The 72,089-nt window shown below is 44.8% G+C and overlaps 3 protein-coding genes across 3 annotated transcripts in view; all 3 read right to left on the reverse strand.

The window, feature by feature from the left end:
• LOC311225774 (extracellular calcium-sensing receptor-like) overlaps positions 1-1,562 on the reverse strand; it is a gene marked incomplete at both ends in the record, with an annotated part of 12,122 nt that extends 10,560 nt beyond the window's left edge. The window contains one exon of the mRNA XM_084311168.1: positions 1,459-1,562. Coding sequence (XP_084167294.1) covers positions 1,459-1,562 — 104 coding nt within the window. The remainder of the gene's footprint in view (positions 1-1,458) is intronic.
• Positions 1,563-34,289: 32,727 nt separating this feature from the next.
• LOC311225786 (uncharacterized protein) lies at positions 34,290-60,256 on the reverse strand (the record flags this gene model as incomplete). The annotated part of the gene is made up of 14 exons (XM_084311180.1): positions 34,290-35,206; positions 35,884-36,007; positions 36,902-37,132; positions 37,906-38,712; positions 39,236-39,503; positions 47,118-47,604; positions 48,586-48,922; positions 49,407-49,668; positions 50,454-50,598; positions 56,283-57,182; positions 57,305-57,428; positions 57,932-58,159; positions 58,671-59,483; positions 60,002-60,256. The coding sequence occupies 14 exons, from the start codon at positions 60,254-60,256 to the stop codon at positions 34,290-34,292; spliced, it is 5,898 nt and encodes a 1,965-aa protein (XP_084167306.1).
• A 7,992-nt stretch (positions 60,257-68,248) lies between these two features.
• LOC311240854 (extracellular calcium-sensing receptor-like) lies at positions 68,249-71,718 on the reverse strand (the record flags this gene model as incomplete). Its single annotated transcript, XM_084329447.1, has 6 exons — positions 71,600-71,718; positions 71,181-71,469; positions 70,224-71,036; positions 69,826-70,053; positions 69,549-69,672; positions 68,249-69,168 (listed from the first exon to the last, which is right to left on the reverse strand). Exons 2-6 carry the CDS (start codon positions 71,433-71,435, stop codon positions 68,249-68,251), a joined length of 2,340 nt encoding a protein of 779 aa, XP_084185573.1. The 5' UTR covers positions 71,436-71,469; positions 71,600-71,718.
• Positions 71,719-72,089: the final 371 nt, after the last annotated feature.

Consider the following 72,089-nt stretch of genomic DNA (forward strand, 5'->3'; position numbering starts at 1 on the left):
GGGTTATGTCGTAGACCAGATGGAGATCAGATGGACCAGATGGCGATCAAACAATTGGAATATTATTTTTGGAATACTCCCGATCACAGGTAAGGACTATCAGATGTACATTTTTGCTTGATCGTGGAATGTTTTTATACCGATCCAGCTGATCAGCGTTTTTAGTGTTCAATACGAATGCCGTTACTGGCAATCAAAGAATGAGAAACGACCCCCCCCCCCCCCATACATCCATGCATTCATGCTGAAACATAATACCTATTAGTATAGTAGTGTGTCCAGGCAAGAATCGCCAAAGCTTATAGTAGAATTCATGTATAACGCTATAACTCAGCCTTTCGGGAATGACCCCAGACCACTCTGAAATTATAACGATTTTTTGCATCTTGGCCGGAAGAAAGTCACTGTCAAATGAGCATAGTATTGTCCCCATAGCTATAATACAGAATATAGATATAGCTCTACAAACAAGGTGACGCACTCCTATCTTTAAAGAGTGGCATAGCTACAACGGGACCCGGCTAATGGCTGGCGCCCAATGTGTTAAGATGGTGGCATATTATTTATAGTATTATTATTGGACACCTGGTGGCGGGCTTTAGATTGACAGCACTGGGTGTGTATTTAGAGGGTCACAGGTGCAGTGATGAGCCAGGACACAGGTAGTGAGGAGCCACACCGTTCTTACCAGCAGCCAGAAGCAGACAGAGACAGAGAGAAAAACTGAGAATCACTACAGAACCTACTGGCATTATGAATGTTCAGTGCAACATGATCACAGTGCTACTGGTGAGGCCTGGTGAGGCCTGCACTGCACCCTGGATCCTATTCAACTTGTTTGAGCCCTCTACTGCTTCCATCCATCTGCTCTGAGCCCTGCATGGCATCTATCCCTCTGCCCTGAGGCTTGCACTACAGCCCTGAAGCCTGTTCAGCCTGCATTGAGCTCTGCATGTCATCCATCTATCTGCCCTGAGCCCCGCACTGCATCTATCCATCTGCCCTGAGGCTTGCACTACAGCCTGTGCAGCTTGTGTGAGCCCTCTATTGCTTCCATCCATCTGCTCTGAGCAGCTCTGGTCTGCTGTGACAATGAAATCAATTTTGTTTTTGCTCTGCTTGCTAATCCACTGTGACGATGGGGAAGTTTGGAGGTGTACAGCAAGCGAGTCAGGCCAGGGGCGGTTGGAATGCCCCACGGGCCCTGAGGCGAGATTGACAGCTCGGGCACCCCCCCCCACACACACACCACCCATGCACCCGGGACAGCAAAGCCAGCTACGGGGCAGTTTTAAACCCGCTTGTGTTGTTGTATGGTAATGTGCCTCAGAAAAATAACGGTTGCCTTTTTCATTAATTGGGAAAGGGCCTCTGGGTTTACAAGACCCTGTAACTATGATATACCGTTTTATATCAGCTGAAACATTTTCATCAAAAAAGCCCCGGTCTGTGGGGTACTGCTGAAGTGGCTCGTTCTCGTTGTCCAAGTCCAACTCATCTTGCTGCTCCTGTTCCGATTCTGCATTGGAATTAGTGTCCGACTCCGCCGGTGCCACCTCCATTTCCTTCTCATTGTCATCGTCAGGCAGGTCAGCAGAACTTGGCTCTTGGGTCGAGCTTGGTGTGTTGACTGTCACTGTGACTGAACTGCTTGGCTGTTCTGAATCTGACTGGTTATGCCTGCAAAGTGCAAACAAAGGCCGATAAATGATCTCTAAAAACCAAGTATGTTATTTACATTAATAAGCGCCATGGCTGCCGGGCCGGCGCTGCCCTAATAGATGTATAAATATAAGTTTATGGTAAACTGTAATCTCATTATCTGTCAAACAGTCCAAGGTTACCTGCTGCTGCATGGTAGTTGACACACCGCGGCTGAAGGCAGTGTCCGTGCCGGGCATGTTGTCGGTGATCAGGTGGTGTTGAAGGGCTTGTTGTTGTTGGGGATGGGGGGTCAGGAGGAGGAGGAACGTCGGCACCAGGTTGTTTCCCTGTTACTTTTATAACAAATGCGTCTAATTTACGTAGCTTTGCGTTCTTCTCGTCCCGTTCTTTTTTGTCGGTTCTTTTTTGTCGGTTCTTTTTTGACGGCCACATTTATGTTTGTAAGGCTTAGTCATGGTTGCGGAATATGGATCATTCACTCACTGATGATTTCACTCGCTGTAAGAGACAGACCTGTCTGCTGTTCGTTTTCCGCGCCAGGTAAATTGTCTCATGACGCAATGACGCATTGATTGCTGGGTAATGTTGTTGTCCTCCAGTAACAAGTCAGATTTTGCACTGGAGGCACAACAGGAGAGACAACATTTCCCAGCAATCATCATTCTTTAATTTATTTTAGGCTACAATCGGGAAGAATAGGAGGGCCCGGGGAAACAAGAGACATAGATACACACCACCACCAGTTTGATTTAATACTTTAATAGTTTGTCAAACACCGCCACGCGCGTTTGGCGCATGGCGCAATGCAGTCTGTCGATCCAGTCCCACGAACGGGAACTCCATTCAGTCCATTCATTTGATCACTTCAAAAGACTCAGGAACCAGACTCAGGAAAAGATCAGGATAGCTAAGAGAGAATACTTTGCAGATACCATCACAGAGAACAGCAATGACCCGACTAAACTGTGGAAAGCCCTCAAGCAGCTAGGCTGTGGGGGCGATGCCAAGTGAAGGTCTACTGAGTCCAACATAGGCCTGTCCACAGACAAGGGAATGGAGTTTGATAAAAAAAAGTATGTAGCCACAATCTTTAATAACTTCTTTACATCAGTAGCAGGTAAGCTTGTCTCCAACCTACCTCCCAAGACAGAACAGTTTGGTGAAGACTTTGTCTCCAACTACTACTATAGCCAACGAGGGGTCAAGGCAAACTCATTCTCCTTAAGCAAGGTGTCAGTAGTCAAAGTGGCTGCGATGCTGGGTGAGCTTAAAGTCAAGAAGGCCACAGGTGTAGATGGCATCAGTGCCAGGTTTCTGAGGGATGCAGCCGGAGTTATAGCTCCATCAGTAACCCATATTATTAACCTCTCCCTGGGCCTAGGCAAGGTCCCCACCAACTTCAAGAATGCCAAAGTCATCCCTATATATAAAAAAGGGAGCAAATCTAACCAGTCTCAATTTTATCTATCCAAAGTCCTAGAGAAGAACAAGTCCAGGAATATGCAAGCAGCCATGGCCTGCTGTACGATCTCCAATCCGGCTTTAGGAAGTCCTACTCTACTGACACATGTCGTCTTTATCTTACAGACATTATCAGGAGGGAGATAGATTCAGGTAAGCTGTGTAGGCTAGTTCTTCTGGACCTGCAGAAGGCTTTCGACACAGTGAACCACAACCTACTGCTCTCCAAGCTTAAGGCCTTGGGTGTGACCGAGACAGTGGTCAGATGGTTCTCTTCCTACCTTTCTGATAGGGTCCAGCAGGTTGAGGTCAGTGGCACTATGTCAGATGCCAAGCCCATAGTATGTGGGGTCCCACAAGGAAGCGTGCTAGGGCCACTCCTTTTTTTACTGTACATAAATGACATGTCAGCAGCATGCTCATGTAACTTGTTTTTATTTGCAGTCGACTCATCCCTGCTAGTCTCACACAAGGATCAGATCACACTAAACAGCTGCTAGGAGAAGAACTCGCAGGAGTCAGCAGTTGGCTTTCGGACAGCATGCAAAACACCTAGGTAAGACAGAGGCAGTATTATTGGGCTCCAAGCCCAAGCTCAGGAAAGCACGGGAGTTCAATATCCAGTTAGGGATATTGCAAAAAAAAAAAACAGCAAAAAACAGTGAAGTATCTAGGCTGCATGTGAGACGGGAGTCTAGATGGGGAGTCTATGGCCTCCCAAGTACTGGGCAAAGTCAACGCCTGCACCAGGTACCTAGCTAGTTAAGCCAACTCCTTGGCAGATATAGTCTCAGGCTACTAGCAATAGCCTAGTACTCTGCCACTTTGATTATGGTAACATGTCTTGGTTCGAGGGCCTGACAGGGATCATAAAAAAGCTTCAGGTTTCCCAAAATAAGTTGGTAAGGGTGGTAATGGGTCTTGGCCCCCACACCCACATAGGGAGGAGTCACTTCCAGGAGCTAAACTGGCTTCCTGTGGAGGCCAGAGTTACTCAGCTCAGATTCAACGTATTGCACAATATTATCAACCAAAGGTCCCCTAGATACCTTCAGAACTACTTCACCCCGGTCAGTTAATCCCACAACCACAAAACTAGAGCAAGCATAGCCAACCTTAAGCCTGCTTCTTTCCATTTCAAACTAGGCCAATGCTCCCTTGCTTTTTCTGGAGCCCAGGATTAGAACAAGCTGCCTATCCCCATCAATCAGAGCTTGTGGCTCATGGACAGAGTAGAGGAATAGCCCCCTATACTAAGAATGGAATTCCAACTGTTTTTAGTTATTGTGTGATATACAATTTTAGCTATAGGTTAGTTTTCTAATGCTTTAAGTATGTGTTTTGTGTCACTGTCATGTTCGTTTTTGTTGTGGCCTAACAGCCCTGAGACCATGACGGAAATAAGGGTCTTACTCTTTCTCATGTTATCCTTTGGATCCTTGTTGTGTGTTTTTAATCCATCAATCAAATTAAATTAAATTAAATCAATGGAATGTTCATCATTACAACTGCAACTTCAATGCAATAAATACACCTACACCTGGAATTACGACTGGATATCCATCTTTGTTAGTTTCTGTGTCTACTGTGTAGGATCACTCCTATACCTACACCGCACACGTAAAAAAAAGTCTGTCAAACCTCCTTCTACCACCTGAGGAACATCTCCAAACTCAGACCCTCACTCTCCCAGTCTGACGCCGAAAAACTGGTCCATGCATTTGTCAGTTCTCGCATCGCAAAATTGATATTCTGGAAGGTTTTATACAGGATACACATGTGGCTATCAGAAGTGGAACAGCAAATACATGTCACTGTTGAAAAGGAGCCACAAACACATGTCACTGCTGAAGGTGAAAGACTGAGTGTCTGGTGTCTGAGTGTTTTAAATTCTGATGATATTGGACCTCATGATAGTGTATAAAATATTTCAAAATCTAAATCCACACACAAATCCACTGCATCAAAAGCATCTTCAACATCATCTGCTTGCATTATAGCTCCGGCTGAAAAGGCTGCTCTCATGGAACAGGCCTTAGACAAAAAACAAACTGGAGGCACAACCAGAACAACTCAGAATGCAACAGGAAAAGCAGGAAAAGGAGCAATTAAAAATGGAGACTCAGCTGGCAGCAGCAAAAGCCCATGTACTGGAAACAATGGGATCAAGGAACAGTTCAAGAGTGTCAAGTGGGAGGAACTCAGATTTGCAAAAAGGAGCTGCTGCTCAAAAGGAAACAACTACATCAAATCCATACTTACCTGATCAAACCCAACAAAAATGAAAGGTATCAATGTAAACAAAGCCTCCCTCCCTGCCACCGGTTGTGAGGCCTAAACAACCATTTTATGAAATCTGCCAAAGCCCATATGACTCCTAATGCAATACTCTCGCCTCAGGCAAAAAGTTCAAACTGAAAATATACAGTGTAACTGAGGGGTACAATTCCCTGACTGTATTACTAGATATGATACTTACTACCACTACCTTTGTACTTAATATTCGGCCACCCAGTACACGGCATAAATATATTATCATGAACACTCTCACGTAGATGAAACGGATCCAACACAAATGTACGAATTAGAAACAGGTCTTTATTTCCTACACAGCGATGGTGTGTAGAATAAACACTTAATCACTTAATTACATTTATGAATTGAAATAGTATGCACTTTTATGGCAAGGAGTATTCGTCGGTATATCAATAGATAATGTCCAATCTCTGAAGGCGCAGGTGGTAAATATACGACCTGGAATAGTTAAGGAATAACAGCAATGATACTTTAATGATTATAGGCTGGATACACTAGAGGGGGTTAATCCGGTCGCTTGTAAGCCGACAGGAGTAGGAGGGGGGGGGGGTAGAATCCCGCTGCCTCGTCCGGCCAAGGGTATCCCAGGTGAACCCACTGTAGTGCCGTTCAATGCGCCGGCGATCCTTGGACCACAGATGAAAGCAGGTGGACTCTTTGTGGGCCGGCTCTCTCCGGTCCACGGGGGAGAGATGTGGAGAGACCTCGTCTTGCAGAGCGTCTCCTCACCTTGCGTCCTCTCCAGAGGGGGGGGTTCCAACACACGGTAGTGTCGGGGGTCTTTATCCATAGAATAATCAAAGTATCCAAAGCATAATCCGTGCCTGGGAAGGCGGGCTGTCGTCGGTAGAATAATCCGGTATACAGGTCCACTCGCTCGTCGGCTCTGGGGCTCCTCGGGTGCAGCTTCACATAGGGTCAACCACCCTGGGTAAGCAGCCAGTTCTCTGCCCGAAACGATGGGGTACTGACTACGGTAGTATTCTCACCGCACGAAGCACTATATATTAACAGACTATTATTAGCTTAATAGACTACGTCCAACTCGACGATATAGTGCCAAATATGACTATTCAAATATTAATATACACGATGTCTCAATACCGATGGTAGGCCGAACTTGGCCTTATTCCCACACGTGGCATCGCGGGGAGGCTTTACGTCTGTGACTCTATTGGAGGGTAAGAAACTGGACTGAAAAGAAAGTCCTACTTTAGTAGCGCAGTATATATACGCACTATGAACAAATAGTCCCATTAGTGGTGCGGTAGCCAAATTCCTACGCGGAACTAGGACTTGTTCGTACATGTCGAGCGGTACGTTTGAACTGGGTCTGAGGGGTATGGCAGCCTGGCACCAAGGTCTCGACCAATAGTAGAATGGAGACTATTATGGGATGTTCAGTAGGCTAGAATGGATATTCAATGCATATTGTACAAGGAATATACAAGGGATATCAGGGAATATTAGAGAATATACAAATACAATTAAATATATATATATAAATAAATATATATATTCGGTTTAATCTGGCCCTTCACAACATACAGGTTCATGTGAAAAAAGATGTTCGAGGTCATGTCATTCATACTACATGCTACAAAGACAGAATGACATAACTGCTTTGCTGGTTAAGCTAAATCTGTATTCTACTTTACCACCAAGAGACATTCCGGTTTATGATGGTGATCCATTACAATATGAAGGGTTTATCAGTGCATTTGACGGAGGAGTGGAGAAAAGGACTGACAATTACAGTGACTGCTTACACTTTCTAGAACAATATACAAGAGGGCATCCAAAAAACATGGTCCGCAGCTGCCAACATCTGCCTCCACCACAGGGCTATCAAAGGGCAAGTCATCTGCTCAAAGAACATTTTGGGAATGAGCACAAAATTGCAACTGCATATATGGAAAAGGCTTTTGCCTGGGCAGCAATCAAACAGGAGGATGTAAAAGGATTGCAGGCATTCCTTCTCTTCCTCAGAGGCTGTTGCAATGGAAAATGTAGCCTTATGAAGCTGCCATACAAGCTCAGAAAGATGGAGGAACAGGGCATGTGAGCTACAGGAGCATGGACATCGTGCCATGTTCTCAGACCTGGTACATTTCACAGAGAGACAGGTGAAAATACTGTCCCGACTCGCTTTTTGGAAACATCCAGGATGCTAAACACACTTCAACTGTCAAAACCTCAACCATCATTAAACCAAGAGAAAGGTCAAGTCGAAGATGGCGAGCCAAGCCCAGTGAGACTGGGGACAGCCGTAGAAGCGGTGTGGCCAACCGTAGGACCTGTCCTCAGAGAACATCTGACCAGTTCGACTACCTCTCTCCGAACAGATTAGATAGGAAAATACTAAATGCGCTACAGAAATAAATAAAAAATTACAGATGCTTCAACCAAAACATTAATTACAAAAAAATAAAAGAAACTCAAAGAGGGATACATTAACACTTTCTCTGCCAAGGACGCCTAAACTCGTCATTCCCCGCCATGCTAATTCTGCCAATGACGCCGTAACACGTCATTGAGATCAATATTACAAAAATCTGTGATCGTAATCATATTTCTCCCCCGGAGACTTGAGATCTACTGTTGGTTCAAGAGCGCCATCTGGTGGCCGATCGGCGGATCGCCCAAACCGGAAACCGGGAAAGGAAGCTGGTGCTCATTCCAATTCGGTCCGATCACTCGCTAATAGTCCCGGGACTCGAGCTAGACACAATGGATAGCAATCCGTTACCAATAACTTGATAAACAACATGATTTGGACGTATATACTATTATACAACCTGGAGATGGATCGCATATTTCAACATCCCATAATAGGAATATTTTTGCTCCACGCTCATCGCCCAACGCTACGAGGAAGCTACGGTGAGTTTCATCGTTTTTTTTAACGTGTTCGATACAAACTGCTCTAATGATCATATCACCCACACTAGATCAATCATCTAACGTTGGCCACGGAATTATAAACGACCCCCCCCCCCCATCCGGTCAACATCAGATGATAAGTAGTAACTTCTAGAAGCACGTCCATTTGAAATTTTTTATCTCGCGCCGATCGCTATCAAACTGTATACAATCATCAATATAATACATTTAGGGCTATAAATCACGTTCTGCAGAAAGCTGCAGAAAGCGATAAAAACATTTATACTTTAGACCGTATTTTAGTATGAATATGTGAATGAAAAAGTATAACGTTGCTACACCCTGAACAATAGATACTTGATGTTGAATGGGCCATAGTAATGTCAATTTAGCAATACAATTTAAAAAGTTATAGCCCTGCAAAGAAGGGGAACTTCTCCATAGACAAATAGAGCTGGCAGAGGATGGTATAATGATGTACATAAGCCTGGCGAAGAAAGTGTTAAATGTGATGTTAATCATCCTGTGACTTCTGCTGTAATATGCGATCTCTGCGATTATGGTTTGCAGATGGCTACTAATTTCTTGAAATTGAGTGGTGATTTGACCAAGACCGGTTAACAGTTTATTTTCAAAAGCTCTCCTTCTTCTCTCTTTTTGCCTTCTCCAGCGCTCCTGATCTGGCCTCATCATCAGTGACTACAACGCAGCGATCCGCCTCGCCGAATGGGCTTCATAGAAGGACGTACATCCTGATGTGTCCTGGCGGGTGTGGTTATCAACGGTGCTGGGCAGGGCTGTGGAGGGACCAGGCTGCTCCTCAGTGACCTCTGGAGAAACAGAACCAGGCGTCTCCTCAGAGAAGCGGGGTACTTGAACAGAGGATGTGTTACTGGGAATAGAGGGGTCGTGCCTGGTGGTGCTTTCCCAACCCCACAGTTGCCAAATACGTCATCCATTATCTGTGGAAGAGGGCACAGTTAAGAAAAATAAGCTCCCAACTGGAAATGCATTAACAAACTGAACACAAATATTTACACGTTATGTTCCCCTCTCCTGTTGCCTGACTGTGTCACGATATGGTGTGATGGGATAGGACCCAGGAGCAGACAAGATGAAGGCGGGTAGCGAGTCCAAGGGTTTTTAATAATCATAAATAACAGAACAAGGGTACTGTTGTGAAGGATCAGATTAAACCGAATATGTATATTTATTTATATATATATATTTAATTGTATTTGTATATCGTTTGATATCCCCTGTATATTCCTTGTACAATATGCATTGAATATCCCCGTTTCTACTAAACAGCCCATAATAGTTTCATTCTACCATTGGACGAGAACCTGGCGCCAGGTTGCCATACCCCTAGGTCCAAGTTCAATCGTGCCGCCTAACATGTCGAGGCAACCCCCGGTTCCGCGCAGTAATATGTCGGGCGAAATACGAATGGTACTATTTGTTCATAGCGCATATATATATGGCGCCAGTAAAGTAGAACTTTCTTTTAGTCCAGTTCTTTACCCTCCAACAGAGTGACAGACGCAAAAGCCTCCCCACGACGCACGTGCGGTGTAGTAAGGCCTACTTGGCCCAGAAGAGGCATTGAGATATCGTGTAGATTAATAGTTGAATGGTCATAGTTTGGCACCATACCGTCGAGTTGGACGTATTCTATTAAGCTACTAATAGTCTATTTATGTATGGTGCATCGTTCGGTTAGAGTTCTACAGTTATCAGCACCCCCATCGTTCCTGACGTTATCTGGACGCTTAACCAGGCTGGTCAGACCCCTAGTGGTGATTGCATCCGAGGAGCTCCGGGCCAAGAGCGACTGGACCTGTATATTGGATTACTCTACCCGGACGACGGCGAGCCTTCCACGGCTTGGATTATGCTTTGTGTGCTTTGATTATTCCATGGATAAAGGCCAACACTGCTGAGTGTTGGAATTACCCCCCGGAGAGGACTCCAGGTGAGACGGCGCTCTACACGTGAGGTCGCCTCACGTCTCTCCGTTGTGGACCGGCAGATACCGTTCCACAGAGGGTCCAGCTGTATTCGTCTGCGGTCCGAGGTTCTGTGGGCACCGTGTCCAAGACTTTGGATTCTCCCAAGACACCGTCGGCCAGATGGGATACCGCCAGCGGCTTCTCTAACCCCCCCCTCCTACTGTCTTACAACCAGCGGGACACCCCCCCCCCCCCCTTAGTGTATCCAGCTATAATCATTTAAGTACCATCGCTATCGTTTTCCTAAATATTCCAGGTTGTATACTTACTCCCTGCGCAACCAGAGATTGGACATTCAATGTTGATTTACCTACGAATACTCATTTGCCATAAAAGTGCATATTCCATATTTCAAATCATAAATGTAATTAAGTGATCGTTGTATACACCCTTTGCTGTATTAAACCTTCGATTTGGTACATTTGTGTTGGTTCGTTTCATCAGGTGGGAAAGTGTTCATCATACTTATATCTTGTACTGGGTGGCCAGAAGTTAAAGTACATGAGGTAGTGGTATTAAATATCATATCTAACAATACAGTCAGGGAATTGTACCCCTCAGTTACAATTGGTCCTTCGAGCCGGAGGGTAACTAGTGTAATATTAATATAGTGTTATTAATATCGAAATGGCCTATGATGAACACTCCACGAAACGATCCTCCTAACCTAGAACGCCCGCGGCGCAGACGACAGACACCTCAGTACTTAGAGGCTTACACTGTCAGTCAACTACCTAGCCTTCGACAAACGGTAAACGCGGTAAAAGTAGAAAGTAAAATTATGTCTGACCTTAACGAGCAGGTTTCCCCGACCACAGAGCCCCTAGTAGGTCCTAATGCAACTGACCAAGCTCACGGTGGGGACCAGGAGGGAATTGACATGCCTTTACCCCCCGCCACTACTCAAGAAGTAGTCCCTGACACGCCCCGGGAGGAAGACAACCCTACAGAGAGAGAACTCTGCACGGAAGAAGAGGAGGAGAGCGCCGAGGAACTGGAGCTCCAGGACTCCCCGGCGAGTACCCCCAGGAGCGGCTCACGCAGGAGCGGCTCACCTCCACAACCGCCTTCCCCCAGCGAAGCGGAGAGGATACTACAACAGGCGTTCCTCGTCAGCCTGACAGCCTCTACCGAACGCGATCGGCTCCAAGCACAGACGCTTAGCGAGCGCGAACGTCTCCAAGCACAGGCGACCAGCGAGCGCGAACACCTCCAAGCACAGCAACGGAGCGAAGAACAGCGCACGCATCTGGAGATGAGACGCTTCCAGATGGAAGAGAATATGGCAAGAGACCGGGCCGACGCCCAGCGCGTCGCTGCCGGTGCCCAAAGAGAAGCAGAGCCGCCGCCGCCGACGCCCAGCGCGCCGCTGCCGGTTCCCAAAGAGACGCAGAGCGCGACAGACTACAAGCGCAACTAATAGAGCAGCTGATCAAAAGGACAACTCCCTCTCCCTCCGCCAGGGGCTCAAGGAACTCGTCGAGACAACAGTCAAGAGCAGCGTCACCGCAACGAGCAAGCGACCCTGAACTTGACCAACAGACCGAGTCTAGACCCCCCGCAGACCCCCTTCCCATACCGGTCCAAGCGAGACCCAGCTACAAGGAAGGAGCGGCATACACTGCGGAGAAGCTAAATAAACGATTACAGGATCTGGAAGATTTGATAGAGGAAGAAGAGGGAGAAGAGGAGAACCAAGCCCGACGACAGCACAGTACTCCACCGGACCAGGAGGTCCCATACAGTCCAGGCTATACCCCCGCGGCGCTGCGCTACAGACCCCCGACTCTATTCACGGGTGAGCACGACGCACGACCAGCCCCGAGGAACAGTACCTGGACCAGCGGGCCATGGTACCCTGCCAGTACCAGCCCACAGCGAGGCGCAAGAGGGGACTCGCCCAGGAGGTCTCTCCCCCAACGCTCGCCGATGTATCAGCCATCCACGGCGTCATACAACGCCACGCCGTCATTCCCAGACTTCGCCTATGAGAGTCGAGCACAGTACACGGAGCTCCGGATGTGCTTAGAGACAATGATGGTGGATGTCGCTGATGAACGCCACAAGTATGCAATACTACTGAAGCACCTGAAAGTACCGCGAGCGCACAATATAGCGCTAGCCTATGCTACCTCCTCGACCCCATACACAGCGGCCCTTGCAGCGCTGGATCAGAGATATGGACGTATATGGGATTACGTAATCCAGGAGATAAGGCATATTGACCGCCTACCCCCAGCCACAGACAATCGCTCACTAGACGACCTGTCAATCAAAGTGCAGTCCCTGGTGGGGATGCTGGGAGCTCAACGGGAGAAGGGCATGCATGAGCTATACGCCAACTCTAACGTTGAGAGGATTTTGGAGAAGCTGCCACCCGCAAGACAGGAGCGCTTTCGGCGGCAGAGGGACTACCGCGATCCCGACGGCCCCGAGCCATCCCTCCTTGATCTAGCCGACTTCCTGGCGAGAGAAGTCAGCAGCTTACGACTGGACACCTTCGGGCGGAGCACGCCAAGCTCCAGAGAGGGACCCAGGAGAATAAATGATGGAAGAAGATCGGTGACTGTCATGCACCAATCAGAGTCAGTACCGAGCAGTAGGAGTCACAGCACCCCCTCGAGAAAAGAGAAGTGGAAGATAGCGTGTCCCTACTGTGAGAAAGAACACTGGCTGTCACAATGTGACTCATTCACAAAGATGAATGCAGAAGAAGTGAGCCAATGGATAAAGTCCAACCGGCGCTGTTATCGATGTGCGCGGCCCCACATGGCAGCCGAATGCCGCCTAAAGAAAAGGTGCAGCCGGTGCGATGGAGCCCATCTAGATATACTACACGATAGTAACGGAAGACGGCCTATACCTGCACCACGGAGCGGCACCAAGGCAAGTGTCATGTACATTGACCCCGCCAGCAGCAACGGAGCTCAAGTGCTCTTAAAGGTAGTCCGAGTGACATTGAGCTACCAAGATAAAGTCATGGACACTTACGCCGTCCTTGATGACGGGTCAGAGAAGACCCTTCTGCTCGCCTCCGCTGCGACCCAGCTGGGACTGCGGGGGAGCAAGAACGAAATGACGATTCGGACAATAAGAAGAGTTTTAAAGACGATAAAGGGCGAGAATGTCTCCTTCACCATCGCAGCCAACGGGCAGCCAGAGCGACGGTACAAGATCACAAATGCTTTCACCAGCCAAGAAATAGGACTATCGCAGTACACCTACCCTGTCACCAAGTTGATGGATAAATATGTGCACCTGCGCCAATTGCCTATCCCGCTCATAGACGGCGCTACCCCGACCCTGTTGATAGGCTCCGACCATGCAGAACTCATAGTCCCGATTGACCGGGTCCATACAGGCCCCCGAGGCTGTCCTGCAGCAGTCGAGACCCGCCTAGGATGGACATTACAAGGCCCCCTCGCTAAATCTCTCAACCGAACAGCAGCCACTAGCTGCTTCCACTCCAGAACGACAGAAGAAGACACCACTCTCCTGCAGCATGTCGAGAGGCTATGGACCCTAGAGACAATGCCCTTTAAGAACGAAAAGAAAGATATTCGCTCTAAAGAAGACATTTACGCCATCAACCTACTCGAGCAGGGGACAAAGAGAGTCACAGTCGGCGGAGTGATGAGATACGCAACTCCACTCCTGAGGCGAGAGGGAATGCCCACCTTTCACGCAAAGAAAGACGCCACGGAGCGCTATCTACTGAACACAGAGCGGCGCCTAGCCAAAGACCCCGCTCAAGAGAGTGTGTACCGAGCTGAGATTGAGAAGCTAATCACAGCGGGACACGTAACAAAGATTGACATTAAAGAGGCCGATCAGACGACCGAATCATGGTACGTGCCGCATCACAAGGTCCATCACAACGGCAAGGATCGCATTGTGTTTAACTGCAGCTACCAGATCGGATCCCAAAATCTGAATAAAGAGCTCTTGCCCGGCCCCACACTCGGCCCCTCCCTACTAGGCGTGCTACTGCGCTTCCGCCAGGACAAGGTGGCTATAAGCGGGGATATCAAAGGGATGTTCTTGCAGGTGAGACTAGTAGAGGAGGACAAGCCTCTGCTACGGTTCCTATGGAGAGAGAAGATCGGAGATGAGAACCCATCTATCTACCAGTGGGAAGTACTCCCCTTCGGAACCACATGCAGCCCGTGCTGTGCTACATTTGCACTACAGAAACACGTCACAGAGGACCCAGCAGCAGATGAAGAGGTCCAACACAGTGTGAAGAACAGTTTCTACGTGGACAACTGTTTACAAAGCGTCTCGACTCAAGAAGAAGCCGAGGCTCTCCTAATCAAGTTACGCGCCTCCCTGATCAAAGGCGGCTTTGATCTCAGGCAGTGGGCCAGCAGTGACCCGCACGTATTGCGCAGCCTCTCCTCCGCGGACAAGGCTGCCAGCAGCGAGACCTGGATGGCGACAATCCCAGGAGAAGCCCAAGAAATGACACTAGGATTAGTCTGGCGCTTCAAAACAGACTCGCTCCACTATAGACACAAACCCTTGGCTCCAGAGCAAGGAAGGTCGGCGGCGATACCGACCACCAGACGGAGTGTGTACAGAACACTCGCCAGACAATATGACCCGTTGGGATGTATTCTACCTTACACCACCAGGGCAAAGATGATTGTACGAGCACTATGGGACAAGGACCAGGGCTGGGACGACCCAATACCCGCACACCTTGCCTCAACATGGAGAGAGTGGGAGACGGAACTCCGCTCACTCCCAGGTGTCAATATACGCCGCAGCTACTTCCCATCCACAGTGAGGCCAGAGACATGCGAGATTGAGCTACACGTCTTCAGCGACGCCTCCGAAGTAGCCTACGGATCGGTTGCCTATTTGCGTGCCCAAGAGATGGGAGGAAAGATACACACTGCTTTCATACTGGCCCGCTCAAGAATAGCCCCACGTAAGCAACAATCTATCCCACGTCTAGAGCTCTGCGCAGCCCTCGCAGGAGCGCATCTAGCCACGTTAATCCAACGTGAACTCACCATTCCGGTGCATAGAACAATCTTGTGGTCAGATTCCACGACAGTACTCACATGGATCAAATCTGATTCATGCAGATACAAAGTCTTCGTGGGAGTCAGAGTCACCGAGATTCAAGAATTAACAGAAGAAGCAAGCTGGAGGTATGTGGACACCAAACACAACCCAGCTGACGTCATCACCCGGGGAATGTCCCTGGATGACCTAACCCGTCGCAACATCTACAGTGACGGACCAGCATTCCTCAAGCTCCCGGAAGGAGATTGGCCTACGCCCACCCCGAGGGAAGCAAGTAACGAGGAGGCTGAGAACAAGAAGCCTATGTTCTGTGGACTGAGCACTGTCGCCTCCACAGACCCCAACATAGATGACTGCATTACCCTAGAGAGTGCGCAACAAAGAACATTCCTGCGGCACCACCCAGAGATTCAGTCCACCACTGACATGTCAGCAGCTGACTACGAAGAAGCAGAACTTCTTCTACTACAACGAGCCCAGAGAGACTCGTTCCCCGATGAGCTAGACTGTCTACAGGGAGGAAACCCCGTCCCATCAGACAGCAGACTGATTCACCTGGCACCAGAGAGTGACGCACATAATCTCATCAGAGTGGGTGGTCGCCTGCGGAGAGCCCCCGATCTACCAGATGACATTAAGTACCCGATCGTCTTGAACAGCCGACACAAGGTCACAGAGCTGATCATAAAGAAATACGACGAGGATGTACACCACGCAGGAGCAGTGACAGTCCTCACGGAGATCGAGGGAGTATTGAACTCAAAGCCCCTCGGTTACGTCTCCAGTGATGTAGCAGATGTCGACCCAGTCACCCCCAACACACTCCTAATGGGGCGGCTGGACCCCGCGCTACCCCAGACAATGTACAGGCCTGAAGAAGCGAACGGCCGAAGAATGTGGAGGTACAGCCAAGTACTAGCTGACAAGTTTTGGAGCAGCTTCTTACTTCACTACCTACCGTCTCTACAGACCCGCCAGAAGTGGGTAAAAGAGAGAGACAATTTGACAGAAGGAACAGTCATCATGATTATTGACCAGTCGCTACCCAGAGCTATGTGGCCGGCTGGCCGCGTAAGCAAAGTGATCACCGGTGCCGATGGCAAGGTCCGAGCAGCTGAAGTACTCGTCCAAGGGCGCACTTACACACGTCCCGTGGCGAGGCTAATAGAACTGCCTCGACTCCCAGATACTATCGATGATGACCATGACCCTATGACTTTGTGAGTTGACTGACCCTTACAGCGGACCTTGAGTGGTAGACAGTGCGGTTAATCTGTCTCTGCTTAGCTAATTAGGTGGGACTAATTAGGGGGCGGCTGTTGTGAAGGATCAGATTAAACCGAATATGTATATTTATTTATATATATTTAATTGTATTTGTATATCGTTTGATATCCCCTGTATATTCCTTGTACAATATGCATTGAATATCCCCGTTTCTACTAAACAGCCCATAATAGTTTCATTCTACCATTGGACGAGAACCTGGCGCCAGGTTGCCATACCCCTAGGTCCAAGTTCAATCGTGCCGCCTAACATGTCGAGGCAACCCCCGGTTCCGCGCAGTAATATGTCGGGCGAAATACGAATGGTACTATTTGTTCATAGCGCATATATATATGGCGCCAGTAAAGTAGAACTTTCTTTTAGTCCAGTTCTTTACCCTCCAACAGAGTGACAGACGCAAAAGCCTCCCCACGACGCACGTGCGGTGTAGTAAGGCCTACTTGGCCCAGAAGAGGCATTGAGATATCGTGTAGATTAATAGTTGAATGGTCATAGTTTGGCACCATACCGTCGAGTTGGACGTATTCTATTAAGCTACTAATAGTCTATTTATGTATGGTGCATCGTTCGGTTAGAGTTCTACAGTTATCAGCACCCCCATCGTTCCTGACGTTATCTGGACGCTTAACCAGGCTGGTCAGACCCCTAGTGGTGATTGCATCCGAGGAGCTCCGGGCCAAGAGCGACTGGACCTGTATATTGGATTACTCTACCCGGACGACGGCGAGCCTTCCACGGCTTGGATTATGCTTTGTGTGCTTTGATTATTCCATGGATAAAGGCCAACACTGCTGAGTGTTGGAATTACCCCCCGGAGAGGACTCCAGGTGAGACGGCGCTCTACACGTGAGGTCGCCTCACGTCTCTCCGTTGTGGACCGGCAGATACTGTTCCACAGAGGGTCCAGCTGTATTCGTCTGCGGTCCGAGGTTCTGTGGGCACCGTGTCCAAGACTTTGGATTCTCCCAAGACACCGTCGGCCAGATGGGATACCGCCAGCGGCTTCTCTAACCCCCCCCTCCTACTGTCTTACAACCAGCGGGACACCCCCCCCCCCTTAGTGTATCCAGCTATAATCATTTAAGTACCATCGCTATCGTTTTCCTAAATATTCCAGGTTGTATACTTACTCCCTGCGCAACCAGAGATTGGACATTCAATGTTGATTTACCTACGAATACTCATTTGCCATAAAAGTGCATATTCCATATTTCAAATCATAAATGTAATTAAGTGATCGTTGTATACACCCTTTGCTGTATTAAACCTTCGATTTGGTACATTTGTGTTGGTTCGTTTCATCAGGTGGGAAAGTGTTCATCATACTTATATCTTGTACTGGGTGGCCAGAAGTTAAAGTACATGAGGTAGTGGTATTAAATATCATATCTAACAATACAGTCAGGGAATTGTACCCCTCAGTTACAGGTACAAAACAACTAATAACAAAAACAAAACCCCTCAGTAAAAACTGGAAGAGGGGAAAAAAAGGGAAAACACAATAACCAAACTCTAAACACAAATCAGAATATCTAACACGGGAAACACTTACTTGAAATAAGGAACGGAACGTGCAACAACAACAGAGACAATGAACAGACACAGAACAGGAAATAAGGAACTCAAATACACAGGAACAAACGAGAAGCACCTGGGCCCTATTCCCCGTACCTGGTTCAACTAAGTCGATCAAGAGTCCCATTATCCAGATTCAATTAACCCGATGTTTGAAGCCGGGATTTTCCTGTTCCTCGAAGGTGGATTCAGTCATGTTAACTCGAACCAGACTTGAGACCCAGGATAATTGCGCGCGCCCGCCTCAGCTGAAAAGCCAGCAAGTATCGATAGCAGAAATCCTGATTTTCTAACGGCATTGATTGATTAATTGATTTAAAACGTTATTAACAGATTGCAGTACGGCTCAATAGCTTCGCCGACAAGTTAAATGCATAATCTATAGGCTAATTTTAAGTCCCTCATTACCCCAATCAATCAGATTATATTTCTTTAAACTTGCCTGCTGGCAGTAGGTTTATGGAATGGATAATCAAATGAGATCTTGCTAGCGAAAATAATTAGTTCAACTGTTTCAGAATAAGGATACGGCTCTCTTACCCATTGATTGATGTATGGTGGATGTTTTACTTATCTGCACTGTGGTGTGATGGTTGGTCGTTTTGACTTTCACGCAGACAACCCGCGTTCGAATCCCACTTCTTCTAGTCTTTTTCTTCTTTTTGCAATGTAGGAATAATTCAATTTGGTGCACGTTGAGAGCTATATAAAGAATGACATCCTCAATGCATGTAGATTTATAATATTTTAACTTAAAACTAGGCTACTTTTGCGTATAATCATTAATATTATATTCCAAAAAAATTATATTGGAAACGCGGGGTCTCGAACTCAGGTCGCCCGCTTGCCAGGAGCAAACACTGGCCGTTGCACCACTGTGCCAGACGGGATATATCCATTGTGTATCCATCAATGGACAAGAGACCCGTGTTTCGAATATCTTTCTTTTGAATGAAGTTTTATCTCTTTATTCTCAAATGCATTAATGTGACGTCAACGGCTCATTCAATTTCTCAAATCCGTCAAACAGCGCATCTCATCAGACATTTTAATCCCAGTTACAATATCACAATAACGTGTGAGTGATGATACAATTCAACAATCCTCAGAGTCCTCGTAATTCATAATCCACAAAAACCACAATCCACGCATAGACACTTCAATTTTATGCTTGAATGAAACACAATCCGGGCGCTCCGTTAAGCAAATCTACAGCGGAGAATATATGAAACTAATCAGAGCCAAACGGCCGATAGGTTTCATTCATTAAAAATATCCCTGCGGGATTCACATTTGCAATGCGCCGTTATTAAAATAACCACATGCAGCGTGTATCGCACTCCGAGCGCTGTATATGACGTGCATTATTTTATTTGGGACAAAGTAAATCTATAGGCTGAATATGATTTATTATCAGCATTTAGTTCTATTATTATACAATTCAAAAGCCCCCTCTAGGAAAACGAAGCACAGAAACATAATTCAGAATGGTATAATGCAGATCTAGACTGTGAGAATCATTTCAGGAAGCAAGCTGGTATTTCTTTGCGGGGGCGTGGCCATGGTTCATCCAGCTAACTGAACTTAACCCTGCTCTCGACCAGGCTCAAACTTTTTGATCTGTTGTCATGGTGATTTAGACAATCGAGCGTCGGGGAACAGAAAGGTCCGGCTTAAGTCAGGCTATGCTGGAAATTATCCGGCTAACTCAGTTAGCCAGGTACGGGGAACGGGGCCCTGGGATGATTAGAACTGGAGACACCTGGGAGGGGAAACAGACTGAGAAGAACTACAAGAAAACAACACAATGAACTTCAACTATGGAAGACAAGACAACCAACACAAGACACTGGGACAAAACAAGCAGACTACAACACTAAACTGTGAACCTAATACAAGACAGAAACACTAGACTAACAGGGGAACATGAAGGAGAGCGAGAGAGAGAGAGAGCAAAAGAGAGAAAAGAGAGAACACAAAGAGACAGAGACAAGGAACACACATACATGGACAGGGCGAAGTAGAGCAGGGGAGAACAGTCCATGGATGGGTGGAACGTCACATACTGCAGTCTTTAGCCCTCTTGTAAGTGATTAGCATGTTCCCAAGTTTTTTGCACAGCTTGTCATTGAAGAAGTGGTATCCATGTGTTTCGAATTCTTGTGCCAGTTTTTTGTAGGCCATTTTGTTTCTGTAGTAGAGGTGTTTGTTGGTTTTTGTGAGTTCCAGAAGCAGCAATATGGTGTTGTGTGTGAAATCTGTAAAGACACAAGTGTTATTGACACAAACAAATTTCCTTTGTTTTATTTAGGTCGTAATTTTAGTTAATGTACCTTGTTTGTACTCCAGACCTTCTGACCGCTTTGGTGGAGATGCAGTTTTGAGGTATGGAATTTTTTGGGTTGAATGTGAGACCTGCTGTTCTAATATTCTGTTTCTGGACATTTGGGGGGGGAGCACTGGGTGAAGTGTTGAAGATGGCCTGCCAACTGTGGCACTGGGTGAGCGCCGTTGGGGTTGTAGCGGCAAATTAGGTTGAATTGCTCGTTCTATTAACACTTTGAGTGCGAGCCAGGAGAAGTCTCGTTAGTTCATGCCATGCGTTGAGTGCCAAGCGACGAGAAATCTTGTTTTTAATCGTTATTTTTTTAATTATCGATTTCCATTCATTTTTCCATCAATTTAGCCTCACGTTACCACTGGGACTCTGTCTGAGTTTTAACAGGGAAAATACCGCCCCCATCGTCTGCCGGATGGTAATGCACCCTTTGGATTGGATTGAATGAAAACGCATGGGGAAAGGAAAGTCCGGAATCCACATTTTACTTGTCAGGCATGTAATCCGAGCCGATTGCAGTCTTCGCCGACCCTCAGAACAGCGTGCAATCGGTATTTCCAGTACCCAGCATTGGATCAATAAACGCAATCGATATTTGGAATGGCGATCAGGAATTGGAATAATATTTTTGGAGAACATCTGATCTGAGGTAAGGAATCTATTTTACCAGTCTTGGGATAATCAGAGCTCTTTTCACCTATATCTCAGCGTGTCCCATATGTGTGTGTGTGGCTGTGAGTGTGTGTGTGCTGATCAGGAAATAAGATAATCGATTTTTCAGCCCGCTTTTCTAGCATGCATAAGTAAACATATACTATCGATAATCGAGCTCTTATTTGAAAACGATTCATAAATAGGCCGAAAAATGACAATGTGTTTTGTGTATTCCAGTAAAGCGTGATTCCTGCAGAATCTTAAATTTTTCTGGAAGTTTAAAAAAACAAGTGTTTTTCAAAATGGTATAAAACGGAAATGAACCGATTAAAAAACAATCCGTTTCGACAATGTTGACTGCAAACAAAAAGTGTGCCACACTCAAACAAAGTGCCATACGTCACAGTTGGCCTACAAAACAAAACTTATGCTGGGACGATGAAGCGTGAATACAAACAAAAAAAACAGTCTGATCAAATGAAACCTCCCCCACTGACTAACTACAGAGCCTAACTAACTAACTACCTCAAACCTCAATCTTCGTGCTACTACATGCAGGGGGTACTTATGCACTTGGAACTCTCTGGGCAGAAGAAGTACCTGTTATACAGCCACTCCTCTGTGCCAGAGACGTGCTCACGAGAGGACACAAGCGCCAACACAAGTGCCTGACTCTACCCACGTTTGTAGCCACCTAAAGGTCACACCAAGACAAGTCCCCCTATTGGGAACCTGCCATCTTTGCCTACCTGGGGATTAATGGTTCCCAAAACACACAGACTGTCATTAAGGTATCAAACTCCAAAGCCTCAACACATGCAATAACAAACCAAACAAATTAACCCTTTATCTGCCAGGGATTATTCTGATCTTAATCCCCTCTCTGCCACCACTATAAGTCTATGGAGATGTTCCCCTTCTTTGCAGGGCTATAACTTTTTAAATTGTATTGCTAAATTGACATTACTATGGCCCATTCAATGTCAAGTATCTATCGTTTAGGATGTAGCAACGTTCTACTTTTTCATTCACATATTCATACTAAAATACGGTCTAAAGTATAAATATGTTTTTATCGTTTTCTGCAGCATTCTGCAGAACGCGAGTTATAGCTATAAATACATATAGTACATCATCAAATGTAGTTTGATACCGATTGACGTCATATTAAAACTTTCAATTGTACAAGGTCCTAAACGTCCTGCCTCATCATCTGCTGGTGACTGGAGGGGGGGGGGGGGGGGGGTTATAAGTCCGTGGCCGACGTTAAATCATTTATGTAGTATGGGCGATATATATATCAGAGCAGATTATACGTTTAATAATAATCAAACACGCTGAAACTCACCACAGCTTCCTCGTTGCATTGGGCGATCAGCGTCGAGCAGAAAGTTCTCGATTATGGGATGTTGATATATGCGATCCATTTCCAGGTTGTATAATAGTATATACGTCCAAATCATGTTGTTTATCGAGTTATTGGCAACTGATCGCTGTCCAGTGTGTCGAGCTAGAGTCCCGCTAACGATAGCGAGTGCCCGGACTAAATATGGATGAGCACCACTTCCGGCGCGTCACTTCCTGTTTTGGCGATCCGCCGATCGGCCACCAGATGGCGCTCTTGAACCGTTGGAGAGTTGAGAGGAGATCAACAGGAGATCCCAAGTCTCCGTGGGTAAAATATGATTGCCATCACAGATTTTTGAAATATTGATCTCAAAGACGCCTTACGGCGTCATTGGCAGATTACGCATGGCGGAGAATGACGTGGGAACACGTCATTGGCGAATAAAGGGTTAACAAATCTCTTTACAAGAAATCTGCACAAAAACAAACGGCTACCTTCCCCAAATCCCAAACAATCAAAACACCCCAAGAACAAATCACATGTGCTTACTCCCTAACACTGGCATACAAATAATTAGGCCACAAACAAATTTTAGCCAACAGGCTACAAATACTAGCTCTAAACCTCAGGTCACAGACACTAGTCCAATTAAGTAGCCTAATTACTTTTTCAAATGAGCCCTTCTGTACTCAGACAGAGCCCAAACTAATTGTCCCCACAGGAACTCAAATACAAATGCCAGCCAAATTACAAATAAAAAATACTAGACCAATTACAAATACCAGCTAAACTACCAAGCACCAAATGCTAGCCAGAATCCAACCAAAATGCAACCACACTAGGCCAAATTACAAAGTCACTTCCAAATTTTACAAAAAGGTCCTACAAACGGATCGAGCCCCCAATTTGTCATAAACAGGTGGTTTGAGACAAATAGGGAGTTCACACATGATACGAAGTTAACAAAATAATAATCAGAATTGTCAAAGGATTCCCAGTTGAGTGTTGATACAACCTGTCCTGGGAGATGGGAAAAGCAGACAGAGGGGTTAGACAGGGGAAACATATATACTGTGTGCACTGCACAGGTGATTCAAATATGGCTAACGACCTACCCACTCCACCATGCTCTCTGAGTCAACAGACTCCCCATTTGCATGGTGAAGTGCGGGTCGTCACAATATAGAGTAATATAGGTCTGAACTTGAGTTGAACTTGAACTTGTGTACTCACGTTTTTCTGTAGTAGTTGCAATATCCAAAAGTATATTTCCCCAAAAATGTGTTTGTATCGTCCTCAAAAGGGGCCGTATACGGGCAGTTGCCAGTCTACATACCCCTGTTCCTGTGCAATCCCAGGCTAAAGAGTGGCCAGTTTCCAAAAAATCACTACTAATTTTCTAGGAAGAGAGATATCGCGTCTTGCGACTACTGCAGCATGGTGAGATGCTCTGAACAGACCGGTGACCAGTCACCCCACTCTGCCCTGCCTGGATTGGCCCCTGGCTCGGCCCGGTGGTTGGAGATGCTGGTCTCCTCTGATGTCCCGGTAGCCTGATTGCTTTTACCAACGCGTTCGTGTTTCCGCGTCTCTGATTGGCCAGGTCATGTGACATGTACGCCCAATCGTGGGACCGCAAGTTTCTACACTGGTTAAGCTTAGGCGCTCTTTCGAAGTTGGTTAAGGTTAGAGTTTGTCTTAGAGCATGGCGATAGAACGCCTGCCCTGATTCCAAACTCTAACCTTAACCAACTGCGAAAGAGTCGCCTAAGCATAACCAGTGATAAACTAGGCGTTAGGTAGTTTGCAGGCTGTTTGACCCGGAAATAGGCGCAGAACTTGCCGTCCCACGATTGGCGCACAAAGCGGGAACCCGGAAACACGAACGCGTTGGTAAAAGCATAGACGCGTCCCGGTAACATTACATTCTCGGCCGGTTTGGCTTTAGTATTTTTCTGATTCACCAGAAATGCAGACTCCAACGTAGTCTGGTGAAAACGCACCTTCTGGATAGTCTTCACCTTGTTTTTCCTCTTCATGATGATCTCCAATCGTTCGCTACACACCGATCAATATTGCCACCTCTCTCTCAAACAGTTTTCTCCGTTGGTAAATTTCATGGGGACAGGACTGTAAGGGTCCACCTTTGCACAGACATTTCCCATCTGTACCTCCCCCTGCTGGACATTCATCTGAACTTCCCCCTATCTCCCTCATGCATACCCTCCTTGTGCACTAGTGTATCTTTAATGTCTACATGTCTCTCTGTGCCCTTCCCCTGCTACTTTGTCTCTTGTTCCCCTGTTAAATGTTATGTTCCTTGTTTATTAGTTCCTTGTGTGGTTGTATGGTTGTTATGTTACTCTGTCTAGTGTTCAGTCTTTTCAGTGTGTGTTTTCTTCCTGGTTGTCTCACCCCATGTGTGTCTCGTTTTGCTAATTGCCCTGCTGTCTCTCTAGTGTTAATTGTTCCCCCTATATCTGGTGTGTGTTCCCTACCCTTTTTGTGGGTTCATTGTTTCGGTTCATCGTTGGTTTCGGTTCCTTGTTTGATGTCCTCGTATGTACTCTTGCTCTGTCATTCGTTCCTTGTCAGTAAGTCTAGTTTTCAGTTTGTTTTACCATCTTTGTTTTTCGTGTTTACAGTCGTTTTTGTCAGTGTTCATTTGTAGATTAGTTTGTAAATTTTTTTCCTACCAGCACTGCTGTGGTTTTAGTTTCTTGTTATTTTGTATTTTGCTCTCTGCCAGCCATTGCTGTGCTCTCCTTATTTTTGCAACGCATTATACTTTTGACATTCACCCCTGGCTCTGTGTTCTCGCTATTGCCTATTGCCTCTTCTCCTCGTCCTGTTCTGCATTTGGGTCCTCCGCCAACACTAATCCTTAACAAGGACCACCTCCCCCACCCCACCTACCCAACCTCCTCCAATGTACAGTTTCTACGTCAAATGTATATAGGCTACTCTCTTTTCTGGACTCTTTTTTTATCACAAACAGTACTGTATTTGGAAATCTGGCATGACATAAATGTATAGATGTAGCAGTACTGTCTATCTGTATGTCGTGTGTGTCATGTATGTTATGCTGAATTGAAAATGGGGGACCCTGATGTAAACAAGATGAAAGTCTTTCTCTGGTCTGCATCCCCTTAACACATTGGTCGCCAAAAACGACTTATGCCGTTTTTGCCCGCCATGCGTTGAACGCCAACAACGGCATACGCCGTTTTTGGGATCAATATTTTTTTTTTGTCATGGCATTCATAATTCATCCAGCCAACCTCCGGACTCCAGCGGGACCGTGTATGAGATTGCAACGCCTCAATACCGCCGCCTGGTGGATGGTCGGGGGAGTTACACTCTCGCCAAAACCGGAAGTGCCGATCGGTGCATCGAGGAAATCCCTCCGGCTGTCACATCTTGTTACGGGACTCCAGACAAACACTATAGTGCATTTGGATCGCTTTCTAAACTTAATAATCAATATGATTTCGGCGTTTATTGCGCCATACAAACCGGAAATGGATGTAGGAGATCTGCGTCAAATAATTGGGATCTTTCTCGTCCAGTCTCATCGGCGCACGGTAAGAGGACACTAACGTTATTTTCAGCCCGATTGTTTATTCATTTCACTGCAAACCATCTGATCAACGTATCAACCCATAGTAAATAAAGCCGTTACTGACGATCAAGGAATTATAAACGACCCCCCCCCCCTTTCCTTCACGCATGATGAAGCATAATGTATACCGATCATATATATTTGAATTTTTTTATATAGCGTGTATAGGAAAGAAACGCCAATTGATAATCTATATATGCTTCAGGGCCTATAACTACTGTTTTTGGTATTACAGCAGAAAAGATTAAAAACATACTTATTCTCGACGCTAGAAACACAACAATGTATGAATGAAAAAATATAACGTTCCCACATCCTGAACGATAATAAATCGATGTTGAATGGGCCATAGTAATGTCAATATAGCAATACAATTTAAAAAGTTATAGCCCTGCAAAGAAGGTAAACATCTCCATAGGCTTTCAACGGTGGCAGCCTGGCTATATTGATGGATATAACCCATGGCGCCCAATGTGTTAACAATTGTATGTATTGAGCTGTACTGTACTGTACCCATTCTGCAATCTGTTAATAAAGTTTTCAATCAATCAATCAATCAAAATGCTTCTTTTCATTTGAATTTACCAATCCTAGCCAGATGTACTCAAATGTTTGCTCAGCTGCTAAAGTTCCTGCAGAGTTCATGGGGACAGCACCAACTGGCTTCTTTACACTTTACACAAAACATAAAACGAATATACTCGTTTTTGGCGTTTAACGCATGGGCGCAAAAAAACGAATATACTCATTATACTCATACTTATTGGCAATGAGTTAAGGACAGTTTAGTTGTTTATCGATTTATGCAATACAATTATTTCTTTGGCCCCACCCCCTTTCCTGATTGGCAGTTATTTGACCCTTCATGACCCTTACAAATAAGTATTGTGGTCTTTCAAAAAAAAGTTATTTCCAAGATGATGGTGGTGACCAAAATAATTATGGTGATATGGATGATACAGCCCATCCCCAGACAGATATTATGATATTACCACCACATAATTGTTCAAATGTTTTAGGGGAAAGAGACCACGTCTAACAAATCCTTGTCCTGAATGAAAATACTGAAGGCAAATAATGCATTTCCTGGAGACTGCTGTCATCGAGACTCTAGGAGACTTCACGATATATATGTGGACAAATCCTATCTCCACATGACAAATCGTATCCTGATAATCCAAAATATTAAATTGAAGTAGTATGATCAATCACTGACATAATACATGATTCAGATTCAGATCATTTTTTATTGTCACAGCTTTTTTAAATGTACATACATTCAGAAAAACGTGAGATGCTTGTTTTTCCCGGCTCCCCAACCATAGTAGATTTGTAAACATAATACACAACGTATGTTCTATCTGTACAAACTATAACTGTTACAAAGGGTCAGATTAAACCGAATATATATATTTATTGCTTGAGATCCCTTGTATAATATTTGTATATCGTTTGATATCCCTTGTATATTCTTTGTATATATACACGGAATATCCCTTTACCTGGGTACAAACCAGACCATAATATTCGCTCTCCTATTGGACAGCGACCCCTAGGCGCCAATGACCATACCCCCAATAGCAAGTTCAAAGGCAACGCCAAGACATGTCTCAACATGTCCAGGTTTGCGCAGTAATACGAGACAGAACTGAGGTTGGCACTAGATAATTCACCTTACGTATAAATACGGCGCAGGTGGAAACAGCAGCAGTTCGTTCATTACTAGTAAAGCCTTCACCACGAGTCAACGACCAAGTGAAGTGAGCAACCTTGCGTCTAAATAGAGCGTTTAGAACATGTGCGAATAGTATAGTAAAGTGTCAGAGTTTAGTGAAGTAACGTCAAGTTCAACCTAGTTTAATGTGAAGTAGAGTGCACAGGAGAATCTACACCGGCGAATGCAGAACCATTTTCTGGTTGGATTATATTGCTTTGGTACCGTGACTGCTGGAGCAGAGAACCGTCTACCCCACTATCGTGTGGGATCTACCCCAGTGAGGAGCATCCCTCGAGCCCGCCTCTAGGAGGAGGCTGGCTAGCTTTCATCCCTGCTGTCAGGCATACTGGATTATAGCTGTTGCTTTGTCTACCGATCAAGGGAGTACTGCACTGGTTCCTGTATCTGGAACCTCGTTATTCCTCGTTGACCCAGACTTTGCACCCGAACATTCCTCTACCCTGCCGGCTTACACCCGGAGGGAACCCCCCAGTGTCTCCAGCTGGTACTAGTGTGCCTTATGTAATTGCTATGCTACAGGTGGCGTCAGTTTAGACCCATCTTACTATTCTCATTGACTTACGCTCTTGACCTACTTTGCGTGTGTTCTTCGCCTTACAAGCGCGAGTATAATTCTCAATCTGTAACCTAACGTTGCTTGCTCTGATAATAATAAATCCCTCTAAATAGAACTTTATGTGTCATTGCCGTATTCTTGTGTGGGTGTTCACCATATATATTCATGTACTGTATGGCCAGTAATTAAAGTACATAACTAAGTAGTGGTTTAATATACCATACTCTCAATACAGTCAGGGAATTGTACCCCTCAGTTACAATTCGTCCTTCGAGCCGGATGGTATCAATGTAATATCTAATATAATATTGATATTAACCATGGCCAGCGGTGAACACTCCCCAAGCGGCTCTCCCAAGCTAGAACGCCCGCAGCGCAAACGTCAGCCCCCTCCCTATCTGGAGGAATACGCTGTCAGTCTAATACCTAGCTTTAAACAGACGTTAAATAGGGATAAAGCGGATAGTCAAAGCAAAGTCAAAACCTACCGACCAGGCGACCCTGCCAGTAGAGAACCCAGTGGGTTCTAACGAAACTGACCAAGCTCACGGGGGGGACCAAGGGGGAACATGACATGACTATACCCCCAGACAACGTCAACGGAATAGTCCCCGGAGAGCTCCAGGATAAAGAAAGCGCTCCAGGGACAGAACCCGACACACCACCAGAAGAGAAGCGCGCCCAGGAGATGGATCTCGAGGCGCGCCCAGAGAACAGATCTCCAACGAGCACTGTCAGAAGCCGATCACCTCCGTCAGTGTCATCCCCCAGCGAGGCGGACCAGATGCTGGCGCAGGCATTCATCCCCACCCTGGCAGCCTCCACTGAACGCGATCGACTTCAGGGTGAACGCGATCGACTTCAAGCACAGACGCTTAGTGAGCGCGAACAGTCTTCCATGGAACAAGAGCGCCTCCGGGCGCAACAACTAAGTGAGCGCGAACACTCTACCATGGAAAGAGAGCGCCTCCAGGCTCAACAGACGAGCGAGCGCGAACAAGCTGCAGACCAACGAGAGCGCCTTCACGCGCAACTCCAAGCGCAAGCCCTTAGTGAACGCGAACACTCTGCAACCGAGCGAGAGCGCTTCCAGGCGCAACAAAGGAGTGAAGACGACCGCATAAGACTGGAGACCAGACGCCTTCAGACGGAAGAGAACATTGAAAGAGGCCGCGCCGATGCACAGCGCGCCGCCGCCAATGCACAGCGTGACGCCGCCCATGCCAGCGCCAATGCACAGCGCGACGCCGCCAATGCCCAGCGCGAAGCAGAGCGCGCCGCCGCCCATGCCCAGCGCGAAGCAGAGCGCGACCGGCTGCAGGCGCAGATGATAGAACAATTGATTGCCATGGCGACACCCCCTCGCTCCGCACGGAGCTCCCGGAGATCATCACGACAAGGGTCTAGGGCACCTTCCCCTACCCGACGAAGCGACCCGGGACCCGGCCAACAAGAGGATCCTGTCTACGTCTCCGACCCCCCTCCCCGACCGGTCCATACGAGACCCAGCCACCGGGAAGAACCGGCCTACGTAGCCGAGAGACTGACTAGAAGACTCCAGGACCTAGCAGAGGAAGAGGAAGAGGAGGAATGTCAAGCCAACCAGCAGCAACGTACTCTGGACCAGGAGGCCCAGTACAGCCCCGACCAGCAGCAACGTACTCTGGACCAGGAGGCCCAGTACAGCCCTGACGTCAGCCCCGAGTCACTGCACTACAAACCCCCGACCCAACTCACGGGTGAGTTTGACGTACAGTCAGCACCGAGGAACAGCACCTGGGTACCCGGCCCCTGGTACCCACCAAGTACCAACCCACGACAACACGTATGGGGAGACTCGCCCAGGAGGCCTATTCCCCTACGCTCACCAATGTGCCAGCCATCCATGGTATCGTACCTTGGCACACCGACGTTCCCAGACTTTACGCACGAGGACAGAGCACAGTACACGGAATTACGGATGTGCTTGGAGACTATGATGTCCGACGTCCCCGATGAGTCGTACAAATATGCCATCCTCCTCAAGCACCTCAAGGTGCCCAGAGCGCATAATATAGCGCTGGCATATTCCAACTCAAGCACCCCATACTCCGCGGCTCTAGTGGCTCTCGACCAGCGTTATGGACGCATATGGGACTACGTGATACAGGAAATAAGAGATATCGACCGCCTCCCCCCAGCCAAAGACAATAGAGCATTGGATGACCTCTCTATCAAGGTACAATCCCTGGTAGGGATGCTGGGGTCCCAAAAGGAGAAAGGGAGATATGAACTATATGCTAACTCTAATGTGGAACGAATACTAGAGAAGCTCCCTCCAGCCCGCCAAGAGCGCTTTCGGCGGCAGAGAGACCACCGTGATCCCGACGGTCCCGAGCCATCCCTCCTAGACCTGGCTGCCTTCCTCGCGAGGGAAGTCAGCAGCCTACGACTGGATACGTTCGTGTGGAGTGGACCAAGCCCAAGAGATGGACCTCGGAGATCTAATGATAACCGCCGGTCAGTGACCGTTATGCACCAGGCCGAGTCAGTGCCGCAGCACGAGAACCACAGCAACCCCCGGACCAAGGGGGAGTGGAAGATTGAATGCCAGTACTGTGACAAGGAACATCGGCTGTATCAATGTGACACTTTCAAGAAGCTGACCACTGACGAGGTGAGTCAGTGGATCAAAGCCAACCGCCGCTGCTACCGCTGCGCGCGCAGCCATATGGCAGCTGAGTGCCGTTTAAAGAAGAAATGCAGCAAGTGCGATGGCGCCCACCTGGAGGTCCTGCACGACATCAACAAGCGTCCGCCAGGAAACCAAAGTGGGCCCGTCACGGTGATGTATCAGGCCGAGGCGGTGTCACCACAGACCAGGCCTGAAACCACCCCCTGGTGTCCCGACTGTCGCAGCAGACACGGGGACCGACAGTGCCACCAGTACTACCCCGAGTCGGCGCCACCACCGTCGAGTCACAACTCCCCCGCCAGAGAGGAACGGGAGATCGTCTGTACCTACTGCGACGGCGGACACTGGCTGGCACAGTGCGCCAAATACAAGACACTGAACCCCGTCCAAGTTGATCAGTGGCGTGAGGCGGCCCAGGCGGGCGCCGCTCACCGCGCATCACTGTGCAGGGCCCACCAGCAGAAGATCCAAGGCAACCCACCAACAGGAGTGCTCCACATAGACCAGCATAGCGGGACCCCCCGAGTGCTCATCAAAGTGGTCAGAGTGCTCCTGAGTTACGAGGACAAGGTCCTGGACACTTACGCCGTCCTAGACGATGGGTCTGAAAAGACTCTCCTCCTCGCATCCGCCGCAGCCCGGCTGGGTCTGCAGGGTGCCAAAGGAACAATGACAATCCATACCATTAGAAGAGACCAGAAGACCATAAAGGGTGAAAATGTCTCCTTCAAGATAGCAGCGGTGGACCAGCCCGAGAAGCAGTATAGCATCACCAACGTCTTCACCAGCCACGACATAGGCCTGTCACAGTACACCTACCCCATCCCACAGCTGATGGCGAAGTACGAGCACCTACGCAGACTACCTATACCGCTTATCGACGGCGCCACACCGACCCTGCTTATAGGCTCCGACCACGTGGACCTCATTCTCCCAATTGAGGCGGCCCACATCGGACCCAAAGGATGCCCAGTCACGGTTCAGACCCGACTGGGGTGGACGCTCCAGGGCCCCCTCTACGGACTTGACAGTCAACCCACGTCTACACGCTGCCTGCACACAAAGGTGAGCGACACCGGCCATTCTCTCGTACAGCCCGTTGAGAGGCTATTGACATTAGACGAGAGGCCTGTGAGAGAACCGTGGGCCCAAGAAGAGGGAGTTCCGAACTCCACCCCCCTCAGCTGCGCTCCAAGCGACGTAGCTGACCTCGAACCCAGCACCCCAAGCGACTTCTTGATGGGGCGGCCGGAACCGGCCCCTCCTCAGACGGGGTACAGACCAAACAAGAGGAACAGACGGAGGATGTGGAGGCACAGCCAAGCACAGATCAACGAGTCTCAGGCCCGCTTCCTCCTAAGCCCCCCTACCATCCCTTCCAGCCCGTCAGAAGCGGGTCAAGGACAGGGACAACTTACAAGTGGACACAATCGTTATGATCATAGACCAGTCACTACCCCGAGCTGCGTGGCCGGCCGGCCGCGTAAGCAAAGTGATCACTGGTGCCGACGGAAAGGTCAGAGCGGCAGAAGTTATTGTCCAGGGACGGACCGCCACACCCGACCCGTGGCGAGGCTGATAGAGTTGCCAAGGCTCCCTGACTCCCTTGATGACGATTATGACCCACTGACTTTGTGAATTGCCCTACTCCCCACAACAGACATTGAGTAGTTGACAAGACGATTAATCTGTCTTTGCTTTATGTAATTAGGGGCGGACTAATTAGGAGGCGGCTGTTACAAAGGGTCAGATTAAACCGAATATATATATTTATTGCTTGAGATCCCTTGTATAATATTTGTATATCGTTTGATATCCCTTGTATATTCTTTGTATATATACACGGAATATCCCTTTACCTGGGTACAAACCAGACCATAATATTCGCTCACCTATTGGACAGCGACCCCTAGGCGCCAACGACCATACCCCCAATGGCAAGTTCAAAGGCAACGCCAAGACATGTCTCAACATGTCCAGGTTTGCGCAGTAATACGAGACAGAACTGAGGTTGGCACTAGATAATTCACCTTACGTATAAATACGGCGCAGGTGGAAACAGCAGCAGTTCGTTCATTACTAGTAAAGCCTTCACCACGAGTCAACGACCAAGTGAAGTGAGCAACCTTGCGTCTAAATAGAGCGTTTAGAACATGTGCGAATAGTATAGTAAAGTGTCAGAGTTTAGTGAAGTAACGTCAAGTTCAACCTAGTTTAATGTGAAGTAGAGTGCACAGGAGAATCTACACCGGCGAATGCAGAACCATTTTCTGGTTGGATTATATTGCTTTGGTACCGTGACTGCTGGAGCAGAGAACCGTCTACCCCACTATCGTGTGGGATCTACCCCAGTGAGGAGCATCCCTCGAGCCCGCCTCTAGGAGGAGGCTGGCTAGCTTTCATCCCTGCTGTCGGGCATACTGGATTATAGCTGTTGCTTTGTCTACCGATCAAGGGAGTACTGCACTGGTTCCTGTATCTGGAACCTCGTTATTCCTCGTTGACCCAGACTTTGCACCCGAACATTCCTCTACCCTGCCGGCTTACACCCGGAGGGAACCCCCCAGTGTCTCCAGCTGGTACTAGTGTGCCTTATGTAATTGCTATGCTACAGGTGGCGTCAGTTTAGACCCATCTTACTATTCTCATTGACTTACGCTCTTGACCTACTTTGCGTGTGTTCTTCGCCTTACAAGCGCGAGTATAATTCTCAATCTGTAACCTAACGTTGCTTGCTCTGATAATAATAAATCCCTCTAAATAGAACTTTATGTGTCATTGCCGTATTCTTGTGTGGGTGTTCACCATATATATTCATGTACTGTATGGCCAGTAATTAAAGTACATAACTAAGTAGTGGTTTAATATACCATACTCTCAATACAGTCAGGGAATTGTACCCCTCAGTTACAATAACTATAAGCGAAATAAGCTATAAACTATGAACTAAACATAATACGCAACATATATTCTATCTATACAAAATATACAATACAAGGTATAAGTTAGCAGCCATTGAATTTCAGAAAGGATTTATTCAACAAGACGTAACATGCATTAAAGCATGTCTTGCTATTAGCAGTCATAAGCTCATATATGACTCACAGGGTATTTCAGAGCTATTGTTTAGTCGAGAGATTTTGACGCCATTTTACCCATCATGTGTTTTTTAGAATTTAGTTCTGGCTTGAAGATTATAATATAGCACTTTGGTACAAATATGCATATCAACAAACCAAAACTGGAGGCTAGAATAGCAAATATCTCCACAGCCACAGTGAACTTCCCAGGAGAGCTGACATAAGCTGGGATGAATGTGATCCAGACGGCACAGAATATCAGCATGCTGAAGGTGATGAACTTGGCTTCATTGAAGTTATCAGGAAGCTTCCGAGCCAGAAAAGCTAGGAAGAAACACAAGATGGCCAGGACTCCTATATACCCCAAGACAGCCCAGAACCCTACTGGTGAACCTAAGGCACATTCTAGAATGATCTTTTCCTTATAGTGCTTCATGTTCTTGTTTGGGAACGGAGGGTTGATTGTTAACCATAGGATACATATCACAACCTGAATGAGAGTGAAGGCCAGAACACTGAGCCTCTGCTGTGCAGGTCCAAACCACTTCATGAGATTACTGCCTGGAAGAGTAGCCCTGAAGGCCATCAACACCACTATAGTTTTCCCCAGAACACAAGAGATGCAGAGGACAAAGGTGATCCCGAACGCTGTGTGTCGCAGCATACAGGACCACTCAGAGGGCCGGCCGATGAAGGTGAGAGAACACAGGAAGCACAGTTTTAAAGAGAAAAGGAGAAGGAAGCTAAGCTCTGAGTTGTTGGCTTTCACAATAGCAGTTTCTTTATGAACCAAAAATATAATTGATGTTAGAAGTGATAGAAATACACCCAGGCAACAAAACACAGTTAATAGTGTCCCCATGATCTCCTTGTGGGACAGGAATTCAGTAGGTTTCAGAAGACACCTGTCTTTCCTATTGTTTGGCCAACATTCAGGTGGGCATGTCAAACAGTCAGGGGAATCTGTACAAAACAAAAACAAGACAAACACATTTGATTAGTTTAGTTACAATTAATGGGTAACAATCGTCTAATAAAAGTAATATGATCTTTCGCAAGTAATGGCAGCGGAACTGAAGAACAATTAGGAATGTCTGATCACTAGTGTCTAACTCTCAACTGCACGGACTACAACGTTTAACATGACGTATATTATGCCAGTTATTGTACCTTATACTGCACTTGTGTATACTGTATACTTTACTTACTCATACATAGTATATATTCTGAAGTGTTTATTTATTGTAATGTATAATATAACTGATAGGGCATACATCTGCACCTTTGATTACACTGTTTACTTGCTCATATGCTTATATTCAGAGTTAATTATTGTCTACACTGCTTATTTTTACTTGTGCCGACAGTGCCGATTAGCCTTCGGGAGTGGTGTTAGTTGGACAATGCCTAGGCTAACCGGCACTGTCCGCTTCCATTCATTGTGCTAAGCTAGGCTAACATGCAGCCAGATAGCTTTCTACTGAACGAACAGAGAGGATACTGGTATCCATCTTCTTGTCTCTCTCTCTGGAGAAGACGGTAAGCTAATTTCCCAAAATGTTGGCATGTTCTTTTACTTTTCATTATTACCATTCGTACAAAAATGCATTTTAGTTTTAAAGACACAGTCAGTCGCCCACCGGTCTGGTTGCTGATGGTTCCCTCTGGGCAGGTGAAGCAGTCGAAGCAGCACACAGGCCTCTGCTTGTTGAGGGCCTTGCGGGTTCCTGGCGGGCAGGGCTCCCTGCACACAGACCTGGGAACCTGGCAGAGACCAGACACAACATGTTCAAACTGCATTTGAAAAGTCTATATGTTTCTATAATTTCATAATACTGTATTTCTATATTCTATTTGATCTTAACCTTCTGTAGTGTGGTAGTGACAGGGTTAAAGTGGCACTTCAAACCCCAAAACAATACTGATTGAAATGAGTAAATTATTTTGAATATGGCCACCGGTATATCCTTACCAGTGAAAACGCAAGATTTATTAAAAGGGACTTAATTAAAGGGGCACGTAAAAAAAAAACTATAATTTTTTTTTAAATTTATTTAACCTTTATTTACCCAGGCAAGCAATTAAGAACAAATTCTTATATACAAAAGCAGCCCGTCACATAATCTCACAGATGTCCAAAAACTCTAAACAGTTTTGCACACATTCATTTAGTTTGACAGTTATTGAGAGTAAACGAGTTTTAATGCGGCCACCGGTGATTTCATCGGGGACAATGAATCCTTGTGTTAATTACGGCTCAATGAAATGATAAGGTAGGAGTCCCTATGAGACGACGTATTGGTATTTTTTCATCTACATCATTACATGGTGTTGTAATTAACGCTGTAATTAAGACAACACAGGGATTCAATGTCCCCAGATGACATCACCTGTGGCCGCATTCAAACTCATTTACTCTCAATAACTGTCAAACTAAATGAATGTGTGCAAAACTGTTTAGAGTTTTTGGACATCTGTGAGATTATGTGACGGGCTGCTTTTGTATATAAGAATTTGTTCTTAATTGCTTGCCTGGGTAAATAAAGGTTAAATAATATTTTTTTAAATAATAGTTTTTTTTTTACGTGCCCCTTTAATTAAGTCCCTTTTAATAAATCTTGCGTTTTCACTGGTAAGGATATTTGTGGTTTGATTTACCTCACTATGGTCTCCACCCCATACTATATTGACGTCCTCTTTGAGTTTGAAATCTTCCCCCTCTGGAGAAGAGCCGTCATATCGACCAATATTGATCATCTCCACAGAGCCGCTCTTTCCAAACTGCCAGTTAACTAAATCATACTGGGCCACGGAGTCTCCGTTTTCATCAAAAAGAACCTTGTCACCGTCCAATGTCGTGAAATTCACCAGCCTCAGATGTTCTAGTACCTGTAGAAAGACACCGTATTAAAAAGCAATGTCCATATATTTGATTTGACCATACAGGAAAAAGTCTCACACAACTTTGGTTTAATATTTATCTGAGAGTATTTTAGGGTCAAATTGTCCTTTTGTGTTATGTTATATCCAGAGGACAGAGAGTACTTGTTTAATTACATCAGTTGCATCTCAACGATGTACGTGGTGTAGATGAAAATAAGCGTAAGTCCAGAGCATCAGTGAGGGATGTTATTAAGTTCAGTTGTTTATATATGTTGAGTAGAGTTTATAGGGTTTTGAGGAATGCAAATGAAAGCATCAAAAAGAGAAGTGAAAGTCATCTGTGAAATGCTCCTTTAGCTTGAATGCACCTCAGAGACTTACACACCACACAAGCACACTTATTACACACACACACACACACACACACACACACACACACACACACACACACACACACACACACACACACACACACACACACATGCACACACTCTGCTGGAAAACAATTCTCACGTTTTTCTGAATGTATGTACGTTTTCAAAAGCTGTGACAAAATAATCTGAATCTGAATGTCAGAAAGTCAACCACATTTACATTACATTTAACCACATAAGATGTTATAGTTTTCAAATTGTAAGGGTTACTGTAAGGGATTATTGTGCTGTTGTTGTTGTTGTTGTTGTTGTTGTTGTTGTTGTTGTTGTTGTTGTTGTTGTTGTTGTTGTTATTATTATTATTAATAAAAAATATCAAATTAGAATATTATAAGCAGATCTCACTTGTTTGGGATAAACATCAGTTTGGTTTATACAGTGCTTTCCAGTGGTGGGATTTACTCCATTCTCACACTGTAATAACGCATGCAGGGCGTGCGCCACGGCGTACGCGGCCTTGTACACATTATTCACAGTCCTGACCTCCGTCAGATCCGTGTAGTAATTGGAAACGGTCCTGAGATCCTCCGTGCCGTTGCACGTGACGGACGCGTTGGACGGGGCGAGGCTGCAGCTAAAGACGTCCTCCCAAAAAGCTGCAATAACGGCGCTCTCCGGTTCATCGGACGGTTTGAGGTTTGTTAAGAACTCAGCGAGACCCGGGATGGATCCCTCGGGGACGGCAAAGCCCATGGCCCCCTGTAGGATGCTCCTTCTCTCCACGCCGCCGGCTATGTCTGCGTTCGTGATCCAAGACTCGCTGCCGATCCACTGTTTGCCGGAGATGTTCCGTCCCGCCATTCTGTCGACGAACGCCTCGGCGTAGGACGAGGACACGAACAGAATGACCACTTTCGACGTGGAGTTCCTAATCGTCTCCGCGATGTCGACCAGTTTCGTGGTGTATTTCTTTAGGAAATACTTTTTGTACTCGATGCAGATGCCGTGTTTCTTTGCTTCCTTGGTGAATTCCGTCGTACCCTGCCGTGAGTAGGAACCGGCGGAGTAGACGATCCCCACCCAGCGCCAATCAAAGAGCCTCATGAGTTTCACCAGAGCTACGACTTGGAAGTGGTCACTCGGTATGGTCCTGAAGAATGTAGGATACGCCGTTTTGTCGCTCAAATAAGCCAAGGTTGCAAGATGGCTAATCTGTTAAGTGAAACAGAAGAAAAAAAACAGAATTAGAACCTTAAGTAAAAGATACAAATGAACAAAATTATATTCCCCCCCCCCCCCCCAATATCTTGACATCAAGTTTTCAAGTTTTCAAGTTTTGTTTTTATTTGTCACATACAGTATAAGGTACATTGCAGTGAAACGCTTGGTTCTGTATGAGCCTCCTATAAGATTGTGCTTCAAACTGTAAAAAAAAAGAAAAAAAAAGTAAAAAGAATAAAGACCAAACACTATTCAAAATATACAATACAAGCTAAAGTACAAAATGCAAACAAAATGCAAAAATGAGGTAGGGATGTAGTGCAAATATTTTTGTAATAGATAGATCAAATGGGATGTATAGTGTTAAAAAGTGTTTAACGTGTCTAAGGTGAATGTTAAAGGTGAGTGTTTAAAGGCGAGCGTGTGCCTGTGGACGTGTGTGTGCGATGAATGTAGATGGATGGGGTTAGTGTCTAGGATTGTCGTTATATATCTCAACCACGTGTTGCTCTACCTGTGGTATAAGAAATGGCCGAATGATGTTGTTCATTTTCTGGCTGATTCCAGAGGAGGAGTGGCCCAGCAGTGCCAGGAGCCTCTTGCTGCAGCCTCTCTCCTCCTCTCCGTTCATAGCCTCTACCGTCGCTCGCATCAGGTCCTCTCCACAGCCATTGTAGACCCTGTAGCCCAGGGTCACGCCGGGGAGAAGCTCAGCGCTCCTGTTGATCTCCTCAAGAGTAAAAATCAGTGTTCGTGCAAACTTCAGTTCCCTGTCATTTCTCCTGAAAAACACACATGGTTTCTGTAGGAATTAATTAGTGTTACCAATAAGACGGCAGCAGCAAATAGCGTTGAAGATATTCAAATACATATTAAAAAGACAATATATAAAAAATATATATATATAGAAAGACATAAATGAACATATAACATTATACAATATGTTATTCTTGAGCATAAATCTTTACTTAAAGTAGTGTATGTTTCCTAACATTAATCAGTAACGTATCCTCACTTACTCTTTACAATATGAATCCGGCAGTGCTGTATAGCCGTAATCTACTAGTGTTCGTCTTCTAGTCATAGAGAAGATTCCTCCGATAATAAGGTCACCGTCTTTAGAAAACTCCAGATAACCCGTTTTCCCAATGAGTTTGCATGTTTGGTTCTCCGACGTGACCAGTGTCAGTAGAGCGAGAAGGATGATGGTGATCAAACCCATACTGAACCCCTCTCTCTCTCTCTCTCTCTCTCTCTCTCTCTCTCTCTCTCTCTCTCTCTCTCTCTCTCTCTCTCTCTCTCTCTCTCTCTCTCTCTCTCTCTCTCTCTCTCTCTCTCTAACTGGGGCAAACTTTACCTGAGGGGCTGACCTTTATAGAGTTCCTGTCTAGTAATTAGGATTTCCACAGCCAATGTGAACGAGCCACCAGGTCTCAGGAGATATTGGTTTGTTTGTGTATGTATGAAAGCATATTTAACAAGGTGAGAGGGATTTTTTATAATTTTTTTCGTCAGGTTGCAGTCTTTTTTTTTCACGCTTAATTTTAAATGGTCTGAATCAGAAGTGAAATTATTAATGTTATTTTTATTGTTTTTTTTGTTTCACATTGCCAATTGACAAACATACTATTCTGTACAAAGCCATGGGATCATGCAGGCCAGCCATTTATTGAACATCATTTTAATGATTTTTTTACCAACTTATATGAACAAAAATTCATTTGTCTCATCTCCACTGTGGCTCTAGCAAAATTATAAAACATATTGATCTTGTCCAATTCACTGTCTGTGATTATTATGCGCTACTATCCAATGTTATTGTCACCTCAATTATGCATAGCCTATGAGGTATGTGTTTAGTATGACAATGTGTTTTCGCAATTCTAACTGACTAAAAGCTAATGACATTATGAAAACTAGTGGAATACATTTGGAAAATATTCAACAAAAACTGTCCAATCAGCTTCATTACATGCGTGATTTTTGGGGGTATTTTCCTGCTTTTGGTTTGATTGCTTTCTTACCTCACGGTTCACTTGGAGACATGAGACCACCTCAAACACGTGTACCAGGATGCGGTTGTTTGGTGCAAAACCACCAAAAAAATTCACCAACCCAAACAAACCAAACTCGGAGGAGTAAACGCTTTAACTGGGCTAAACAAGGTGGGTGTGAACGCAGCCCTATGTTACAGCTAAAATAAACTTGTTCTATAATTACTCCAAGTAATTATATCTATGCAGTCTTCTCACAAGACCCCCCATCCTCCTGCTTTGCCGTGTTGTTGCTATGATTTTATTGTTGTGGCATTCCAAACCTGACGGCGGTAGAGAGGATTCACGGGTTGCTAAAAGACCTGACCTTAGTGTAGGCTACCTAGAAGATATTTAGGCTGTACTGAAGATACCAAAGTTATCCAGCTGCCAAATATACCCAGCCACTGAGCTGTTCTGGGCCGTTCAGGAGGCCACTAGGTTCTAGAACTACCTCCACTCCACCACGATTGGGCAAATGTTCAACTGGCAAACTGGTCAAAGTATGCTATACGGCACTTAGTGATTTTCATGACTTTTCACGTGGTATGAATTTGTTATATGGATTTATTGTGTGATTCTGATGTCTTTGTAAAGCACACCACTCAGATATAGTTACTGTATATAGCAATTGTAAAGCTGTGTTTCTGTTAAAATGCAACTATATTACAACAATAGGGCAGTATGTACTGTACTTCAGTTACTATAGTTTGCCTTTAGGGCAGTACGGGCAGTACGGGTATATATGGGGGACCCTGGGGGACCCTGATGGAAACAAGACAAACATCTTTCTCAGGTCTGCATCCCCTTAACAATTGTATGTATTGAGCCGTACTGTATTGTACCCATTCTGCAATCTGTTAAATAAAGTTTTCATTCATTCATTCATTGTATTAGTACATACACATTTAGTGGGATACTGATGTAGTGGTATTCGTACACACGTAGAGGGGTGCAGATATGGTGGTACAAGTACACATGTAGACAGAAGTTACTACGTTTTGCCTTTGTAGGGCAGTAGACACCCATGAATCACAAAGATGGAACACAGCCACATTATATCACTTTGTGTCCATTAGATCAAGCCAGGTTTGGAGAAACCTTGGGGTCAGGACCCCATATGGGGTCACCTGATATACTCCCTAGACAGATTCCTAAAACTAAAACATTACTAATTCTTAAAGGGGAACTCCAACATTTTGGGAAATTAGCTTATTTAACATCTTCCCTGGAGTTAGACAAGAAGATACATACCTTTTTTGTCTCTGTGCGTGCATTTTAGCTTTGGGAATAGATGCTCCGTTAGCATAGCTTAGCTTCATCACTGGAAGTGAGGCAGGACAGTAGCCTTACAGTGTATTGCAAGGTCTGACATTTACCAAATTTGATATGCATGACCTTGGTGGGCTCTAGGTCAACTCCTGAAAAAGGGGGTCAATGTCAGACCTTGCAATCAAAAGTTAGGGGGCGCACTGAAATTATGGCAAGGGTTATTAGCCCCCTAACTTTTGATTGCAAAGTCTGACATTGACCCCCTTTTCAGGAGTTGACCTAGAGCCCACCAAGGTCATGCATATCAAGTTTGGTCAATGTCAGACCTTGCAATACACTGTAAGGCACTGTAAGGCTACTGTCCTGCCTCACTTCCAGTGATGAGGCTAAGCTATGCTAACGGAGCGTCTATTCCCAAAGCTAAAATGCATGCACAGAGACAAAAAAGGTATGTATCTTCTTGTCTAACTCCAGGGAAGATGTTAAATAAGCTAATTTCCCAAAATGTTGGAGTTCCCCTTTAACAGATTATCATTTAAAATGAAAAACGACACCTGGCAGCTTTTGAACTGCACAGAAGCCACAGTGAAAGGCATGCATCCTTCGAAGGCAATACATTGTCACTGACCAGCCCATAAGAGCTTGATGTGTGTCTCTCTGAGGAATGAAACATTGTTTATTCAATTGATTGATTGAAAACCTTTATTTATCCCCGTAGGGAGTGGCCCTGTTCCCCGTACCTGGTTCAACTAAGTCGATCAAGATGTCATTATCCAGATTCAGTTAACCCGATGTTTGAAGCCGGGATTTTCCTGTTCCTCGAAGGTGGATTCAGTCTCGTTAACTCAAACCAGACTTGAGACCCAGGATTAGTGCGCGCGGCCGCTCCAGTTGAAAAGCCAGCACGTATCGATAGCAGAGATCCTGATTCTCTAGCGGCATTGATTGATTAATTGATTTAAAACTTTATTAACATATTGCAGTACGGCTCAATCGCCTCGCCGACAGGTTAAATGCGTTATCTATAGGCTAATTTTAAGTCCCTCATTACCTCAATCAATCAGATTATATTTCTTTAAACTTGCTTGCTGGATTGAATAATCAAATGAGATCTTGCTAGCGAAAATAATTAGTTAAACTGTTATACAGAATAACGATACGGCTCTCTTGCCCATTGATTGATGTAAGGTCGATCTTTTACTTATCTCCACTGTGGTGTAACGGGTTCTTCTTTTGACTTTCACGCAGACGACCGGGGTTCGAAACCTAGTCTTTCCCTTCTTTTTGCGATGTAGGAATAATTCAATTTGGTGCACGTTGAGAGCTATATAAAGAATGACATCCTCAATGCATGTAGATTTATAATATTTTAACTTAAAACTAGGCTACTTTGGCGTATAATCATTAATATTATATTCCAAAAAATTATATTGGAAACACAGGGTTTCAAACACCGGTCGCCGGGTTGCCAGGATTGAGCACTACCGCTGCGCCACTGTGCCAGATGGGATAAATTCATTGTTTATACATTAATGAACGAGAGACCCGTGTTTAGAATATTCTTTATTTTGAATGAAGTTTTATCTCTTTATGCTCATTCATTAATGTGACGTCAACGGCTCATTCAATTTCTCAAATCCGTCAAACAGCGCATCTCATCAGACATCTTAATCCCAGTTACAATTAAAATAACCACATAATGTGTACATCGCACCGAGCGAGCGCCACGGTATATAACGTGCATTATTTAGGACAAAGTGAATTTAGTATCAGCATTTTGGGTCTATTTTACATTTCAAAAGACCCCTCTGGAAGAATGGAGCACAAAAACGTAATTCAGAATGGTATAACGCAGATCCTAGACTGTGGGAATAATTTCAGGAAACGTGCTGTCACTTCTTTGCGGGGGCGTGGCGATGGTTCATCCGGCTAACTTGAACTTAAACCCTGCTTTCGACCAGGCTCAAACTTTTGGATCTGTTGTCATGGTGATTTGGACAATCCAGGTTCGGGGAACCGGAAAGTCCGGCTTAAGTCAGACTTCACCGAAAGTTATCCGGCTAACTCAGTTATCCAGGTACGGGGAACAGGGCCACTCACAGCATCAACAGCAAATACAAAACAATGAATTTTCTTGAAAAAAAACCTTACAGATGTGTTCCATAGACTCACGGGAATTGTGTAAAATTGCCCAAATAGTGAAAGAAATAGTAAGATAGTTCCCCTTTAATACATGTTAAAAACAAAGACAGACTGAACATTTTGCTAAAATAGAGGTAAATAGAGCTAGAAAGTGGTGACGGAGAGAAAATAATGTCTATTTCTGGTTGTTGTTATAGTTGTTTATGTCGTTAATATGATGCATGATCAGTATTATGTACACAGCTCCAGAACAAGATCATTGGGTGCATTTGAAATTCATTCCCTAGCACTGTTTTTAAATAATGTGCTAAATAAATTCCTAAATTATTAAACTAAACTAAACAAAAAAAACTGAAGCAATATCCAGCTTTGACTCCATGTCGGCGTCTCCTCTAGCAGATAAAAAAGTAATTAAAAAGAAAATGTTTTTAAAGGAAGTCAATTCCATCCAAATGATTATCTCTGTGTTGTTAGTGATGTTGTCCACCAGTTGCCCCAGACTAGTAATGGCAGAGTGGTCATCTTGCACAATACACACTTTCCAGCTAGAGACTGTTTCTCAGATTACCAGTATGTAACTAAATGACTGCTGATGCAAGAACCTTCCAGCAGGTGGCACTATTGCACCAAAACAGTAGTTTTGCTGCCATAGATGTATAGTAAATATAGCAATTTCAGCCATAACTCCTATGGTTCTGATCCAACTTTGCACATAGGTTGAGAGGAGGCCTGCATTCTCAAATATATTTCATATCGGTCAACGACAAGTATTTCTGCCTCATCTGCCAAGTTCCTGTGTGTGTGTGTCTGTGTTTATATCAGTGTGGCCTGGGCTCGTTGACAGCATGCCGTGAGGACATGAAGATAGCGTTACATCTTGTCAATCACTGTGGGAGGTTCATAACTCTGGCGATGGATATTAGATTGAGCTAAAACGTGCTCTCATACTGTAACTTCTACTGTACGTTTCCCCACTTTGTTGCCATTTCCTCAAGGGGATCAATAAAGGGATATCTGATCTTATTCAGTCCTCCTAGTCAACCCTTCAGTGTAGTGCAGTGCGCGTTGGGGCTAATGCTTGGTGCTGTAGAATGTGCTCTTTGGCTAGCGTTAGCTGTAAGGTTAGGTGGCTAGCATTCATGTTTTGTAGCTGTTGGCGCTAGCTAGCTGGCTGTGATGCGTAGCGCTACATTAGCTACTTACTATCAGATATGTAGACTGTCTCTGACGGCTGGCATAGCGTTGCATGTTGAAGCCAGGGACCAGCGAGCTAACACCAAAAGTGGATGTTGACAACGTCGTTGTCTTTCTGCTCAGACACCGTGGGGTCACGTTTGATCTGGATGATTGAACGAGGTCATTAGCAGCAGGGCTGGTGTTGCATCTATCAGCCCTGCAATTGTAGGCCTATGGCAGGTGTCTAAAATGAAGTCAAGATAGTATGTCAGGCTGACACATACATTGACATTGTCAGCACACCAACTATGAACGTATTACATGCACACACTGCTGCTAATATATACCTTGTAGTGTACACGTTTGTATAGATATACGTTGTGTATTATGTGTAGTCTATAGTTTAGTTTATAGTCTATAGTTTATAGCTTGTTTGCAAAGCATAGTTTGTATGGGATTTGATTGGATATTGCATATTTCATCTATAATGTTTAGGGATGTCCGATATTATCGGCCGACCGATATTATCGGCCGATATCGGCAGTAAAATGTGATATCGGAAAATATCGGTATCGGTAAAAAAAAAAAAAAAAACAATAACAATTTTTTTTTTTTTTTTTTTTTTTAACATTTATTTAACCTTTATTTACCCAGGCAAGCAAGTAAGAACCAATTCTTATTTTATTTATTGTCAAAAGTATGCATGTTGGTTTAAAATGTTCATTTTTACTTTTTTAATGATCATATTTTGCACAGATAATGCTTACATTTAGAAAGCCTTTTGAATGCATCCAGTGAAATTATTAGTTACCTGAAATTATTCAGTTTTTTGGGGGGGAAACCCTGCATATATCGGTATCGGTTGATATCGGTATCGGTATCGGTATCGGAAATTGGAGTTGGACAATATCGGAATATCGGTATCGGTAAAAAAGCCAATATCGAGCATCCCTAATAATGTTTCTTTCTATTGAAACGCATACAGTCTCTAATTAATATTATATAGGAGACGTAAAAATAACCATAAAAACTGTTTATTTTCTATTTTTTTACATTGTATTCAGATACGTGTATGTAATAGGTAGAGCAAATATAACAAAGATTTGCCAATTGGACACATTTTACATTCAACTACAGATCTTTTATTTATTCATTATTATTATTATATATATAGTTAGGAATGCCATAGTAAGACCTTTATGTAACTGCCTTCTCAATTCTCGAGGAAGCTCACAGGGATGTGGTGTACAGTATATCCCTTTCTGCCAATCACACTAACGACTTTTCATATTAGAATGCAGTCTTTGTCTTATAGTTGGAGGGAGTCACTGTAGTTGGACAATCAGCAATAAACAATCAATAGTAGCATTAAGTAGCAGGGGGACTTTAACTACATGTACTTACCTATGGCAGGTTTAATCAAACCCCATGAATGACTGACAAAATAACATTCAGATGGGTTTGCTAATCTCAATAACAACGATATACTTTCTTGGTATTCTGGAGCTCTGCAGCCAGGCCACCATTTTCACATGTAACAATAGAACACTCAGTAAATTAAACTTAGCCTGTATGAAGTGTAATCTACTGGCCAACACGTCGAGCACACAGTACAAGACGGCCAGTAGTTCCACGTAACTCAACGCGGCCCGGGAGCTTTGCGCGAACCCCACGCCATCGCTCCCGAGAACGATCCGTCCGTTAGCAGCATCGCAGCTGCTCTTGGTGCTCGTATCCGAAAAAAAAAAAAAAGGCGGGGTGACAGTCAAACACAGAAGATAGATCAGCATCTGTATGAGAGTGGAAGCCAGAGCGCGGGGCCCGATCCTCCTCTGCCGCGCGGGGCCGAACCACTTCGCCACGCCGCGCGCCGCCCTGAAGGCCACCAACACCTGTACGGTTCTCCCTAGAACACAAGAGGTGCAGCAGAGCACAAAGGTGAGCCCGAAGGCTGTGTGTCGCAGCATGAAGGACCACTCGGAGGAGGAGGAGGGCCTGCCGGTCGGGGCTGCCGAGGGTGGTGGGAGCGAGCGGAGGGTCAGGGTGAAAAGCACCACCACGGCGGGGGGAGAGTTGGCGCCGCCGCGAGCGGGACCGTCTCCGAACGACGATATAATCAGTCTCGTCGTCTGACCGACTCCAAGCAAACACAGAGCCGTGGTGAGCAGTCCCCCGGCCCAGACTCTGGCTACGGCCGTGAGGCTGAGGTCTCTCTCCTCTGTGTTCTGGAGCTTCACGTGTGGAATATACACCGTGGCATCTGAAACAAAGTCAATGGTTATTAATTGGAGAGCAGACAGTGAAATACTTATATACAGAAAGACATTTTTAGCATTTTCTCATGTGTGCTATAATTATTCTTATTATTATTGTTATTTTTTATTCTTACCTGGTTTTATCATTATTACTTCTCTTGTGCATTTTGTTGTATGTACCATTGCTGGCACTTGCTGTAGCAAGAAAGAAAAACACAAACACAAACAAATCCAAAACATGTAATCAGAGCATTACACACACACACATACACACACACACACGCACACACACACACACACACACACACACACACACACACATACACACACACACACGCACACCTACACACACACACACACACACACACACACACACGCGCGCGCACACACGCACACACACGCACACACACACACACACACACACATACACACACACACACACACACACACACACACACACACACACACACACACACACACACACTTTTGAGTTCAGTGTGTTTACTACTGAAATTGAATACAGCACATCTCTCTATCTCTCTCTCTCTCTCTCTCTCTCTCTCTCTCTCTCTCTCTCTCTCTCTCTCTCTCTCTCTCTCTCTCTCTCTCTCTCTCTCTCTCTCTCTCTCTCTCTCTCTCTCTCTCTCTCTCTCTCTCTCACACACACACACACACACACACACAAACATAGTGTCTGATCAAATCATACATATACTCCCTCAAGGATGTGTGTACCAACAACTATCACACACACACTTATCACAATTATCACAAGTGTGTGCAGTGAAACACCTGGGCACGGGGGGTGAAAACCACCTTACTTCAGGTATGGTGTTACATCTCCCACTAGGGATGCATAATATTGACCGTGCCGTGACACTAACTAACTACCCAGCGGAGACAGAGACATACTTGGCACTCAGCCAGAGGGGAGCAGCGCATGAGGCCTCGAGCGGCACCAGGGCTGCACAACCAGAGTGCCCCACAGCAGCAGGGGATCCTGATGAAGTGGGCCCTCTCGGACCCGGGGCCCGGCGAGCGGCCAGACAGGGTCCAGGCGGCGACGTACTCTGGGACCGCGGGGGCGAATGGACCGAGTGTTCCACGGAGCCGACTTGCTTCTCGCTGGATTCCGCCCCCCTCCTGTCTGCACGCCGCCCCGCAGACGCACGTCCTCTGCCCCTCGTGCCACCGGTACGGTGTTCGGGCGAGGACAACGGTGTCGGAGCATCCGTGAGGCGTGGTGCTCAGGAGGACGGATGATGGGAGTGTTTCCCTGTCATTCCGATGTGAACAGGTGTTGTTGGGATGATCTGTGCTCATCTGTGCAGAGAGAGAAATAAGTGATCGTCGTTAACATCATTATTTTTTTGCTTTTAGCTAGACGTTTTATTATTTGAAACATAATGGTACAATGGTGTATTTATATAGCAGCTTTTATCCCAAAGCACTTTACAATGTTGTTCCTCACATTCACCCATTCACACACACACAGTCACACACTTGACGGCAGATCCAACCACGCCAAGGTGCCGACCTGCTCATCGGGGGAGAAGTTAGAGGGTTAAGCGTCTTGCTCAAGGACACTACGACGACACGCTGCCTGCTGGGAGGACCGGGAACCTTTACGATTACCAGACGACCGCTCTATACCTCCCGAGCCACCGTGTACACCGTGCCACTTCACAACGGTGACGATTAGATCGAACATTCATACATGTAACATACCACATGTCCACATGTTATACCTGTGGAAGAAATACGCCTCTCGTCTTCATCGCTACAGCAGGTGAATTCAGCCTCTCACCTGACGAAGGTGCACCACACACTTGTCCTCGGAGGAGGAGGAGGAGGATAGCACCGGCCATGCCTGGATTCTACTGTTGCAGTTCTGCTCTCTCTCCTCTCCTCCCTTCACAGCCTCCATGGCTGACGAAGGCAACGGGTTGTCTCTCTCACGGCCAGAGCAGAACCCGTAGCCCAGACGACTCACAGCGGGCACAAGCCCTGTGTCTCTGTTGACCTTCTCAGTGAAGATGATGAGACACACAGAACCCATTCCAAGTGATCTAAAGAGCAGATAAGCAGATACAGTCGATATTAATAAGCATGTTGTTGTTGTTGTTGTTGTTGTTGTTGTTGTGGCAAGCTACATTTCTAGCCACACTTACATTTACATTTAGTCATTTGGCTGATGCTTTTATCCAAAGCAACTTACAAGTCCTGTACAACAAGACCGCAGGAAGGGTACAACTCTGGCAGCTAAGGGTCAGTAAGAGTGTTCGTCAAACAGTGTTGAACTTGAGTGCTACAGTCTTGAGTGCATAGTAGTATAGAAATATTAGCAGGTAGTAGGTAGTAACATAGACAAGGTAGATTACTTAGTAGCAAAGTGCATAATACTAGAAGTTCAAGACAAAGTGTCAAGGTTTACCTATACGCTTAATACCACAATGGAGAGGATATGTATTTAATTGCTCTAAAAGAATGGTCTGATTTGAAAAGTGGAATTGACTTTGAGCTCCTCTGCAGATTGTTTAATTTCTGTCCAGGTTTCCCCCATGATGGGGTCATTTTAGATCCCATTCATTCACGCTCAGCTCCCCAACTGAGAAAACCATAGAAGTACAGCCTAAACTGTGATGAATCAGAATCAGAACAACAACAACAACAATGTAATCCAAGTCCAAGAGGAGTCAATACGTCTGGTAGAAATATTTCCTTAAAACAAAAGTAATAAGTTAGTACAGTACAAGTCAAAAGAAAACCGGCGTGAGACATATAAATAAAGGAAGGAAGAAGACACGTAATGGTATATTTGCACTTAAAGATCACCGCTCACGTGAATACTCACCTCGGTGTCTTTCCATCCGGGCAGATGTGAGGAGGGGAGCCGGACACGCTCTCTGTCTCCGCGCCGTCTCGCTCCTTCTGAGGGAGCTCAGAGCACGGGTCCAGGCAGAGCCATGTGCAGGGAGACACTGTCCAGGTGAACAGTGCTAGGAAGGCAAGTGTGACTGGTGTCATCTCAGAGGCTCACCCTGTGCACACAGGCGAGGTTGCTGGAGAGGAACGTGTGTTTTATAGCTTCCTCTCTCCGCCAGCCCGGGTGTGGAGGCGCGTGCAAACGCAGGTCATTACGCAAGGCCTTGTAGGTTTCAGAGAGAGAGAGAGAGAGAGAGAGAGAGAGAGAGAGAGAGAGAGAGAGAGAGAGAGAGAGAGAGTAAATCTCCTCAGTGCTGGTAATTGCATTTGTTTTGGTATTCCTCAAGTATATTTTTTAAATATACCATTTGTATGCATAGTAATCATTTGAAAGGTGTGGAATAAAAGTATTGCTTTTCTCCCCAAAACAATTATTGATTCATTTATGTATCTTAACACTTTAATCGCCGAAGTCGCTGGAACTCGTCTTTGATCCCCGCCATGCTCATTCTGCCGAAGACGCCGTAACTCGTCTTTGATATCAATATTTCAAAAAATCTGTGATCGAAATCATATTTCTCCCACGGGGACCTGAGATATACTGCTGAGCTCCACTCAACTCTCTAACGGTTCAAGAGCGCCATCTGGTGGCCGATCGGCAGATCGCCCAACAGGAAGTGACGCGCCAAACAGGAAGTGCTTTTCGTCCGGGCACTCGCGATCGTTAGCAGGACTCCATCTCGACACACTGGATAATCAATCGCTCGCCCTAACTCAATAAACAACGTTATTTGGACGTATATAGTATTATACAACCTGGAAATGGTTCATCTAGATCAACATCCCATAATAGAAAACGGTCTACTCCAAGCTGATCGCCCAACGGCCCGAGGAGACTGGGGTAAGTTTCAGCGTTTATTATTACCGTGTTCGATATAAACTGCTCTGATGATCATATGACCCACACTAGATGAATCATCTAACGTTGCCCACGGAATTATAAACGACCCCCCGCCCATCCGGTCAACATCAGATGATAAGTAGTAACTTCTAGAACCACCTCCAGTAGAAATTTTTTATCTGGCTCCGATCGCTATTAAACTGTATTTCATCATCAATATAATGCATTTGGGGCTATAAATCAAGTTCTGGAGAAAGCTGCAGAAAACGATAAAAACATACTTATACTTTAGACCGTATTTTAGTATGAATATGTGAATGAAAAAGTATAACGTTGATACACCCTGAACAATAGATATAGGACATTGAATGGGCCATAATAATGTCAATTTAGCAATACAATTAAAAAAGTTATAGCCCTGCAAAGAAGGGGAACTTCTCCATAGACAAATAGAGATGGAGAGGGATGGTAAATTATGAATTTAACCATGGCGATCAAAGTGTTAAACAATTTGTGGGTCCAAAATTAATGTTGTTGTTTACATTTTGCAGGCATGTATCCCCTCCCTACTTCCAATTTCCCCCACATAGAATGCACCTGATTGGATAAATGACATGCTGGTGCACTAGTGTGACATTTAGTGGTGAATGTTTGAGTGAATGTTATCTATAGCACCTTTAAGGTATGTTTTTACACCACCTATAACATTTGTAATCATTTGTAATCAAACATTTGTAATGAATATACTGTACAGTGACTCAGTCTCAGAATCAATTTCATGGCATGTACAGTATAATCAATACCATATATTGTGCAGTGATCAATATCATTATGTACAGTATAATCAATATCATATGCTGTACAGTATGAATACCATATACTGTATGGTATCATCAATCTCACATATTGTATAAGTGAAGTTTATTTAGTATGGCAGCTTTCACAGAGTCACAAAGTGCTTCACAAAGAATAAAAGAAAATAGTTAAAAATAAGAGCATACAATTGTAAGAAAGAAAACAGCAGCAAGCAACAAAGACCTTAAACAAAACAGAAATCAGCAAATCATGGACTCTAACAGGTTGGTGTTGTCCTAACAACCTTGGTGTTGTCCTCGACGACCAGTTGAACTTCTCTGCTCACATCGCAGCGACAACCAGAACCTGCCGATTCCTCCTGAGCAACGTCAGAAGGATCCGCCCCTTCCTGACAAAAGAAGCCACCCAACTCCTCGTCCAATCAACAGTCATCTCCCGCCTCGACTACTGCAACGCACTGCTCGCTGGCCTCCCGGCCACTGCCACTAAGCCTCTTCAACTCATTCAGAACGCAGCGGCCCGCCTGATCTCAAACCTACCGAAGTCGGCCCATGTCACCCCACTTCTTAGGGACCTGCACTGGCTCCCCATTGCTGCACGAATCCGCTTCAAGGCCCTCGACCTAGCATACCGTGCGGCAAAGGGAACTGCTCCCGCCTACCTCCGGTCAATGGTCTCTAACTACACACCCTCAAGACCCCTACGCTCTGCATCTTCTGGCCGCCTCAGACCTACTCCTATCCAAGCTCCGGGAGGGTCATCAAAGAGAAGTCGCCTATTCTCAGTCCTTGCCCCACAATGGTGGAATGAACTACCCACCCCAGTTAGGACAGCCGAAACACGTCCAATCTTTCGCCGTCGACTAAAGACGCACTTCTTCAACCATTATCTGAATTAAAAAAAAAAAGAAAAAAAAAAAAAAAAAACCCTAACCCTAACTAACCATACTGTCATGCACTTGTCCTAATAAACTAACCTACACTGTAGCACTCAACACTTTGATGAACATTGTTACTCAGCTGATAGAGTTGTGCCCTTCCTGATGGCTTGTCGTACAGAACTTGTAAGTCGCTTTGGATAAAAGCGTCAGCTAAATGACTAAATGTAAATGTAAATGTTACAGTATCTATTTTTATTATATATCTGATTTAGTTTCCCTCCTCCTTAACCCTTTCACTGCCACACGGCAGAAGGTTAACCCTTTACTCAGTCACAAATCTGGGGGTTCGATTTGACCCCCACCTGACCTTCAACATCCACATAAAACATCACCTATCACCTAAAAAATATATCAAAACTCCGTCCCATTCTAACCCTGTCAGATGCAGAGAAGCTTGTCCATGCCTTTATCTCCTCAAGACTGGACTACTGTAACGGACTCTTCGTCGGGATTCCTGGCAAGAGCATCCAAAAGCTGCAATACATCCAGAACAGCGCTGCCAGGATCCTGATGAGAGTCCGTAAACACGATCACATAACCCCCATCCTCCACTCACTACACTCATCCCGGATCAATTACAAAATCCTGACGCTCACCCATAACTGCATAAACGGACACGCACCCCTCTACCTTCAGGAACTCATCATTCCACAATCCTCCACCCGCACCCTCAGATCCGCATGTAGCCTGCTCCTTCAGGTCCCCAATACCCGGTGCTGCACCATGGGTGACCGAGCTTCTGCACGGCTGCACCACGCCTGTGGAACAGCCTCCCCATCCAGCTGAGGGCACCACAGAGCCTGGACTCTTTTAAAGCAGGCCTGAAAACCTACCTGTTCAAAAAGGCCTTTGACTGTTAGCTTTTTATTTTTAAAATATTTGTTTTTTAAAATGTTCTGTTTATACTATGTTTTTAATGATGTTCTATGTTTTCAATTTTTATCTTATTTTTATTCTGTATTTTATTTTATTTGTTTTACTAATAACTATTAACCTTTTTTTTTTAGCTATAATATAGACTGAACATTCGGCGAGTTAACCCGACTATCATCGCGTTTGGCGCGGAATGAGTTAAGAAGATGTTCGCCTCTTTCCGGAAGTCCCAAAGTCGGCCTAATGGGATTGGTCGGAAAGTCACTGTTGACATTTGGAGAGACTGAGAGAGGGAGCCGTGAAGAATCTGAATTCTTCCCAGGAACAAAGAACTTAGCATGCGTTTAGAAATGACCGTGTAAGTAGTAAATTATAGGCAGTTGTTGGACATAATAGCATTTGTTCAGTTTCCGACAGTTTCTAGTGTTTGTGAAATGTTTTTGCTGTAATTTTGGTCAATCTGTTTAGCTCCAGCAAACATTTCAAACATTAAAAAAATACCCCGGAAAACAGCGGTCATCCCCGGCGCTCGTGCAGGGGCTCAGATCCGTTATTAGTGTATTGATTACTGGCTCATATTCTATATATATATTTTTTTATTTGATCAACTGAGGCCGGAGATGGATGGAATACACGGCGAGCCGACGGTCAACTAGCTAGCTTTGAGCTAGGTCAGCACCAACCCCCCACACTGACCGCCCCAACCCGAGAGATCAGGCTGGCAGCCTGGCAGAGAGGCAGAGAGGAAGACAAGGCTCGAGGAAGAGAACGGGGTAAGTTTGAATAAACATTTTCACACACACATTACATTATATAAATAATAGTAATAACACAAATAAAATGTAATCCTGGATGAAGATTTTTATTTTTAGTTCATTCATAACTTTTGAATAATAGATGATATTTCTAATCTGTCAGCTGTTCTATATTGCCCACAACATCGGCTAAATAGCATACACTATAATTTTTCTAATCCCAAGTAAGTAAAGTGCTTGAAAATTATTTAGTTTGTTCAAGTTCAACTCAAAAGATTTGCTGTATGAAGAATAATAACAATAATAATGATGATAATCATACACATATTTCATATCATTGGAAAGCCCTAGTTGTTAGCTTCAAAATGGTACCAAATATGAGGTACTTTGACATACTCAGTAACTAATAATCTATCACAAACTGATGTAAGTTCAAGTTCAGGAATTTTCTAACTGGGCTTGTGAGGGGTAAGAGGGTTTTAATATGTCCCATGTCCAGGGAAGAAGCCTAATATGTCCCATGTCCAGGGAAGAAGCCTAATATGTCCCATGTCCAGGGAAGAAGCTTGTCCCAGGATCATGGGCGGCTCTTAATATGTCCCATGGCCAGGGAAGAAGCTTAATATGCCCCATGGCCAGGGAAGAAGCTGGGAAGTTTGAATGGGATTCCCCTATAAGGCACACGCCAAAAAGGTTTTGGGTGTGTTTTACTGTGCCGTCTGTTACTTTACCTCTTATTAATCAGCCTAGCCTTGAATACTACTCCAGGGTTTAATTCTATAATACTATACTACTATATTTTCTGGCACTACTGATTTCCAACAAAATTATTTGCTAATTCGTTATAAACAATTGTAATGAACCTGGCTATTTATTTGTTATATTTATAATATGTATGTATATGTATAAATTCAAGACAAGGTCTAGATACAGTATGTCACTTGAAGAAAAGGAAAACCTCACACCACTTAAATCATCATTAAAGGTAGAATCTGTGATGTCGTGAAATGGAGACCTCTAGGCAAAAGGTAACAACATGGTACTGCGCTTTGTTTACAGTTTTTTGTTTTTCTCTGATGTGTGGATTGGATTTCAGTGGGTATTCTAGGGGGAGGGGTTGCTACTGCATGCTGGTCACACATCAGGCCCTGCCAAGGGAGGTCTGGAGATTCACAGATTCACATATGTTACTAAACGCCCACACGTCAGACCAAAACAAAAAAGGTTGTTGTTTGGCAGCATTACAGATTATACCTTTAATGCAGTCAAAAAGGAATGGCAAGTTATTCAGTAGTAGTTTGATATTTTCCTCTGGCATCAGTGATATAACATTTAGAAGTTGAAAGTAAGTAGAGTAGTGAACTTCCAATGAGAGCTAACAATACAGTACTGTATTGAATTGAAAAAGCCTAGTCAAATCCCAAAAGCCATATACATTTACAGCAATCGGTTAATAAAGTATATCATTATTTGATGTCTTTCCTTTGATGATATGTTTCTTTGTATTTTGCTCTGGCCTGAATAATATGATGAAACACTTTGGAATAAAAATGCAGAAGAGTAACCCATAACTGGAGGCCAGAATAGCAAATATCTCCACAGCCACAGTGAACTTCCCAGGAGAGCTGACGTAAGCTGGGATGAAGGTGATCCAGACGGCACAGAATATCAGCATGCTGAAGGTGATGAACTTAGCTTCATTGAAGTTATCTGGAAGCTTCCGAGCCAGAAAAGCTAGGAAGAAACACAAGATGGCCAGGACTCCTATATACCCCAACACAGCCCAGAACCCTACTGGTGAACCTAAGGCACATTCTAAGATTATTTTGTCCTGAAAGAGCTCCATGTTATTAAAAGGGAACGGAGGGTTGATTGTTAACCATAGGATACATATCACAACCTGAATGAGAGTGAAGGCCAGAACACTGAGCCTCTGCTTGGCAGGTCCAAACCACTTCATGAGATTACTGCCTGGAAGAGTAGCCCTGAAGGCCATCAGCACCACTATAGTTTTCCCCAGAACACAAGAGATGCAGAGGACAAAGGTGATCCCGAACGCTGTGTGTCGCAGCATACAGGACCACTCAGAGGGCCGGCCGATGAAGGTGAGAGAACACAGGAAGCACAGGGTCAAGGAGAAGAGCAGCAGGAAGCTCAGCTCAGAGTTGTTGGCCTTGACAATGGGAGTCTCCCGGAATTGGAATACAATTGCCGCGACGATCAACGTGAAACACACTCCCGTCAAACAAAAGAATGTTAAAATGATCCCCATGATTTCTGCGTACGACAGGAATTCAAGTTCTTTTAAGATGCACGTATCTCCTCTGTCATTGGGCCAGTATTCCACAGGACACCTGAGGCATTCCGTTGAATCTGTTTTTTGACAAGACAACAAAGAACTGTTAGGTACAGTATTGTGGACATTTGGACGTTTGTTTTTAAATGTAGATGAAAAAAAGAGGTGCAATTTCCTACTGGGTTATTCTGAGTCGTACCTGTAGTGTTACTGATTTCTCCTGCCGGACAAGGAATACAGTCATAACAGCAGACAGGTCGTCCTTTCTGTAGGACCTTACGAGTTCCTTGGAGGCAGCTCTCACTGCACACAGACACAGGCACCTGATGCATGAATACAATGACGGCAGCCCATGTGACCTGATGATTATTATTATTATCTATTTATTTTCTATATTTATTTTTGCTTCATTTGATGTCTTTGAACTTTGCACATCGCCTGTGTTTTATACAACACATTCAACACATTGCAGAGTTTAAAACATTGATCACAACCACTGTCAATCAAGTTGTACCGTGTTTTAATTTATTGTTATCCTTACTTACTTACTTACTTAAATTTGCTAAAATCTTTTTTTGCAGTTCTTAATTTCCAAACACTTATCCTTACTTTTGTCTCGCCTTGTTGTCTTATTGTTGCGATTTCATAATGCTGTGTGATATTATATGCATATAAACCTCAGTTGCCTTTCGAGTCTAAACTATAAATAAATTCTGCGAAATTACACCAAACTTCAGTTTCACCCTGATATCTATGAGATATCATGCAGGATGGCATTGTGACCGACCACCCAGAAATGTACAAGCAGAGCCGAGTGAATGTGTACCACGTGCCCTCCTCCTCCCCACACCGCACGGACACCGTTCATGGTGAGCCGACGCGCGGAGGGCAGTGAACCGTCGTACAGCCCGATGCTGGCGATGCGCATGGCCCCCGAGGTGACGCCCTGCAGGTTGATGAGCTCGTATCTCGCCGGAGAATCCCCGTTTGGGTCGAAGAACACCGTCTCCCCCTGTCCCGTCGTGAAGTTGACATTCTGTAAGTAGTGGAACACCTAGTTGACAAGAAGGGGAATTTATTGTGTACACACACATCGTAGCCCACCCCCACCGTTGAGTCAGTCAGACTTTTAACAATGTCATCTTAACTTCAAGTCAAATAAAAGTCTTGGACAAATGTGGATGAATGACACTGATAAACAGGTGCGTATTGTACTGTAAATCGAAGGTTGATGAAACAGAGTTGTTTACACACACCTGCAACTGTCACCCAGCCTTTTAATTTGTCTGTTCTGCGTCATGTATTACATACCGTGTCATTTTATTTGGTTATTTCTTTGACGTGTGTTTACATTTTTTCCCTTACCAATGTGATGGATGTATCATCTGTCTCTTTTCTATTTTATTTTATTAATCTTTTTTGTCCCTTTTCCTATTACCCTTCGAGGAGACCTTTTGTCTTCCCACCAGGCCGTCATGGTATATAATAATCTCTGTTCTTATTTAAGCTGCCTCGTTAAATAAAGGTTAAATAAAGGTGTATATAATATAAATAAATGCGCTGACCTGCCACGGCTGAATGTGTTTGGTGTCAGCACAGCTCCCGTTGGAGAAGGGGCCCTTGCTGTCTTCACACGTGAGCAGGCTGTGAAGAGCGTGAGCCACAGAGTAAACTGACTTGTACACGTTATTAGTAAATCTCAACTCAGAAACATCTGTGAACTTGTTTTTCACATCCCTCAGACTCTCGGAGCCACTGCACGCCTTTCTCTGGGTCTTTCCAGTCCCATTCAGAGAGCAGTGGAACACGTCTTCCCAGAAATCTCTGGCAAACTGGCTGTCGGGGAACCGTGAGGGGTGGATCTCCCTGAGGTGCTCTTCCAGCCCGGGGATCTGAGCTCTGCTGACGGTGAAGCCTATGGAGCCCACCAGGATTCTGTGTCCCTCGCTGGCTGTGAGAGAGTGGTCCGTGATCCAGGCGTCGCTGCCGAGCCACTGCAGTCCGGTGACGTTCTCTCGGTACAGCTCTGTCGCCAGGACCTTGATCTCTCTGTGGGTCATGAAGGCCATGATGACTTTAGAGGTGGAGTGCTTGATGACTTTGACTATCCTCGATAACTCGTGAACCGGACCCGTTTGCTCGAACGCCTCGTGGTATTCGACGCACACGCCGTCCTCTTGAGCGGCCCGTATGAAGGTGGTCATCCCGTTGATGCCGTAGTCGTTGCTGCTGCTGACGGCGCCCACCCAGGTCCAGCCGAGGTGTCTGACCAGCCTAGCCAGGGCTCTGCTCTGGTAGTAGTCGCTGGGGACGGTCCTGAAGAAAGACGGGAACTGGCGCCTGTCGCTCAGACACGCACAGGTTGCAAAGTGGCTGATCTGTGTACACACGGAAAATAAGGATTTGAGAAATCCTAATGGCATGAAAAACACTAATAAAGATTTGAACTATTAGCATGTTCTAGTATATCTAGATATATTCTTAGGGTCAAGTTTGTTCTGATCTAGGGAAATCGGCTTTTTCCTTTGATGCCTCTAACTCTTTGAATGTCCTCCCACTGTCTCTGAAGTTGGAGGTTCTCCCTTCTCTTGTAACTGTTTTAGCAGATTTTCTAATTCTTTTAAAACATTTTTCTTTTTCAATATTACTCTTTTGCGTTTAATTTTCTGTGAATATTGCTTTCTATTGTGTACTGTTTACATTTGTACAATCGTCGTTTCTGTAAATGAGGGAAACCCCAGAAGCTTACGATTTTAAATAAAGGTTGAAATGAAATCCAATAGCTTTCACAATCACTTACAGTCAGGTTACATCTACAGTAAAGTACTGTACAACATTCGTTGTGCTGTACATGTGCTGTATAATGACAATACATTTGATCTAGTCTAACATTTACCACAGGTATGTGAAACCTTCCGATAATCCGAGCAAATCCCATCGTCGGCGTGGAGGCGGAGTGGCCTAAAACCGCCTGAGCGGTGTCCGATTCGGTGCAGTTCCTCTCGTCGATGATCTCCCGCTGCCCGTTGGCTAAATCTACGGCCGACTTGATGATGTTTGCGAATCCGCACGCGTTGTAGATCTTGTAGCCCAGAGAGTGGTCAGGAAGGATGGCAGTGTTTCTGTTTATTTCGTCGATCGCAAATATCATGGTTTGGGCAAATTTGAATTCCCTATAGTTTATACTAGAGGGGAAACACAGATAAAAAAAAAAAAATCTCAAAAACAAACAACACAAAACCGAAAAAAAACTTCAGATAACGATATCAGAGAAAAAATTTCCCCACACAGTTCCCCACTTTTAAACTGATACAAAAATGTATACTCACTTCATACACTGAGGAGGACTGGGTAACGTCTGAAAGGTGGGCACTCTCCCTCTGAAGCCGGTGCGGAAGGTGAAGATGCCGCCCAGGATGAGGTCTCCGTCCCTGGCCAGCTCTGGAGGCTGTGCCCTGCCCTGCAGCCGGCACACGGCAGGCTCCCCCCGCCTCACCAGCAGGGCCAGGAGGATCAGTTTCGGCAGCATGGCTCCACGTCGCAGGCGAGGCTGTTTCTGACTCTGACCATCTTCCACTCACACACTTTTATAAGCCCATAGGTGGGACTGATCCCCGTTAATGAGACCATGTCTGTGTCCCATGTCCCAGCTCTCAGTCTAGGGGCAGGGGCGTCAGACTCAATTACCAAGGGGGTCAAAATGAAAAATGAGATTAGATTAGATTAGATTGGATTAGAGTAGAGTAGAGTAGAGTAGAGTAGAGTAGAGTAGAGTGGAGTAGAGTAGAGTAGAGTAGAGTAGAGTAGAGTAGAGTAGAGTAGAGTAGAGTAGAGTAGAGTAGAGTAGAGTAGAGTAGAGTAGAGTAGAGTAGAGTAGAGTAGAGTAGAGTAGAGTAGAGTAGATACAATTTGATTAGATTTAGATTAGATTCGATTTAGATTTATTGTCATTATACAGCACAAGTACAGTACAAAGAAAAGCAGTTTGGCATTCAACCAGAGTGCAAATGTAGCAGTAAAAGTGCAACAGCAATATACAATGTACAGTTGATTAAACTGGGTACAAAATATACAAATTAGTACTACTCAGTGTAGTGCTAATCAGATGTATGTACAGAGTTGTAGCATAATATGTACAGTGATACAGGTATAAGGACAATATGGTAGTAGTCATACTGGCAAGTGGCGTAAGAGTAGGATATGTATAGATATAGTAAAGGACTATATGTGCAGGTATACAGACAGGTGTGGATATGTGTGTGGTGAGAATAAATAGTATATGTCTATAATATATATGGTATACACAGCATTATTGTCCTTGCTATCATACAGAGCTATACAAATACAAATGATTTTGCAGGCCAGACACATAATAATACCTAAAAATGTGCATTTTCCTGAGGTCACTAGCTTATTTGGTCATTTTGTTTGGTCATCTATTCAATTTGTGCATATCAGCTCAATATGTTGTTGAACACTTCTGTTCATTCTGCATCTCAATAAATACAATGAGGGTTGTTTAACGGGTGGATAAGGATGCATCATTTAGGGATAATTGGCTTATTATAGATTACATTTTTGTATGCACAATTTATTAAAATAATGATGAATTTTCAAGCTAATAATACCGATTTGGTTTCAATTAATTATTCACCCACAGGAGTTTGTAAGATTAGCAATAATAGGTTACATTTGAATCTAAACTGGTCCTGGACTTGGAGATTAAATGCCATTCGAATACATATTTAAAATTATGATCTTCCGTACACAACCGGAGGAGCTAGGCTTTCTACGTCATGCCCTCGCTCTACCTAGACGCCACCCCTCGCCTAAACCAAGCACAATATTTCCATATGTCCGAACACATCTGCCCCGGAGAATTGCATGCTGTGTGCTACATGTCCCAAAAGCACAACCCCAGGCAGGTGATCTGTGCATTGTCCCGAGTGCATGTCCGGAAAGGGTTTAAGTGGAACACACACAGTCACACACTACCATAGCTACAGTCTACCGTAGCTTTCACTTACTGTATCTTGTACCAAACCAATCATTTCAACAGATTTGATTTCAGAGTAGGTATGAAGAATTAGCAATATTTCAAGTATTGACTGATTTGTACTGCAAGGTGCGCTTGATTTCTATCAGGGCAGTTGAATTGCTCCTATGGAGAGACATCAGTTCAAAATGAAAGAATTCAGTCTTGGGGCCGGATGAAAATGTCAGGCGGCCGGATTTGGCCCCCGGGCCTTGAGTTTGTGATCTAGGGAGTTGCTGAAAGGGGCATTTCACCGAAAAAACTATGTTGATTTATTTTGCACATAATTTCACAGATATCCCAAAACTCCAAGCCATTTTGCACACCAGGGACGTGCACAGGACTTTAGAGGGGCAGGTGCTCAAAGGCTGAAAAGGGCAAAATATCTATGTGCTTTTTGACCGAGATTTTTAAGGGCCCTTTTTATGCTTTTTGGGGGGTTTTGGTGATCACATATTGAATATTGAACTATAATAATCAGTGCAGGAGCTCACTTATCCTTGAAAGACACATTTATCACTGACTTACATGGCCCATATACATCTCCATAAATGTTCAGGCGGGGGGAGGGAATAAGTGCTTACCCTACAGACCCCAAGAAGTGCTGTATATTCTGTATTGTTTAATATAAATGCATTTTTTATTCCAATCCCGATTTGTATTTGAGATTCCCAAATCCCATCGGACTTGACTTCTTCGTGTCCCTCAATGAGTGTAATACCAGCATTCAACTGTATGCGCCACAGCGGTTTCTATCATCATCATCATCATCACCACCCACGCTATGCATAAAATATATAGGTCCGTAGAGAGGCACGCTGAGGAGGCCGTGCAAACTGCAATGGAATATTGGGCATCTCTCTCTCTCTTTACCTAATATTTTGATTCTATCCTGACATTTTTCAGTTGGAGGGGCAGTCTATATGCATAACGGTAAAAAAAAAAAAAAAAAAGGCTCAAAAGGGCAGGTGCCCAAGCACCCCTTGGGCTCTATGTGTGCACGTGCCTGTTGCACACGTTCATTTAGATGTAGTTTGACAGTTATTGAGAGTTAATGAGTTTGAACATGTCCTCCAGTGATGTCATTTGAAGGACACTGTACCCTTGTGTTGTGTTAATTATAGTTCAATGAAATTATAGGGATTGCAATTTTTCATGTCCACAATTTGATTGAGCTGTAATTAACACAAGGATTCAGTGTCATCTCATTAACTAAATGAATGTGTGAAGACTGTTTATAGCTTTGGGATATGTGTGAGATTCTGTGCAAAATAAAGTAGCATTGTTTTAAGTACCCCTTTAAGGGTTCCGAACAATCAATGTATGGACCCCAGGGAAGGAGAAAGAGGGTGTGGTGAAGTTGTTTATTGATGCAGTTTTACTGTTTTACGACACATACATATTTTATTAACCCTTATTTAACGAGGCACGATGACTAATCAGACAATGCAGCTGCCGCAGGTTGGTGCATTGGCACAACATTCATTGCACACAACCTCCACATGCACACACTCACTTTAAACATTCACGTTAAACACTTTATTAAAGGATTTTTAAACATTACACCGTATTTTATCTATATCATTTTGTATATTGTATATTTTGTATATTGTCTGATCTTTTACTATTTTACGAAGCACAATCTCAGGAGGGTCACACAGAACCAAGCATTGCACTATAATGTACATGTACCTTACTTGAAACTTGGCGTGTTGGACCATTCGATTGGCCACCGCCGCGCAGGGAGGGGATGTGTTACGGCAAAAGTTGTCTCAAGTTCTACTTTCTCGTAGAATGCCGCTCTGTTGTTTTTCTGGGCGACCCCATGTTATTATTTTTTTTTGTATCTACTTTTTCTCCCATTTTCTATTTTTCTCCCATCCCAATTTCGTATCGTCCAATTCTACCCTCCCTTGTCTCGAACGCTGTTAGACCATGCCTCCCACAAGCCGGCTGCAATGTGGACTAAGCCTTACATCACATGTCCCCTCCGGTACTCGAGGAAGCAGCAGTCGCATCTTTTCACCTGCACAGCGCGATCTCTCAGCGTCGGGGGTCTGCGTTTTTGGAGGGCACGCCGCCCCCGTCGCTTCCTGATTCTGCTGCGCAGGCGCACCAACCGACCTGTAGGAGTCGCTGTCCACAACGTCCGATCCCCACCCATCAGCTTCCCACCCCCTAATACTGCCAATTGTATTAGTATGAACGACCAGCCAAGCTGATAGCAATGCGGAGAGCTGGGCTCGAACCCAGGCGACCCCATGTTCTAAATACAGCTGGAGCCCAAAGCAACTACCCCCGTTCAGAAGAAGGCATCGTCTGATGTGATGTGAAGGAGCCCTAAGACCACGGATTGTTGGCTACTAAGCAGCTCCATTGGAGTAGTTGTGGGTTAAGGGCAGGGATACAATAGAAGGCCCTTCTCATGCAATACCTCTACCAAAACCTTTCAAAGATGTTTGAGCATTCAAACTAGCAACCTTCTGGTGTCATGCTTGCCTCTCTAACCAAGGCTCCTCTATAACAATATGAATCAGCCCAACTCCCAATTTACCACCAGGACCGCTGAGTGTCCTGGTTTTGCTGTTGTTATATAGTTCTCCTGATCACATCCATGCCACAGCTAACCCTGCCTCCCTCAAAGAGCACAGTGGAGCAGGGCCACTCTCACCACCTCAAATCACAAGTCGACAGACTATTAGAGGGTGGTATAGTACAGTAATAGTCATACTGGCCAGCAGCATAACTAGTAAGAGTAGGATACTGTATGTACAGATATAGATAGAGTAAAGCAGTGGTTCTCAACTGGTCTAGCCTCGGGACCCAACATTTTCCTTAGTCATTAAGTTGCGACCCAATTTCTTTTTAACCACTGATTTATTTCAATATTTTTTGCAGTAATACACAATCTTTCATGCACTGTTAAAAACATGAAATAAACACAAAAAAGTGCAACAAAAGTGCAACTATGGCTAAAAACCCAATGAAATAAAATAATAATAAATAATATGCTGCTTCTCTTAGCAGACTTCTTAGCTTAACATAACAGACCTAAGTTTGGGGGAACTAATGGGATAACTGGGGTAAGGGGTTGCAACAAAAGTGCAACTAGGGCTAAAAACACAATGAAATAAAATAATAATAATAATAAATAATAATATATGCTTCTTAGCAGACTTCTTAGCTTAACATAACAGACCTAAGTTTGGGGAACTAATGTGATAACTGGGGATGCAACAAAAGTGCAACTAGGGCTAAAAACCCAATGAAATACAATTCTAATAATAATAAATAATATATGCTTCTTAGCAGACTTCTTAGCTTAACATCCCAGGGAACTAATGGGATAACTGGGGATGTTGTTTGCTCCTGACAAGAGTCTCAACGTCTGGGGTGATGGTAGACAAAGAAACTCTGAGGTTGTGCTCAATGTCCAATCTGTTCCTCTGCTTTGTCTTCAGCTGGACCAGAGCTGAGAAGCCACTTTCACAAAGATAGGTAGTGCAAAAACATTTAATTACAAAAAAAAATTAAATATATACGGTAGGCTATATATTTTTAGTAAAGTTTTTTTATTTAATTCTTTTACACACACATCCGCAACCCACTCAAAATGGCCCACCAGTTGAGAAACACTGGAGTAAAGGACTATGTGCAGGTATACGACAGATCTGGACAGATGTATGCAGTGAGAATAAACATGTTATCATACAGAGCTATTGGTTATATGCAGGTGTATGAGTAGTATGTAGAGGGGTTATATGCAGGTATATCCAGACAAATATGTACATATATATGCGGTAAATATACAAATATAAATGTAAATATGCTGTATACAGCACTGTTATATGCGGTTTATACAAATCTGTCAAGATGGTGGCGTGATCACATGGCAAGGCTCTGCGTCTCTCTCATATAAAACAGTAATGCCCAGGAACATACTGTACCAGTACCCCCCAATGCATCAAAATCCCACCAATATTGGGACAAAGTGAATCATGCGAATGCTCATCTTACTGTGAGATGCCGTTACTTTACGGCCTTGTGAGTCAGTGGGCTATAGCCTTAAAGGGTCCTTCTGGTGTCAATCCCTAATTGTTCTATCATCTGATATCGTATCGATTCCAAACAGAATCTCATAAATTGGACCACAAATTAATAAGTTGTGTTTTCTGGGGGTTCAACTTCGCTGCAGCTCTCTGGCTGCAATACCATCCAAAATGGCGACTATGCACAACAATCAAAAAGTATCCTTAAAAGCAGCCTAAAAACAGTATTTAATTCTGAAAGGGTCATGTTTTAGATACAGTAACATTTAACATTAAATATTTGTCTTTCTGTTGTGCTGTTGCCCTGTTGGAATGAATCGCAGCCAGGAGAGCTGCATCAAACTTAAACACACAGCAGAAAAACATGATTCGCTCAGTGGCTCAGTTGAATTGATGAGATGATCATCTGTATGATATGAACAATAGGGTCCCTGTTGAAAATAACTGGAATTATCCCTTCAGAAGTGTCCAACTGCACCCAATTCACCTTGTTTCTGTGATCCAGTCATATACTACTGTATGCGGTTCAGTGAGTTCTAATGTCAGTCTAACTCTTCTGTCATGTAACACACTGTCATTATGTGGTAAATCATATCTGTGGAGACGGGACACTTTGAATTGGAGGCTTAGGGCCTTCACAGGTCCAGGACCTGATGCTCTCATTAGGAGACTTCAGTTGACCAGAGAGCTACTGGCAAGTAGAACTTTAACGCAGTTACTGTATATTCAGATTCAGATTCAGATTTCTTTATTCACCATATTGTATATACAAATATCTGGAGTTGTGTTGATTCAGTAAACAATGTTCAAACCCAAACAATATCAACACAGTAGCCCAGAATCTATAGCACTGACATTATCTAAATTAAATTGTAACATAATAATTTAATTGCGGTGCAAATGATGACAGACTCCACCGTTCCCTCTGGATGCATTATGTCACCGGTGTGCGAGCGGCTGGTGTTGTTGTGTAAGATGAGGCAACATGTTACAGTGTTTAGTCCCCCGTGTCTGAGTTATGAGGCTTCCGATCTCTCACTGGAGTCAGACCGCTGGGTAATGAAGACATGTTTACAACAGATGGGAACTTATTTATCCCACAGTGTTTGTCCCTGTGTATGTTGTTTGTTGTGTATGTGTGTGTGCTTGCATGTGTGTGTGTGCATGTTCAGGTGTGTGTGTGCGTGCGTGTGTGTGTGTGTGTGTGTGTGTGTGTGTGTGTGTGTGTGTGTGTGTGTGTGTGTGTGTGTGTGTGTGTGTGTGTGTGTGTGTGTGTGTGTGTGTGTGTGTGTGTGTGTGTGTGTGTGTGTGTGTGTGTGTGTGTGTGTGTGCATACTAACGGAAATCAGTCTACTGTACAGTTTTAAGGCAAATTGTGGGGTTATTTGCAGGCCTCATGCACCTACCTCACATTTCAGGTATAATAATAATAATAATATTAATAATAATAATGATGTGGTATCTTTATCACGTCATGTGCGTATTGGGGGTGTATTTGTTGAAGAACAACTGTAATTGTAATTTTGGCTCAAAGGTCAAAGTTCTAATTTGAAGTGTAAGAACATTCGGTCACATCCTAAACAGCATTACATAACAGATTTATCAGTGAAGAGGGGCCATAAAGATGTGTATAGACTAGTTTCTATATATTATAATGGTTTCTAACTTTGGGGGATTGGTGCTGCTGCTGAATGAATGAAGGGGGAACAGTGCAGTGTTTAGTCAGAATCACACATTTCTTTATTGCACATAATTAACTGATATCATTATACAGAAGATTAAAGATACGTTTGCTTCTTGATAGAAAACATTATTGTTGCAAAAGAAACACTGTAGCCAATACATATATAAATAATCAAATAATAAATTAAGAAAGAAAGAAAGAAAGAAAGAAAGAAAGAAAGAAAGAAAGAAAGAAAGAAAGAAAGAAAGAAAGAAAGAAAGAAAGAAAGAAAGAAAGAAAGAAAGAAAGAAAGAAAGAGAGAAAGAGAGAAAGAGAGAAAACAAAGTTTATAATAGTGGTTAATAACCAAAACTCCAATGAATTGACAGTAATCAGTTAATAAAGTATATCATTATTTGACGTCTTTCCCATGATATGTTTCTTTGTATTTTTCTCTGGTCTGAATAATATGATGAAACACTTTGGAATAAAAATGCAGAAAAGTAACCCATAACTGGAGGCCAGAATGGCAAATATCTCCACAGCCACAGTGAACTTCCCAGGAGAGCTGACATAAGCTGGGATGAATGTGATCCAGACGGCACAGAATATCAGCATGCTGAAGGTGATGAACTTAGCTTCATTGAAGTTATCAGGAAGCTTCCGACCCAGAAAAGCTAGGAAGAAACACAAGATGGCCAGGACTCCTATATACCCCAACACAGCCCAGAACCCTATAGGTGAACCTAAGGCACATTCTAGAATGATCTTTTCCTTATAGTGCTCCATATTCTTGTTAGGGAAAGGAGGGTTGATTGTTAACCAAAGGATACATATCACAACCTGAATGAGAGTGAAGGCCAGAACACTGAGCCTCTGCTTGGCAGGTCCAAACCACTTCATGAGATTACTGCCTGGAAGAGTAGCCCTGAAGGCCATCAGCACCACTATAGTTTTCCCCAGAACACAAGAGATGCAGAGGACAAAGGTGATCCCGAACGCTGTGTGTCGCAGCATACAGGACCACTCAGAGGGCCGGCCGATGAAGGTGAGAGAACACAGGAAGCACAGGGTCAAGGAGAAGAGCAGCAGGAAGCTCAGCTCAGAGTTGTTGGCCCTGACTAGGGGTGTTTCTTTGTGGCAGTAAAATACTAGTACCGTGGCCGTAGTCAGAAATACTCCCAGTAAGGAAAACCAAGCTAACAGTGTCCCCATAATGTCACTATATGCCAAGAATTCAATTTCTTTTGGAATGCAAGCGTCTCTATATTCGTTGGACCAGTATTCAGGAAGGCATCTCAAACAGTGTATGGAATCTGCAAACGCGAAAAAAGACAGAATTAAAGAATGACAAAAGATTATAAATATTTATTGTTCACACTTAATAATTGTTTAATTGTCGATAAAAAAATTGTCATTAACAATTTCACTACCACACTACAGAAGGTTAACCCCTTCACTACCACACTACAGACGGTAAACCTTTCACTACCACACTACAGACGGTTAACCTTTCACTACCACATTTAACCGTCTGTAGCGTGGTAGTGAAAGGTGAACCGTCTGTAGTGTGGTAGTGAAAGCGTAAACCCTTTGTAGTGTGGTAGTGAAAGGGTTAAAGCTATGCTGTGGTTCTACTGTAGATATCAGATTCTAGACGGCAGATGAAATGGCGCCGTAGTGTTTGTGTGTTCACCCGTGGTGTTGCTGATCTCTCCTGCTGGACACGGTATACAGTCATAACAACAGACCGGTCTCCCTTTCTGTAGGACCTTTCGTGTCCCTGGGAGACAACTCTTACTGCATGCGGACACAGGCACCTGCCACACCACACATCCACACACAGACAGGAAAGTTAAGAACTCAATATATATAGCAATATGCTTTCAGAAAAAAAAACACATTTCCTCCCCACAATATTAATTCCACCTAACGAGGTGTGAAACAGACAGTGCTCGTGCTCTCTGGTTCACCTTGGTCCGGCCTCCACCCCAGACGAGTGAGACGTTGTTCATCACAAACTGGTGTCTCTCTGGAAGAGAAGCGTCGTAAAGGCCGACCGTAACCCCTTCCATCGTACCCGTGGTCGTTCTTTGTATGTTGACGAGCTCATATCTCGCCGGCGAGTCTCCGTTATCGTCGAAATAAACTCTCTCCCCTTGCTTTGTGGTAAAATTCACGTTGTGTAGGTAATGCAACACCTTTTCAACGAAATAACAGACGGAAATAGCATATTAGACATAACGTGATGGCATTTTTCCAGAGATGAACTACTTTTACATTTTACGATGCTTGAAGCAATTAGAGAAGAGTACACAAATATTTTAGTACTGTAGATTACAGTCCGTAAACGTCAGTGTTGCCCGCTGACCTGCCACGGCTGAATGTGTTTGGTGTCAGCACAGCTCCCGTTGGAGAAGGGGCCCTTGCTGTCTTCACACGTGAGCAGGCTGTGAAGAGCGTGAGCCACAGAGTAAACTGACTTGTACACGTTATTAGTGAATCTCAACTCAGAAACATCAGTGAACTGTGATTCAACATCATACAAGCTCTCAGAGCCACTGCACGCTTCTCTTTGGGTCTTTTCAGTCCCATTCAGAGAGCAGTCGAACACGTCTTCCCAGAAATCTCTGGCAAACTGGCTGTCGGGGAACCGTGAGGGGTGGATCTCCCTGAGGTGCTCTTCCAGCCCGGGGATCTGAGCTCTGCTGACGGTGAAGCCTATGGAGCCCACCAGGATTCTGTGTCCCTCGCTGGCTGTGAGAGAGTGGTCCGTGATCCAGGCGTCGCTGCCGAGCCACTGCAGTCCGGTGACGTTCTCTCGGTACAGCTCTGTCGCCAGGACCTTGATCTCTCTGTGGGACATGAAGGCCACTATGACCTCGGACGTCGATTGTTTTATGATCTTTACTATTCTCTGGAGTTCGTGAGCGGGCCCCGATCGCGAAAACGCCTCGGAATACTCAACGCACACTCCGTATTCCCGAGCAGCTCGGATGAACGCGACCATGCCGTTGAGGCCATACTCATTGTCAACACATATGGCCCCCACCCAGGTCCAGCCGAAGTGTTTGACCAGCCGAGCCAGGGCTCTACTCTGGTAGTAGTCGCTGGGGACGGTTCTGAAGAAGGTGGGATACGCTCGTCTGTTGCTCAGACACGCACAGGTGGCGAAGTGGCTCACCTGGACGGAACAAGAGACATGTCGAAACTAATGTCAAAGGCACCAAACATCATATACACAGTTTTATTATCTAAATGTACCATATTAATGTACAATAATATTAAATAAATAAATAAGGACACTATTCACAACAGCAAACCTTACCACAGGTATATGAAACGTCCCAACAATTTGTGCAAACGCAATAGTCGGTCTCGAGCCGGAATGTCCGAGGATTGCTTGTACCGTGTCAATTTTGGTGCAGTTGTTTTCAACAATCTGTCTCTTTTGTCCGCTCACCAGCCCCATGGCGGCTCTCAGTATGTCCATGGTCCCACAGTCACCGTAGATCTTATAGCCAAGCTTCACGTCGGGCAGAAACGCAGGATTGCTGTTGATCTCAGCTATGGCAAAAATCATTGTTTGAGCAAATTTGAATTCCCTGAAATTAAAGCTGGGCGGTTGAAAGATCACGTTAAATACACAGAAAACACTCAAATGCATTGATCATAGAATATGAAATGATAAAGATTCAGACACCTGAGGCATCACAACACACGCATGAATTAAAAAGCAACATGTACTTTTTGCATTGCCTCGCTTGTGGGATTGTCCGGTAGGTGTCGACGCCGCCGTCTTGCCCCGTACGGAACGAGAAGATGCCTCCGATGACGAGGTCTCCGTCCTTGGCCAGTTCGGGAGGCTCCGCGGTCCCTCGCAGCCTGCAGACGCCGTCCCCCCCAGCGGAGGCTCTCAGCAGGGCCATGAGAACCACCAGTAGCAGTGGCATAGCTAGTCTGCCCTGCAGGCCACGTCACAGCTTTTATAGACGTTGTGCGTCGTGGGGGGGGGGGGGGGGGGGGGGGGGGGGGGGCTTCTGTGACTCCGGGTCTATGGTGGGGATCAGGAATGGAAGGTCCTCGGGGGACACAAAGGTCCAAGAAGACAAAGTTGTTTTTATCTCATTAAGTTTAAATATTGTTTTTCTTTGTAGATCTGTTCTTTGTTGTATTCCGCTTTTTTATTCTTTTTATTTCTATCCGTGTATCATAAAATCTAAACTTTGGTAGGATT

This window comes from Notolepis coatsorum, assembly GCF_963971535.1.
Source record: "Notolepis coatsorum genome assembly, chromosome: 1".
Classification (NCBI taxonomy): domain Eukaryota; kingdom Metazoa; phylum Chordata; class Actinopteri; order Aulopiformes; family Paralepididae; genus Notolepis; species Notolepis coatsorum.